This window comes from Piliocolobus tephrosceles, chromosome 6 (assembly GCF_002776525.5).
Source record: "Piliocolobus tephrosceles isolate RC106 chromosome 6, ASM277652v3, whole genome shotgun sequence".
Classification (NCBI taxonomy): domain Eukaryota; kingdom Metazoa; phylum Chordata; class Mammalia; order Primates; family Cercopithecidae; genus Piliocolobus; species Piliocolobus tephrosceles.
Window position 1 is genome coordinate 98835177 of NC_045439.1, and position 65588 is coordinate 98900764.

General features: G+C 44.8%; 2 protein-coding genes across 3 annotated transcripts; one reads left to right on the top strand and one right to left on the bottom strand.

Moving 5' to 3' along the window:
- Positions 1-34665: 34665 nt before the first annotated feature.
- Positions 34666-42478, bottom strand: MRPL46 (mitochondrial ribosomal protein L46). Of its 2 annotated transcripts, none has more exons than XM_023187119.2 (4): positions 42115-42478; positions 40583-40769; positions 39698-39868; positions 34666-35053 (listed from the first exon to the last, which is right to left on the bottom strand). In XM_023187119.2, the coding sequence occupies exons 1-4, from the start codon at positions 42448-42450 to the stop codon at positions 34803-34805; spliced, it is 945 nt and encodes a 314-aa protein (XP_023042887.1). In that variant the 5' UTR covers positions 42451-42478; the 3' UTR covers positions 34666-34802. The 2 variants fall into 2 exon arrangements, with proteins under 2 accessions (XP_023042887.1, XP_023042886.1); XM_023187118.2 differs by having other exon boundaries at positions 34668-35053; positions 39698-39871.
- On the top strand, positions 42372-53549 carry MRPS11 (mitochondrial ribosomal protein S11). Its single transcript, XM_023187120.2, has 6 exons — positions 42372-42743; positions 42872-42988; positions 47938-48036; positions 50413-50542; positions 52281-52346; positions 53157-53549. Exons 1-6 carry the CDS (start codon positions 42679-42681, stop codon positions 53262-53264), a joined length of 585 nt encoding a protein of 194 aa, XP_023042888.1. The 5' UTR covers positions 42372-42678; the 3' UTR covers positions 53265-53549.
- Positions 53550-65588: the final 12039 nt, after the last annotated feature.

The following is a 65588-nucleotide window of genomic DNA, read 5'->3' on the forward strand; positions in this document are numbered from 1 at the left end:
GGCACTTCAGCCTGAGCAACAGAGCAAGACTCCATCCCCCCCCCCAAAAAAAAAAATTTTAAAAAAAGGAGTATCTTCTCTCATAATGATACCTAATGAACAACTTGCTAAATTTTTGCTTTTTGTGACTTTTGGGCTCTGCTGGTTCAAAGCCTTTGAACCCATGGGAGGGACACTTTTACCAGAGGACACAATAATGGGGCCACTGAATTGGAACCTGAGACTCCCACCTGGACATTTGATATTTATCATCCCCTGTTGACAAAATGTTCCAGATTATCCAAGTAGACTGCTGTCACACATGGGGGCAGAAAGGATCATTTCTGTAAACCAAGAGATTCTCTGGGGCACCTCTAAAACTGCCATGTCTGGTGATAAAAGTTAATAGAAGGGGCCAGGTAGGGTGGCTCACACCTGTAATCCCAGCACTTTGGGAGACTGAGGCAGGCAGATCACTTGAGGTGAGGAGTTTGAGACCAGCCTGGTCAACATAGTGAAACCCTGTCTCTACTAAAAATCCAAAAATTAGCTAGGCGTGGTGGTGGATGCCTGTAATCCCAGCTACTCAGGAGGTTGAGGCACAAGAATAACTTGAACCCAGGAGGCGGAGGTTGCAGTGAACTGGAGGTTTCAGTGAGCCAAGATCACACTCTTGCACTCCAGCCTGGGTGACAGAGCAAGACTCAGTCTCCAAAAAAATTTAAAAAAAAAAAAAAAAAAGAGTTAACAGAAGGTAACTTTCGATCCCATAACAGCAGAGCAATTAAGTATTCAGATCCCCCAGGAATAAAGTTTGGGTCATCCCTCTAGATAAAGAATCATGCCCAGCTGGCTCACTTGCTGAAGACAAAGGGAAAACGAATGGGTAGGAGAAGGACATTATAAATAACAACTGCAGCCTCATGGTGAGTTGCAGAAAAATAAATTCTGCAGCATAGACATTTGCTATCCACATTTTCTTCTTCGTTTGCTGTGTCATGTGTGTATTTATGTCTATTTAATACATTTTACTATTATATTTCTCTTTGCTTTTCTGCACTATTTTATGTAGTCTGTGTGGGTGGTACTTAATCTTACAACCTAGTCCACAGACTACAGAATACCAATGATATTATGACTGAGCTAGAGGAGAAATGAATATCACCCAGAAAACCTGAACTTGGATCTGGATGCCACAGAAAAACAATGAAACTTGGAGTCCTTCCTTTAGGGAGTGCATTTTCTTTTATATGAGTGATCATTGTATTCTCTCAGGCAAGCACAGGTTACTGTTACTATTATGGCTGGTAATACAAGCATTAAAATGGGGCACACATATGTTGACATGCAGCAAAGGGGTGGACTGTAGTGACATCTCAAATTTTTTTAATACTTCCACAGTGTAAATCCTACCTTTCCAAGATACCATCTTAAAAAAAACTACATTTCTCAGCCTCCCTTTTCAGTAAGGTACAGACATAACACTAGCTTCTTTCAATCAGAGACATCAGCATGAAACTTAGAAAGCAGAAGGGAGAATAGTGAGGTGAATAGTGAGACTAGTGGAATCACGCAAGTATGTGGTCTTAGGCAGTTCTGCAGGTTCTACAACAAAAGTTCGGTGCAGTGGAGGTCCAGTTTGTGTTTTCATAGGAGTTGAGCAGTATGTCACAGCATCTGCAGAATTTCCAGATGACAGAATAGTGTCATCAGAATTTTGCTATATCCATTTCCGTTTCTAGACCTAGCTTTTCTCTGCACTGGATTCCTTCTCAAGTAGGTTCTTTCCCTTGTAGTGGCCCCTGGGAGCTCCAAATCCAGTGGAAAGAGAGTTTCTCTTTCCAATCATCAAGAAAAAAAAAGTCCCTGGACTGAATCTCATTCACGCAGTTTGGGTCACATATCCATCACTGAATCGAGTGCTGTGGCCAATGAGATTGAATATGCCAGGCCCAGGTAATACGCACCCCCTGAACAGTCAGACCAGAATGAAGTCTGAAAGGGAGACTAGATCCGTTTCAAGTAGTTTATCACCCAAAAGCAACTGGCCTTACAGAATGGAGAAACGACCTGGTGAGGCTGAGGTTCTGCCCTACAAAATGTAGCATATGCTTCAAGCTAGTGACCCCTTACTTAAGGGTAGTCCTCAAGCTAAAATCAGGATGTTACCAAAGAAAAGGAGGAATGATGGGCGAGTAGAAACAACAGCGGTCCACTACACAGCAAGTTCTGGCTCCTCCCCTGGGCTCTGGTAGAATGGTGACTAAGAAAGCCTGCAGCTGAGTCCCTGACTCTTCTTGCCTTGTGACCCCAGTGGCACTTTCACTTTGCTGAACTAAAATTCGGAAGGTCTGGTTTCCAGGTCCGATGTCTGTGAACTGGAGAATCTCCCTTAACTTTTTTGAACCTCCTTTAGGCCGTTCTTTGCCAAACGAAGAATCAATAAAGCCTGCCTTGTGAAAATTCAACAAGATAAAACTCATAAAACCACTTTGAAATCTGTAAAGTACTCCACAAATGTAATGGATCATCTTTATTGCTCCAAGGAAATCAGAGATGAACTGAGCCTAGCTCATCCTGGTTAGGAGGGGGAAATTATCCCATGGATGAAGGGCAAATATGGGAAACTGAGGTTGATGGATGGCCATAAGACAAGTGGAGTGAGAGTGGAGCCACTGTCAAATGCCCTTCACCACACAGATAAGACCAATCTACCTCTTTCTGGGCTATTGAGCTCGTCCCCTCTTCCCTAGGTAAGAGTAAAAATAGCTGGTGAGCTGTGACCAAAGGCTTAAACTGTAAATATGTTTGACATAGGATTCCTCACTGAGAAAATTTCTTCTAGGAAAATAAATGGTTAGGAAAGCAAAGATTCCTGTGAAAGAAAATTTATTGCAGCAATTATTGGGATAACAAAAGTTTGAAAGTAGCTGCCCTGCAATAAGAAATTGATTATATAATTACACAAATTATGGTATTATCTCTTCAGTGGCATGCTAAGAGTAAAATGAGTAAAATGATGATACAGATATTATACAGAGGAAGAGCCAGGATATAATAAATGAAAAGAGCATGTACATTATGATCCTGTTTTTGTCAATCAAACCTGTAGATGCATTTGTGTGCATAAGGAAAGGTTGAAAAGATACGTAATAGTTACATCATGCATTCCTTTAACTTCTCTGAGTTAAACTGTGCACTCCCGAAAATGTGTGGGGTGGCGGGGGGCGGCGGCAGGAAGACAGAGAAAGAGAGAGAATAATCTGAATCATGCAGGAGATCTGACCTGACACTCACTGAACACATGAGTGAGATGAGGACACAAGAATGCTGAAATTTCAGTCCCTCGCAGTTCTGATTTGCCTTTCAGAATGTGAGCATCCTCCCATGCTGAGTACGATGCTAATGTTTCAAGATGTGTATTTTTTAATACAACCTGTCCCCTAAATGTAAGCCAGCTACGTTTTCTAGGGCTCAACCGATGAAGCGGTGATCAAGTTCAAGCCCAGAGGAAAATAGCTGAGTTGTATGGATGGAAAGATGCCGCGTCCTCTCCTAATGCGGCCCCTTCCTGAGAAATTGTCCACTGTGGTTTTCCTCCTGTCTTTAGATCCTGACCCCCACCTGTGGTTCCCAAGAAGCTCCTTCCCAGCAAAATGTGTACAGTGGTGACCTCTGGATGAAGCTGTTTCTTTTCTCTTTATGACAAGCTATATCTTCTAATTACCTAAAATGAACATGTATTAGGTAATGTATTTTTAAGGATAGCTAAGACCTCCTGCTCTAGTGGGGACTTAATGGAGTACCCTCTAGAATGTTCCATTTAGTTATCCCAGCTTTGCCAGCCCATAAGAGCACCTTCCTGTGAAGACTGTGCAGAGCCCACTGTCCTTCCTCCATGGCTGGCAAGGCTGCCCTCTCCTCTTCTCTCAACCCTTATCACAGAGAATCTCCATGGCTGATAGCATTAGGCCGGGCTGGCTGGGCAGCCCTGGATGGCTGCAGGCCCCAGGGTGCCAGGCAGCTCGGGGCCATCTCCGCCCATCGCTCCCAGGCTCCATCAACCCTTGTTAGTCCTCATTACCAGCCCGAGCCCAGACAGGCTGCCTCCACGCTGGGTCCTTGATTTTTCTATTTCGAGAGGGTTATTCGGGCCAAATCTCCAAATCAAGTTATGCCCCTGATGTCTTAGATTTGCAGTGCCCTGACAGCACCTCCTCCCCTGTGGCCCACCCTCAGTCCCCACAAGCTACAGATGGTCTCCGGCAGCTGATCCCCCTGCAGAGTGTAAACTCTCTCTCTTTCTCCCTCTTTCTCTCTCTCACACACAAACACAGACACACACACACACATAAACACACACAAATCCTTATATACACACAAACACCTCCCCACAGCCCCACAAATGCACTCTATCACCCATACTCACTCAAATAAGCATCCATGAACACCCACACCCTGGGGTCCTCAAAAGTCATGAGAGACCCAGATCACTTACCGTTTTGAGGTTTCCAGCATGTTCAAGCATGACAGATTGCTACAACCGTGTTTCAAAATTTGTAGCTCTTTTAAATGTTTACATTTAACAAATTACCATCATATGTTTTAAATGCAAGATAATTGTGTTATCCACAAAATAATTATAGGATTTATGAACAATTAATTCTTAGGACACGGCAGGCAGCAGCGGACTTTGGGAATGCATTGTGCTTAGGGCTGGATGATGAATGTCCTCCCCTCACCATCTTGTCAGCTTATCTCTTGGACTGCATATGTAACCTCATTTGGGGACAATATCGAGAGCCCACATCTAATCTTTCTGTGAGTGTGAGGCCCAGCCTGTGGCTCCTGTCAATCCCTGAATGCACACTCACCATGCACGCTCACCAACAAGGCCCTGAGCCCCCACACACTAACACCACATACCCACCCTACCTGCCAGAGTCCTGGGACTCACTGGTAACCTCGGTCACCCCTTGACAGTCATTGGAATGTATGAAAGCTGGGAGGGACCCTCTGTGCCATCTGATCCAGCCCCTCTCAAGGCAGAGGCTTCTCCTACAATGCCCCTGCAATGGTTGACCACCTGGTCCAGGCTCAAGCCCTTTCAGATCCTTCCTGACTCAGCAGCATGAATAGGAAGGAATGTGAAGTCAGCCATCCTAGAACTTCCACTTATTAGCATCCTCCTCCTCTTCTATAGAGTAACCCTAGGATTCAGGAAAAGTGCCATTCAGCCTGCTCTTCTCTGGAACAAAGGGCTTCTGTTCTGTCCACCTGTATCTGGAAAAGTATTGCCTATGTGTGCGCGCACACACACACACATGCACATGATTACTTGCTCACATACACATATACACTCACATGCTCATACCCACACATGTATGCACACACTTTAAAAGACTGTGCCTTTTAAGGTAAGACCCTGACCTTTAGAGGCAAACCACAGTCTGAAGCCCTCTTTCATTCCTTATTAGTGATGGCTTGAAAAAGTCATCTATCTTCTGAAAGCCTCAGTTTTCCCTGTATTTAAAGTGAATCCAAAAGACATCTGCCTCATAAATCATTGGTAGGATCTACCTGAGATCTTTGTAAGACCACCCAGCAAAGTACGCAGCACACAGTTTCTTTCCTATCTTCCTGTGTTTTGGGGAAATCCTTGGACTGACCATGCCCAGTCCACTCCCACGATGATGACCACCAACTCCAACATCCAAGCAGAAGATGAGGGCTCTATCATCCTCAGTTGGACTAGATGCTAGAAAACACATTGCCACAGTGGGCAAAGTGGGGTCCTGGATCCTGCCCACCTCACCTGCTTTCCGTTTACCTCCACTTCTTCCTTATGGCCTACTTTCATGTCTCACTGAAACCCCTGCAGCTCTCAGCCCCCTGCTGCCTTCCCTAGGCTTCAGTTTTGCTCTCTCTCATTGGAATGTCTTCCCTATCATCTCCCAATTCCTCCCACCACCAGATCAGTGAAGGCTTCCTGGAGGAGGTGAGTCCAGGACTCAGTCTGGAAGAATGAGCTGCATCACTAAATATCTGCCTAACTCCTATTCATCCCTCCAAACTAGTGCCTGACTCCTCCCCAGGAAAACATTCCCTGATCACCTCATCTCCAGCTAGTTTAGACGGTGCATCAGTTAGCACTCTTGTTTTCTGACTGTAACGAGTGTTTTTGTTTGGGGGGTTGAGATACGTATCAGAAAATGAGTGAAAACACTCAAACTAGATAGTTGAGAAAAATTTAACAAAGTGACTATTTTCAAAGGCAGGGTTTAGGGAAACGAAAAACAGACAGCATTATACATAGGACTAGAAACAGAGGGCAACCTTAACCACCCATAGGCCTAACTGGGACAATGGGAGAAGCCGCTAACAGAACCAGAAGATAATGAGATGAAATGGCAGGGCTGGTGGTGGTGAATGACAGTCAATGTCAGAATGATGTTAGGATCATAATGTTTCTTCAACGTTAACATTTTAATTAAAACTTTTAGTTGATTTTTCCACATTTGTACATATTTTGTATTTGAACGGTATTAAGGTTTTAGTATCACCGATTATTTTTAAATGAATTTTAAATACTTCTTTTTTAAAAACCAGTATTGCCAGGTGTGGTGGCTCATGCTTGTGATCCCAGCACTTTGGGAGGCCAAGGCAGGTGGATCATGAGGTCATGAGTTTGAGACCAGCCTGACTAACATGGTGAAATCCCATCTCTACTAAAATACAAAAATTAGCCAGGCATGGTAGCGCGCGCCTGTAATCCCACCTACTCAGGAGGCTGAGGCAAGAGAATCGTTTGAACCCAGGAGGCAGAGCTTGCAGTGAGCCAAGATCATGCCACTGCACTCCAGCCTGGGCAGCAGAGTGAGACTCCATCTCAAAAAACAAACAAACAAACAAAAAACCAGGATTAATGCTCGCATTTCAGCACACACGAATAAATATTCAAACATAGTATTATCATTCTGTTCTGACGTTGAAAATCAGTACTCTTTTGGTTGTAAGGGATAGGAAACCCAGCCCCAAACTGGCTTGAGCAAAAAGGGAATCCGTTACTTCCCATGTATGAAGATTCCAGCGCATTGGCTAGCCTCAGGCCTAGCTTGGTGCAAGGGCATGAACAATATCACCAGGACCTGGGTGGCTCAGTCTTTCAGCCAGACTCAGTTCTCCTCCACAGGTCCCCTTTATTCTTGGGTAGTCCATCCCTCAGGGTCACCCAGGGACTGCAGCAGCTCCAGACCTCATGCCCATTCAACCTCATATCGAGCTGGAAGGAGTTGCTTTCCCAGAAATCCGCAGAAGTTCTGCTGCCTCCCATCAGCTCCAGTGGGCTGCTGTGGCTATCGCTACAGCAACCCCTGAGTCCTGCATCATGAGCCGCATCACCGGAGAGCCTGGGGTAAGCTCAGCTTTCTCTGAAACATAGATTGAGGTGGGAAAGAGGTAATTTCCCCAAAGCATAAGAAACTACCCCAAGAAGAGAGAGCTGATGCTGTGTGACGAAAAAACACGTACTGACCTCAGATGCGCCCCTCTGTGCTTCCATGGAATTCCAGACTTCTCTCTTAAATGACTCCCTTCACGCTATTTAAAAAAAAAAAAAAAAAAAAAAAAAAATCTGGTCAGGGGCGGTGGCTCACCCCTGTAATCCCAGCACATTGGGAGGCCAAGGCGAGTGGATCACTTAGGGTGAGGAGTTCAAGAACAGGCTGGCCAACATGGTGAAACCCCATCTCTACTAAAAATACAAAAATTATCTGGGTGTAGTGGTGCATGCCTGTAATCCCAGCTACTCAGGAGCTGACGCAGTAGAATCACTTGAGCGCGGGAAGCGGAGGTTGCAGTGAGCTGAGATCGTGCCACTGCACTCTAGCCTGGGCAACAGAATGAGAGTCTGTCTCAAAAAAAAAAAAAAGAAAAAAAATTCTTAGGCTAAACTCCTAGAGGACAGGGACTATCAGGTATTCCCAGTCCCAGGAAATGCCTGGCGTTCCATAGTTGCTCCATAACTGTTTGTAGAGTGAACATCTGATTGGCAGTTCCAGGTGACAGTGGCTTGCCTCGGACCCTCTATCTGACAGTCTGATGGGACAAAGTATTGTAGATGCCCTCTGGGTTCTGAATGCAGACCTTAGTGTGCCTAGGATTGCCTGTAGAGCTTAAAACATAGATTTTTAAAACATAGATTTCCTGGCCCCACCCCCAGAGATTCTGATTCAAGAGGTCTGGGATGGGGCCTGAGACTCTGCATTTCCAGCGAGCTCCTAACCGCTGCTGATGTTACAGGCCCTTGACCACGCTTTGTGTAGCAGTGCTTGAGAGAACCCACAAAGGAAGCCCAGAGCATCGGGGAAGAGCCTTTTGCTGGCCAAGACTTGGGCTACCCTGCATGATCAAACAACCCTATTCAAAACCATGCTCCAGTGACTGCTCTATTAACTGAGCATGTTCAAACGGCCTTGCTGGACGGGGCTCGTAATGAAAGAAGTAGACTTTTCAGAACTATCCAGTAAAAGATTTATTCAATTAAAGTGATTCTGTTTTAAAAGATATTTGGCCTTTTGTGAAGGCAAAGCCATGCTTTTCTAATTAAAGGCTAATTGTGGGCTAATACGCAGATCTCACTGCTTTCAGCACAGCGAGGCAGAGGCAGAGGCAGAGGCAGAGGGAGAGTCTGACAGCTGTGCTGGAAACTTAAAGAGTAAAGAAAACATGCACACTTCTTCCACATCCTTCAGAGGCCCTGCAGGATGAAGCTTACAGCTAGTATCTTCATACATTCAACAAGCATCTTAAGCATTTTAAAAGAGGTGTATAAAAACACATATATAAACCTGATCATGTCCCCTGCCTAAGACCCTTCAAAGTCTCCTGATTGCGTAGGATGAAGAACACAATCTTTAATTAACATGGCCATAAGTCTTGATCAGGCCCCTTCCTCACCTCTTCAGCCTCATCTCCTACGACCTGCTCCCTGACTTGGAGGCCAGCCACAGCGGACTTGTCTCTGTCAGTTCCTCTGATGCACCTAGTCTGACACAGACTGATCTATGCCCACCCCCTGCCAAATTCCTAACTGTCAATGTGACAGTATCTGGAGAAACAGTCTTTAGGAAGTGATTAAGGTTAAATGAAGGGCCTTAAGCCAATAGGACTGGTGCCCTTAGAAGAAAAGAAAAAGGCACCAGGGTACCCACTTAAGAGAAAAGGCCACGTGAGGACATAGTGAGAAGGTGGCCATCTGCAAGCCCAGGAGAGAAGGCTTCACAAGAAAGCAATGCTAGCATTTCAGCACTGCATGAATAAATGCTCACAGTGTTACCATTTTGTTCTGATACTGAAAATTAGTACTCTTTTGCTTGTAAGCGATAGGAAACCCAGCCCAAAACTGGCTTAGGATGCCATCCTATGGCACCTCGATCTTGGAGTCCCAGCCTCAAGAACTGTGAAAAATCAATGTCTGTTGCTTAAGCCACCTCGGCTGTGGTATTTGGTTATGTCAGCCCTTAAAGCAAAGCCCTCACACATGCTGTTCCCTTCTCCTGAAAGACCTTGCCACCCTGCCACGCTCAGCCAGATTAATTCCTCTGCTCATCCTTCAGACCTCAGCTGAAAGATCACCTCCTCACAGAGACCTTCCCTGATCACTCCCCACTCAGTCTGTTTATCTCCTTTAAAGAACCCACCAATGAAACAGATTTTAGATTCCAGAAACATACTCAAATACAAGTGAAAAATAAAGCTCATGATCAACACAACCTTTCAAATCAGTAGAACAAAGGATACAGGATTCACTAAATGATATTAGGATAAACTGAGTCTCTAGTTAGAAAAAAACAAAAAGCTTCATCACAACTTTATTCTTTACCCCAAAATAAATTCCTGATGGAAGCAAGGTTAATGAACCTTGGAAGTTCATGAACTGAAAGAAGGTTTTACATTCTTGGAGTTGAAATAGGAAACCACACACCCACCCCCCACCGCCTTTTTTTTTTTTTTTTTGAGACAAGGTCTCACTCTATCACTCAGGCTGGAGTACAGTGGTACGATCTTGGCTCACTGCAGCCTCAACTGTCTATGCTCAAGTGATTCTCCCACGTTAGCCTCCTGAGTAGCTGGGACCACAGGCATGTGCCACCATGCCCGGCTTACTTACTTACTTATTTATTTATTTATTTATTTATTTATTTATTTATTTATTTATTTATTTTGTAGAGACAAGGTCTCGCTCACTATGTTGCCCAGGCTGGTCTTGAACTCTTGGACTCAAGCCATCCTCCCATGTAAGCCTCCCAAAGTGCTGGAATTACAGGCATGAGCCACTGAGCCCAGCCAGAAAGGCCTTTTAAAACATACAATACAAACCCAGAAACTCTAATAGAAAACATTGATTACACTGCTAATTTCACAAAAAGTTTTCTTTATGAAAAAAAGTGATAGTTATAAGAACAGTAACAAATGGAGGGAAATATTTGCAACACATATTAAAGACAAAAGGCTAACTTCTATTATATATAAAGAGTGTCTACAAATCCATAAGATCAAGAGTCCAATAGGAAAATGTGGAAAAGATAAAATAGTTAACAGTAACTAAGATAAAAATGAATTTTTAAACACATAAAAGATTCACAAATTAAAATGAGATACCACTTTTACCTATTATGTTAGCCAAGTTGACAAAGCTTAATAACAGATTGTTAGCAAGAATGTGAAGAAACTGACACTCTCACTCATATGCACTCTCAATGCATGTGACCTTTATGGAGGCAATAAACCATAATATTTAAAACGTGCAGAGTCTTTAATCTAGCAATTGCAATTCCAGAAAATTATCCTATGGATAGGCTTGCACATACATGAAATGACATATGTATAAGAATATTCATTGTGGCATCGTTAAGAATCTAAAAGACTGGAAACAAACTATCCTTCAATATCAGGCTGGTTAAATAGATTGTGATACAGTCCATACAACTGAATATTATACAGCCTTTAAAATGAATGAGGCAGTTCTCCTGAACCGATAAGAGTGTACTCTAAGATATATCGTTATGTGGAAAGGCAAGTTATTGAAGAGGGTGTATATCACGCTAGAATGTGTTTAAAAATTTAAAAATATGCATGCATATACTTATATGTGCATTGATTAACTTTGGAAAGGAACGTAAGGGACTGGTAACCAAGGCCGCCTTCCAGGAAGGGAGCTGCAAGGGGAGGCACACTTCTTTTTCACTGCATAATCCTCTGTAACTTGAATTTTGTATGTACTATGTATCAAAATGAATTTCTGATTAAGAACAAATGAATTAAAAGCCATTTCACAGGAGGAAAATACCAAAAGGGGAAAAAAGCAAAAGCAAAATGTTACCAATGACTGCGTGGTGGTTCTAGGAATGCCTTTACTTTTTCTTTGTATTTTTCTATATTTAACTCTATTTCTTTAGTGAACATGTACTGATTTCAAACGGGGAAAAGAATCATTTTTTAAAAGCACTGTGAGAGTCACTAATCAGCATCTTTCCTGTTGAGCCGCATGTGTTCCCAGCTGGAGATGGCATGAAATCCCCCGACCACATCTGTTAATCCTGAGCCATCCCTGTAAAGACCCTCTGAGCCCCTGCATGTGACTTTAGGGAATCAAGTCATTGCAGCTGCTTCATTGGTCCTACTCCAAGCGGGCTGGAGGCGGGACCTGTGCTTAAATGACAGCAGAGCTCCAACTCCAAGAGGAAGGGAAGAAGCACAGTGACCCCTGCAAACTTGGAAAAATCACACACACACACACACCAGCTAACATTTGAGCAGCACTCTAGAGTTTGCCAGGAGCATCTTATACATTTTATTTGATTCTCACAACTGCCATGAGATGTAGCTCTGAGGATTCTCCCCCTTTTGAAAGCTAATGGAACTGATTTGCTTAGAGGAAAAGTGACTCATCCAAGCCTCCACAGCTACATGTTCTGGGGTCATGAGTTCCATACAGATATTCTAGCTCCAGATGTTCAGCTCTCTCTTCTTCATTAAGTTGTTGTGGTGGACACTAAATAAGCTCAACAGAACTGAGTGTCTCCTTTTTCCTGGGCACACAACTAGATTATATTTCCCTCCCCCTCTTGCAATTCAGTGTGGTTATTGAATTAGTCATGGTTTTTTAGTATGATGTTTTGACATCCAAGACCTGGGGAAACTGCACCTCCCAGAGTTGGCACATTTCTAGAGATAGTGACCCTCCCAAGAGCACAACTTCCAAACACAAATTACCCAATCCAAAGCCCACACCCTCAATGCCTGCCCTCATACTGTGGTACACTATTTCCCTGCCCTACTTACCCCAGGGCCAGCCATCAGACAACCAGGGGCAGCCCCTACCCCCTACTCTGCTACCTCAAGTCTCAAACTAGCCAATTCTCAACCTACTTACCCTGTCTTGGCCATTCCTTCCCCAGACGACCTCAGTGAAGGTTTTCCCACAGTTCCCCTCACTCCCTCTGCCTCCTTCCACATGTGGCCCTGCATGGCATGGCATGCCCCCTTCTTATTGGGAACTGTCAGTTAACAAATTCTCTTTTCAGTGGTAATTGCCTCCTGATCTGTTGGCCTCACTGTACATGAACAATCATAAAGCTTACATTTTAAAATAGTTATGAGGCTAAATTTCTAGCTAATGGAAGGTGAGCAGAATTTCAAGATGTCACCTTCAGGGCTGGCCCTTGAAAGCCTCCTATGCAGGTTTCTCTCTCTCTCTCTCTCTCTCTCTCTCCTTCTCTGTCTCTCATACACACACACACACACACACACACACACACACACAACTGGCTGGATGTACAGCATCCAGAAAAATATTTGCAGGTCCTAGGGATGATGGAACTACAAGGGAAAGGAACCTGAGTGCCCGAATTACCACATGGAAACCACCTGCCAAACACCCATATCACACTCATACCTGAACGAAAGGTAAATTTCTATTGTTTTAAGATATTGCAATCTTGAGTTTCTCTGCTACACCAATGGCACTACCCTGACTAATTCAGTTGCCAAAACATGTCTTTGGTGACTTCCCCCTCTTCCCATAGCCCTCTTTGTCTCTCAGACTTCTTTTCTTCCTTCTCCACTCCCCCAGGGCCTTGGGGCTCTACAGTTCTCCTCGATTGCCGAAGGCCCTCTAGAAGAGCATCCTATTCTATCAAGTAGGTTCCCCCAAATTCAATTCCACAAATGTCTCCGAAGGGCCTACCTTGTTGCAGGGCACTAAACAGGATATGAGATAAAAGTCCCAGGCCTGTGGGTGAGCTGGGTACCAGCTACAGGAGGTGAGAAGCTAGGCTGGTTCCAGGGACACAGGGATGAATCAGAGTATTTGCCACTTGTATTATAGACTCTCCCATTGCTAGGTATGCAGGTTTCAACATCAAAGAAAAGAAGGGGAAGGAGGAGAGACAGAATCAGATTGCAGTTAACTGAGACTCAAAGAACCAGGACAAGACAGATTAGGGGCCCCAAGGGGAACCAGGGAGTATCCTGAGAACCTGGGGTCAGGCAAAGAGGAGGCATAGGGACTCAAAAAGGCTAGGTAAGAATGCTGGAGACAGACAGCAGTCATGTTCCACAGGGTTTTGAAGAAGACTCTAGAGCCACTGGCCTTCTGTTTCTGAAACTAAGCCTCCATTGTAAACACCCCAGAAACACCCACCAGTGGCTCACCCCTTCCCAGTGTTCCTCATCAGGTGAGACAGCATTTGTGTCTACAGCTCTGGGCCTGGGCCCTGGGCTCACTGGACTGCTGAATGTACCTCCATCACAGTCACACAGCCCCAAGGGGCACAGGTACACATTCAACAAACATGCAGGGCTTGCTGCAAGGACCTGGGGAGGCAGCACGTGTGAGACACTGTCTTAGTCAAGCATCACTCGGCTGCAAGAAACAGGGACACTGCTCCCCCTCACCCCTTCAAACTAGCTCAACTAATAAAGAGTTTTATTAAAGGGTTACCAGATAAACTCGAGGAGACACTGAGCACGAAGTGAAAGTAATTCTCACAGGAGCCGGAAAGGCATCTGTGCTTCCCTCTCCCTCTCTCCCGCCTCTTTCTGGGTAACACCATCATGTTTCCAGTTCTCTCTGTAGAAGGGCGTCATCTAGGTGCTGTGGTTCTGTTCATCCGTAACTTAGGCTTTCCGTGGCTTCCATGAGCCAGGCTCACGTGGCCTCAACTCCACAGGGCCCCCCAGCACAGCCTTCCAGCTCACCAACTCATTCTCTCTCAGAGTCTTAATTTTGAATTCTTAAAAGAATTGATCTGATTAAGGAACTGATCAAACTAGATCATATGTCCACTCCCAGTCTCATCAGCGTGGAAGAGAGAGCTGCCCTTCCAGCTGCTGGGAGCCTTGTCAGATGAATAAGCAGAGTGTGTAGGCAGAGATACAAACTCACAGAGCCACTGCAGACCAGCTCTGGCTCTCTAAAACCTCATGGTCCAAACTCTGCGAGAGTGTGTCTTCCAGCAAACTCTAACGGGGAATGAAAATGAGACATCAATCCTATTTCCCAGGGAGGAACCATGAATCCAAGGGAGAATGACCTATGGTAGGTCAGGATTTAAACTGGGTCGCAATGGGAGCAATTGTCCTGATTTCACACAGATCCATCCTGTGCCTCCCACTGACCCAGACCAAATACCAGCATTCTTGCTCCCTAGGCACTTATACACCAACATAGACCATGTGGGTCTAACAGGATCTGACGTATTGCAATGCAAAAATACAGAATGTAAACAAAACGTGTCCCATGGGTGCAAAAGAAACGCAGAGACCTGGTTGCTTATCCTGACCCTGAAACTAGCTTGCCAAGTGAAGGTGGACAAGCCACTTCCTCCTCCTGCACTAGATGACCTCAATTGTCTGCCCTTCAGCTCTGACCTTCCTTGCCTGAGGGACATCTCAGGCAGGGCCAGTGGGGTAGTATGTGAAAAGGAAGATGGTTCGTGCTTTTTTCCACTTAGTTAGAAAAGATTCTCTGGATAAGGCCAGAATTGCATAAAAGAGGGAAGGGAGAGGGCAGTAGACTACAATGGAAAGAGTTTTCAGGCCTGGTGCCACTTGGGAGAAAGGGCTGGGTCATTGTCATAAGACAGATACACCTGGCTGGGCAGAAGATTGGTGTCCTGTTAAAAGATGTTGGTCCTGATGTTGCTTCACGGTCTTCAGCAGGTATGAGTATGCATATGGAGGAGCTGGAGCAGTGTAGGGGCAGCCAGAAGGTAAAATACTTGCTTTCTGTGGTCTTCTCTACAGGGTCTCCAAGGAGCCTCTTGGGGGATTCTTCAGGGCATGCTGGTGTGAGTTATAAGCACTTCTGTCATAAGGGACAGAAACCCCAGCAAATCATCACAAGTCAAATGATAATTCAGTGCCACAGGCAGCTGAAAAGTTCAGAGGTAGGTCTGGCTTCAGGAATGGCTGGATACAGGTGCTCAAAGAGCATCACCAAAACCTGGTTCTTTATCTCTAAGGTCCACTTTCTCTGGACAGCATTCATTCTCAGGAAGACTCTCCTGGTATAATCACAAGATGACTGCTGCAGCTCCACCACATACCTCCGGGTTTAACTCCTATGAGGAAGTGTGAGTCCGCTTTCCTAGCACTTAAACAAACAAAAAACCTAGAATTGAATTTCATTGGCTCTGACTGGTCTCCCTTGAATTATGTCCTACTTCCTGAACCAATCACTGTCAGCAGGAGAATAGAATGCTCTGGTTTTGTAAGTCTGAACCTTACTGTATAACCCATGGGCCAGGGGTGGATCCTATTCAACCACCTGGGCTGAGAAAGAGAGAGAGAGAGAGAGAGAGAGAGAGAGAGAGAGGTGGATTCTCAGATGCTATTACCAGGAAAATCAGGAATGGATGTTTGGAAAGCAAATCACCCACAATCACTATAGTAGGTTATCCTAAACTGGGACTATCGCTAAGAGGACATTCTCACTGCAGATGTCAATTCAGGTGGAAAAGACCTCCATTTCACTATATGCTGACATATCTTATCCTCCTAGGAAGGGAGAATTTGTTTTTTAAGTTCCGGGGTACAGGTACAGAATGTGCATGTTTGTTACATAGGTAAGTGTGTGCTATAGTAGTTTGCTGCACCTATCAACCCATCACCTAGGTATTAAGCCCAGCACGCATTAGCTATTTTTCCTGATCCCCTCTCTCCCCTACCACCCCTCGACAGGCCCCAGTGCGTGTTGTTCCCCTCCCCATGTCCATGTGCTCTCATTGTTCATCATTCTACCCCATGAAATGCCTAATACAGGGCCTCCCTGGTACACAGTAAGTGCTTAGTACCTGCTTCTTGAATTGAGTATCTGCAATGGAAAAAATCACAATGAGCACTGCATGCAGCATTTTATATAACTTACCAAGCACTTTTGTATCCATTTTCTAAATTCATCCTCCCAAAGCCCTATCAGAAAGGCATCATTAGCCTTATTTTACAGGTATGAAGATGGAAGATCAGTGAAACTAAGTAGCTTGTCAACTGGTAAGTGACTTGTCCAGCTGGTGAGTGTTGGAGCAGGGTCTCAAACCCAGGACTTCTCAACCTAAACTATGGGCTCTTTCCTCTCCACTGTGCCGCCAAGCAGTCAAGAAAGGAGAGGACACCAGCACCAGGGTTTGGGACCCTGCTACCCTAGCCCAGAGAGATTCAGCCACAATAAACTATTTCCCATCCACTAAGATGGCCAACAGGGTCTCTTTTCCTATGGATCTGGAGATAGTCCTGTTCCCACATCATGTGTCCTGGGGACACAGAGCCTTAGGGGCAGGAATAAACGCTGAGATGAGCACTGTGGTGCCAAGCAACCTGACTGATCCTCTGCCAGAGCCCCCAGCCCCTGACACAGTCTGGTCCTCTACTAAGGCCGGGGCCAGGGCTGAGCTGAGTTCTGAACATCATTTATTGACACATAAAATCCAAAGGTTTGTGTCTCCAAGGTTCCGCTGAGCCTGCATTTTTAAAATGACTACTCCAACCACTGAAAACATGCCTGTCCTTTCAGTTACTGCCTTTGAAAGAATTGACATCTTTTGGAGCATTTGTTTACTTAATATTTTTAAATTGAATTTAGAATTTTTACAGCATTGCTATTAAATGTGTCAACCTATTTTGAACTGTATATAAAAGTGTTTATAAGAGCTGTGTGCATTTCCCAATATTTATTTAATCCTCTAAATTAACCTTTGAATGTCTGCAAAGTGCCTCATTAAGCATGTCACTTTTTTCTCTTAACACAGTGCATAAAAATATTCATAAGAATTGCATTGTTTTTGAGCATTAATTCACTTAATCAGAAATAGGTATGTGGTTGTGTTCATTTAATTAATTAATTGAGGATTTTAAATTTTCAAGAAGGGTAAAAATGGCCAATCAAATGTAAGGTATCTGAGAAGCCACAAAGGAACTGCTTACCCAACCTTAGAGAAACAATCAAATAAACTCTAAAGCTGACATGAAACAGACACACTAAACATGGGCAGAGGCTCGAGGGTGGAGAAAAAAGACTAGGAGTTGGAGGAAAGAAAATGCTGCAACTAACTGGACAAAGAGAAGTTCCAGATATGCAGCACCAACGAGCTATAATGAGCATGATCTGGCCCAACGTAGGAAGTCTGTGACCAAGACAAGCGTCCCAGTGAACTGGAATATTCTTTACCTCTCACTCCCCACGTTGCCCTCTATACTCAGAGGAACAAGTTATTGTTTTTTCAGTGATCAGCTACAAGCCCCAGGGGAAATCTTTTGACAGAACTTCAAATCCTAGAGAATGATACACTCTCTCAAGAGTTTGATTATTGGGCTCATTATAGGTTTTATTTGAGAAGAATAAGATTAACTGTTCACAACAAAATGGATGAGAAAATACAATTTTATTAATAGTAGGTAAGATCGGTTGAAATCAAGTGTGTTGCACTATGTATACCTCATTTCCCATCAGGTCCTGCTGATTTGCTGCCTTTTAGGTACTTTTTCGAGCTGTTTACTACCTGTTGGGTTATCTGACATCATGATTGACACCTCAGACTCTCACTCGACTTGGAGAAAGGGCAGCTTGGCATAACATCCAGAGCACTGGGGTTATGTACTATGTTGACCTTGGTAATTTAGACTCCTAGAATGACTAGTTTCTTTAAGTTCATGTACACACACACACACACACACACACACACACACACACACAGCCCTGGCAGCCTCAGGGTTCGTTCTTTCTCTTTTCCCCACCAGGAGATCCCATTCTCTTTGCACTCAAGGTAAGACTTGCTACGATCCAAGAACTGGACTTAAGTAGTTAGAGGGCTGTCAACTATGAGCACCAACGGCCTTAGCAAGCTGCTTGTTTGTTTGATTATTTGGTTGTTTGTAGAGATGGAGTCCACTATGTTGCCCAGGCTGCCTTGAACTGGGCTCACGCAATCCGTCCGCCTCAGCCTTCCAAGTAGCTGGGACTCGCACCCGACTTATCCAGCAGATTCTTAACATTTTCCCCTATCACAACACTTGTGAAAGATGTGAAAAACTCAAGCATGGCATGCTCTCTTCATACAGGCAGATCTTAACAAAAACTTCTAATCATTTTTCAAGGAAGAAAAATATTATAATTATCATCAACAATCGTAAATTATTTTTTTACTAAGGGCCACAAACTTATGGCCAATGGGCTAAAAGCAGCCTATCCCACAGAAGCATTTCCTTTGGTCTGCATAATATTTCTTAAATATTTGACTCCTTTTGCTATCTTGAAAATGGGATTATTTTACACTAAAAGAACAGTGATCTGGGCTTCTAGTTAGTATACACAAGGTCATGAAAGACAGTTACTCCCACTATAACACTGAGAAAACATCAGATAAACTGTAAAATCATGTTTTGTAAACCCACCAGAGAGCTGAGGATTCAGAGAAATCTAAATAAACTAAATCTTAGAGAGAGAGAACCCTTTCATAATGGAATAGAGATCTATGGCTGCTTTTATTCTTGGGATATGGGCAGACAGAGACACACACCTGCAATAGACTGGAGTGCTCTGCTGAATTAAGGAGAGCTAAGAATGACAGACTGGAGTTTGATTGAGCCCTCAAAGTAGATGGTACTCACTAGCCACCAGTTCTCCCCCATGGGACTTCTATTGAGTATGCAGTAACTTATGGACCTGGGCTGGAAACCAGAGCAAGAGCTCTCCCACAGAATAGGAATCTGGGGGCAGGCAGGAAATCAAAGAGGGAGAGAGAGAGAGGTCATATAATCAGTTACTATTTAGATCCCAAGGGTAAGACCTGATCCCATCCACAAAACATTTTTGAAACCAATGAAACCATTATTTTTGCTGCTAAAAGAAGAAAAGACATGACTTTTCTGTAAGTAAATATTACCCACTTCAGTTTCTACCCTGCTTTTGTATATAATGTCTAGCTTGTGATCCAAAGTTCTAATAAATGCAAAGAATTACAACTGTAATCAAGAGAAAAAGTCAGTAGTAGCATACCTACAGATGACCCAGATAATGAAATTAACAGGCAAGAAATTTAAAACAACAATTACAAATATTTCAAGTTATTGGGAAGTATGAATATAATGAGTAAAAAGATAATTTCATCAGAGAAGCAGAAACTTCAAAGAAGAATCAAATGGAAATTTCAGACCTAAAAAAGTAAATATCTAAAATTAAGAAGTGACTTAATAATGAGCTGGACAAAGCAAGGATCAGTAAGCTCAAAACCAGACCAATAAAAAAAAAAATAGCAAAACTGAAGCACAAACAGAAAAAAATAATTCTTAAAAACCCAGAACATGCCATCAGAGTACTGTGGGGAAAAAAATCAAACGGTATAATATAAACACGACTGAAGTCCAAAAAGAAGAGAAAGATAATTAAAGCAAGATAAACATTTGAAAGGATAATGACCCAGAATTTTCTAAATTTTGTGAAACATATCAACCCACAGATTCAAGAAGCTCAGTGAATCTCAAGTCAGATAAATACATCTAAGCATATTTTAGCTAAATCACCAAAAACCAAAGATGATGAAAAAAATCTTCAAAGCAGAGAAAAAAGAGACATTAAATCTAGAGGAATAACCATGAGATTTACAGATTTATAGCAAACTTCTCAACAGAATCAATGGAATTCAGAAAATAATAGAGTTATATTGTTGAGATCCTAAAAGGGAAATAACTGTCACTCTATAATTCTATATAGTGTGAAAACATAATTCAAACATAAAGCAAAATAAAGACATTTTCAGAAAAACAAAAGAAGAGAATCATCACCACCAGCAGACTAAACTAAAAGAAACACTGAAGGAAGCTCCTCAAGCTGATGAACATTATGGAGGCCAAAACTTTCAGGAAGGAATAAAGAGCACAGGAAAGGGGTATTGCAAATACATATACATATACCTACTATTTAAAGCAAAAAAATAACATTGAAGTGTTAAGCTAATATCATGTCTAGAAGTAAAATGTATGAAAAATAGTACAAATGGTTGGAGAGGAAATAAAAGGAATCATATTTTGTCAGATTCACAAATTGTTGAATTGTATTACGGTAATTAATTCTAATTATATGATTTATTAAATGTGAAAAGTTAAGATGCATATTATAATTTCTATAATATACATTTAAAATAACATACAGAAGTGCAGCTTCAAAGCTGACAAAGGAATAAGTATCATAATAAAAGATGCCTGGTTAATTCAAAAGAAGGCCAGAAACAAGGAACAAATATATAAAAAGAGATGGGACACACAGTAAGAGCGCAAACTTAAACCCAATCATATCCTTAATTATACTAACTGTGAATACACCAGACACTTAAATTTTTTAAAAAAGAGGTTTTCTGTTTGGATAAAGAAATAAGCTCAAATTATGCTGTTTTCAAGAGACATACTTGAACTATAAGGACACAGTTTGAAAGTAAACAGATTGAGAAAAAATGTACCATATAAATGTTAATCAGAAGAAAGTTGATGTGGCTATATTCATTTATATAAGAGACAAATAGACTTCGAGATAAGGAGTGTTACCAGAAACAACGGACATGTTATAATGATAAAAGGATCAATTCATCAGGAAGACCTAACACTCATAAATGCGTATGCACATAACAACAGAGCTTCAAAGTACATGAAGCAAAAACTAACATAAGGGAGAACCTAACAAATCCACAGCCACGGCTGAGGATTTTAACACAGCCCCTCAGTAATGAATAGAACAAGTAATCAAAAAACAAGTATGCAGAAGATTTGAACACTATCAACTACCTTGACCTAATTGATATTCATAGAAAACAATATTCAACAACTTCAAAGCATACTTGTTGTTAAATTCACATGGAACAGTCACCAACATAGTCTATATGCTGGGACATAAAGCAAGTCTTCATAAATCTCAAGAGTGTGTTCTCTGGCTACAATGGATTAAAACAGAAATCATCAGCAAAACATAACCCAAATAAAACATATCTATAATACACAGATATAAAATATAACAGAATAAAAGACACTTCAATTAAAAAGGAAAAAGAAGGGCAAGGAATTTAAAAGGAACTTTATAAAAGAAGATACTGAATGGCCAATAAATATATGGAAAGATGCTCAATCTTAGTATTCATCAGTGAAATGCAAATTAAAACCACAGTGAGGTACCACTACATACCCACTAGAATGGCCAAAAGTGCTCATGAGGATGTAGAGGCACTAGAACTCTCATATATTGCTAGTGAGAATATAAACTGATACAACCTTTATGAAAAATTGTCAGTTTCTAATCAAGTTTCATATACGTATCCTATAGCCCAGCAATACTAGTCATATATATGTATCCAAGAGGAGTGAGTGCATGTATCCACAAAAAAGGCTCATACATGACGGTTTGTAACAGCTTTTTTTCCAGTAGCCCAAAAGTGAAAACAATCCAAATATTCTTCAATAAGAGCATAGGTAAACAAATTGTGATATTTGCTATTACTCAACAATAAAAATGAATAAACTGCGAATACATGCAACATGGAAAACTCTCAAAAGTATACTGAACAAGGGAAACCAGACACAAAAGAATATAGACTGTAAGATTTTATTAATAGGAAGTTGAAGATCAGAAAAAGCTAATTTATGGCTATAGAAATCTGTGGTTACATGTCCAGGCACAGTGGCTCATGCCTGTAATCCCAGCACTTTGGAGGGCCAAGATGGCTGGGTCACTTGAGGTCAGGAGTTCGAGACCAGCTTGGCAAACATGGTGAAACACTGTCTCTACTAAAAATACAAAAAATAGCCAGGCATCATGCTGCATGCTTGTAATCCCAGTGACTCGGGAGGCCGAGGCAGGAGAATCGCTTGAACCCAGCAGGCAGAAGCTGCAGTGAGCTGAGATCACGCCACTGCACTCCAGCCTGGGTGACAGAGCGAGACTCTATCTCAAAAAAAGAAAAAAGAAATCAGTGGTTACCTTTGTGGGAGGGGGCTAACTGTTGACTGGGAAAGAAACACAAAGGAACTTTGTGGGTGGTGGAATGTTCCATTTCTTTATTACGGATTGGTGGTTACACATATAAAATGTATACTTGTATAAAGATGCATTAAGATTTGTATGCTTTATTGTATGTAAATTATACCTCAAAAATAAAACCCTATACATATCTGGTTTCTTTGGAAAACATGAGAAAATCAGCCAACAGAGGGCTCACACTCCCACATGGCCACAGTTGGCTAGAGGAAGGTACATGTCACTTCAACACAGACCCCACCATTCTCTATTGCCTACTCCCAGCCCATCACACTCATTTCTACTCCCTGCCTGGCTCCATAATGCCCAGGTCCAACCACCCTGGCACATTGGTCAGGCTGGGAGTCCTGAATGAGAGTCCCACAGGAGCCACCCAACTCAGACTGCCAGCTAATGGACTAATCAGACTCTTGTTTTCTGGCTCACATTTGGAAACTGTTCTTCCTTTATACTAAGCCAACAATAATTCAGTGGGGCAGAAGCCTTAAAAGAGAGAGCTTGAACTTCTGAATCATAAAGACTACTCAAGCAATTAATTGGAAAAACTAAAAGAAACGTGATGGTATTTGCATTCCAAACTGGTGAAGTAGGTCATATTGATTACATTTTTTTAATCATTTGAGTAAATCATGTGCAAACTCTATTTTAACAGTGGTAGACACCTTTTTGTCTCAGTTTAGAGTCCAGTTACAGGGCTTTACCTTTGTCTCGTGGCTGGGCTGGGTGACAATACAGGGAGGGAATCTCACAGAGTAGCTGAGAGTGGTATGCCAGGCATCACACCCACAAGCCAGGGCCACTCAGCTTCCTGACCTGGAACCTTTGGGGTTGCAGACTTGTGATATTCATACAACTTATCTGCTGGTCTGGCACAGCCTTGACCTATCAGAACTGATACTGGCCAAATCACGGAGCAGATTCCTCATAACTCTCTCAGTTAATGGACCAGTGGGAAGTCTGGGAAGATCACTAGGGGAGAAGCCATGACTAGCAAAGTAGTAGGAGGACTCTTAAGGCATTGACCAGCCAGAATGAACATTTTCAACATTGATTATGCAACCTCATCACACCAGTGGGTGCTGGGCCAGAGCTCTGTTGGAATCAGCTCACCCCAACTCTTGAGAGCCAATTGTGCACACTTCTTCCGAATTCTGCATTTAGTGACACCATAATGGTGGCTGAAAACTCAGCCATGGTGGGAATATTTGCACCACGGAGATGGACAAGTAAGTGCTACAAAAACAACACCCCACCCCACCCCCACACTTCCAAGAGCCTGTTTACCTGTACACAGCTAGTAATGACTCAATTATCAGCTGCACCCACTCACACTCAGGACAGTCTCTACACTCAGGAACCCTGGTGACAGGCAATCCTCTAAGGGCTTTAAATATAAACACTCATTTAACCTTTACAGCAACCCCACAAGGTACATCCTATCAGTATTCTCATTTTACTGATGAGGAATTGAGGTACAGAAAGATCAACTGACTTGCCCAAAGTCACACAGCTACTAAGTGGCAGAGCTGAATCCAAACTTGACCCCAGAGCCCAAATCCACATGCTTCACCCCACACAGTGCTGCCTTTCTTCTCTTCTTCCCCTTTCAAAAGCTTCAGTGGGTCATGAATGCAGAGCCCAAATTTCTACAGAAAACCTGATTTCCCTTTTCTCAGAACCAGGGAAGGCCCAGGGCTTCAGAAACACACTCCATTGCTCAAGCCTCACTTCTTCAAGAGAATGGGTGATGTGTGCATTTAATCGTGAGAAAAATTCCCCTCCCAACACCCTCACCCCAGAAATATGCCTAATGATGTCTTTTAAAACGCAAGGTTATGTTTTCATTAACATGTGGACTGTCCACACGTAGAATTATTGGTAACTGATGGTTTCCTGCCTCCTGGCTCTAGCTGCCTGGCCCTGCCCTGCCGTCTGCTCCCTGATACTGGGGGTATAAACCCTCTCGGCCTTCCAGGCCCCTTGGAAAATGCTCGCCTGGCTCCAGGTATCAAAAGCACATCCGGCCCTTGCCCCAACCCTGTGCGGGCGCCTGAGCAGGCCTCTGGGAGATCCTGGCTAGAGGCATCAAGACCAGATGGCCAGGGAGATTACTACAATTTGATTTCCACATAATCCATGAACTTGGACGAGCAAATGTCTCTTCATATGCATTATCTTGTAATCCCAGGGAGGGCTGTGCAAAGCAAAGAGCCTGGTTCTTCCGCCTCCGCAGGCCCAGCATGCTGGGTAATCCCTGCTCTATTGGACAGGGCTTCTGAAAGCCAAGTAGCTCTGCCAGGAGGCTAAGGAGATGCTGACCCCAGGGTAGCGCTGGCTCCTCGGAAGCCTGGTATTTGAGCACAGGGAGGAGACCCTGGGCTCCCGGTGGTTCCCAGAAAGCATCGGGGATTTGAAACGCTGGGGCCAGGCAGACCCCACATGGCATGTGGGCAAAAGCCTAGGCTGGGAATCAGGACTCCCGGAGTCTCCTGCCTTTGCTTCCACTCTGTGTGAGGTCTAAGACAGGTGACTCCCTGTCTCTAGGCCTGGTTATCCCCAAATGTAAAGCAAGAAGGTAGAGGCAGGTGATTTAAAGAGTCCACCTTGCTTTGCATGTAGCCATGTGTGAGCACAAGCCCTGGATTGCCTCCCTGTCACACGTCAGGAGCTGCTGAACCAAGACCCTCCTGAGGCAGGTGCCCCACCCTACCGGCTATCTCCAGTACCCAGAAGTGCCCTTCATGAGCCTGGGTCCCTGGCTCATGAGGACTAGATTTAAGTCCCAGCTCTGCCACTCACGAGTGAGGAGAGGCCATGCACATCCCTTCCGCAGCTCCACACCACCCTTACTCCTAGCGAGGTTTATACAACCCTGCTTTCCTCCAGCGTCTTTTGAGGGTTACAAAAATTAGGATGCCAGACTACAGAGAGAATCTAGCCTCTCAGTCTACTCAAAGCAAAAGTACGTTAAACCGAATACATGGGAAAACGATAGGATGTTGCTATTACTACCTTTTTTCCTGGCTCTGTCTACCCTTTCACATTTCACCTCTCCTGAATTCCCACACCCTCTTCATGACTCTGCTTAATCCCATTAGCTCACTCTAATGTGTTAATGACTTGGTTGGTGACTTCTGCCTCCCAATATAGCAGCATGTTTGCAGTGGCCTTCAACGCCTTCACTCAATTTGTAATAGGCAGATGGCCACTCAGTGGTGCTCACATGCCAGGAGGTGTGAGGGAAGGGGGAACGTGGGCTTCAGGACCCGCAGCACAGCTTTCGACTTGGATGGTCTGGGACGTGTATACATTTGTGTGTGGTGCCTCCCTGTGGACACCACAGGTATTGCCTGGGACCGACCCTGATTGCCAACATCTATCAGCCCCTGGCAGTCCCCACCAGGATTGTGGATGCAGCTTTCTTATGCTGTCAGTGAAAAACCTGAGGCCCACATGGGGGTGGATAACTTGTTCAAGATCCAACAGTTCCTCAGGCATTCTGCAAACAGGGATAAGTGATCTGTAATAGCACCTCATAATTCTATAAGCATAAACGCTGAGGCAGAGAGCAGCTTGTCCAAGTCAGTTTCAAAGATAGAAATTTAGATTTGAGGACCAATCCTCAGACCATACATGCACCTAATCTTTTGGGGAGAGAGACGACCTCATTCTTTCCTGTTTATCCCAGGCAGTGATAGTCCCCTTGCTTCTGAGACCACATGTGGTCTACTATTGGAAAATCTGCTTATGCCTGATGCCCCTTGAAGTCTCCACAAGGGCCTGACTCAGCTGAGGGTTCACCGTCCACTCTCCAAATGGGCTCTGCCCAAGACGGCCAGAGTCGTCACTGTTGTCATTTGTAATCCATCTGGAGAGGGATGAAGATGTCCCGGAGCCACTCAGTTCATGGACTCAGGGATGCAACAAGCTCTATCTAGAAAAATCCTGGAAGTGGGGACTGGTGGTGGGTGGGCGGGGGTTGCCACTGTACTCATTCATTCAACAAATACTGAAAACTCTGTACCAGGATTTGGTCCAATAACAATCTGATCACAGTTGGAGGAAAGGCTGTAGGTCAGAGTTGAGAAAATTGTAAGGTGAGCTGTGGGCGTTGGCTGAGCATCAGTCAGGGTCCAATTAGGAAAAACTCGGCCATGCCAGGTAGTTCAGAAGAGGGAGTTTAATATAAGAACTAGTTATAAAGGTGTTGGAAAGACTGAAAAATAAAAACGGAGGATGGTGGGACACCCCAGAGATTAGGAAGTTAGAAGTCACTGCTATTCCCAGGGCTGGGGGAAGACATGGTGCTCCCAGGAGCCTCGACTACCTGCAGAAATTTGAATCATGAAGGCAGCTGCCAGCAGAGCTGGGCCCAGAGTAGATGAGGAGAAATACCTGGCTGCTCCTCCTTTCAGTCTCTTGTTGGTACCTCTTATGGCCAAATCCAGCTGGAATTCAATTGGCAAAAAAGTTTAAGAAATGTAATTTGCAGTGGTTAGCACCCTCCCCAACATGCACACACACACATACGCACTGCAAAACACCACAGGGAAAGGCTAGGGAATGGATCTGAGAGCAACAGGCAAATGCCCCAGTGTGTGAGGTGCATGTTCAAGCCTACATGTGATGTGAATGCTCAAGAATAAGCATGTGTATTAGCCTCAAAGGTATGTCTGCAGAGTGTGCTTGTGTGTGTTTTAGTGTGACCGTTCAAGGGTATGTATGTATCAGATGGATAACAAGCTTTATACCTGTGTGTGACAGGAACGAACACCCAAGTGTTTGTGTGTGATACGAACATTCAAGGCTACGTGTGCATGTGATGAGAATATTTAAAGCTCTTGGGGGACGTGTGTGTGTGTGCTGTGAATGTTCAGGAGGTGTGTGTGTAATGTGAATGTTCAGAGCCGTGTGATGTGATATTCATCCAAGGGGCATGTGTGTGTGACAGACTGTGTGTGTGTATGAGAGAGAGACAGAGAGAGAGAGAGAGACAGAGTCTGGTGAGAAGACATAGGGATGGAAGAAGAGTGCAGAGAAATGTTCCCTATATCCATGGAAGGAAATGTGGCCATTTGTCTTTGTTGGGGACAGAAATGTATACTAAACTTATCCCTAATAAACAGACTTTTTCATCCAAATGAGTTTCAAAGTAGCCACCTTAAAAAGTTAAATTCTTACTGTATTGATGCAGCCATGGCCCAGCAAAATTTTGGGGTCTGGTTTCATAGTCCATCTATGTGCCCAACAAAAAGTCTACAATCATTACTCATAATCATATATTCTTATTCGCTGAGGCTAGAATGACCCAACTTAATCACTTAATCATTCATCACTCCCATTATTGGCTTAACAACTTCTCCAAAACCCAAATCTCTCTCCTTTAAAAAAAAAAGGGGGGGGGGGGAATTTGTCCACCCTTGAGGCTAAGCTTCCCTTGCATGCATGCGTTAAAATACAAGCTTCATTGCTGGATAATTAGCTGTTGTGGATGGCAGTGTGCAGGGTGCTACAGAAACTACTAGGAACCAAAGGAATACTATGGAGTCTACAGAATTCCATCATATACACATTTTATTTTTATAAATTCAAACTATTACAGCAGGAATTTTAAAGGTGAGACAAACAATACTGTAAACAGTGCAGGCATTTTTATCCACTATTTTCTTTCATGGGCTCCTGCTCTGGAGTTAGCCTGGGATGGATAAGGCGACTCCATCTAGGACTTTGAATGTCTGTCTTTGTGCGAACATCTCGCATTTGGTGAAATTCAGAATCCTTTTCATATTCTCCCAAACCGCTCCATTCAAGCCTCTGAGGGATGGGGCACAGACCTGCAGTCAACTGCCCTACAGGGACAGGGATAGGAATCTTAGTATTTTCTACACCATGGCCCCTAAACACAAGCCAACTGGTTAATCTTGTGCTCATCCAAATAAATCATGATTGGTTCCACCTCTAGAAGAAACACTGGCCATGTTGGATTCCCGGAGAGTCCTGGCCAGTCACCAGTGTGTTACATTTCTAAAGGATATTTCCGTGGTAACTTTAGTCATAGATGATTTGTGACCTACACAGTGACTTTAGAATCCACCCCTCAGGTAAGATGTGATTCTGCACAAGACATCATGGAACTCATTCTCTTGCCTTCAGACAAAACTACTCTTGAGCTGTCTTGGACAGTTAAGAACTTACAACACTGTATAAAGTAATTCCCATGTGCACTGCACTCCAGCCCCACAGAGCTTCTTCTAGGCTTCTCTGGGCTTTGTGCATGTGATTCCTACTCTCCTGTATTCCCTGACTCCCTCCCCTCTCTTCTGAGGCCTGCTCTGAGGCCCTCACAGGGCTGGAGCACAGCGCAGCTCCCTTTGGCTTGTTGACAGGCGTGGTTCCACCCCCACCCTCAGCACTAAACTGAAGATGTTGGCCAAGAGTATTTTGATCTCCATTTTATTCTGAGTGCTTGGCTATAAAGCAACCTCCTCCACAAATATTTGTTGAAGGGTTAACGGGGATATTTCAAGAATTCTCTGTGAGATTTTTCCTTGTCATCAAGATTTACTATCTTGTAGAAAATGTGGTAAGGTGATTGACAAATGGAAAACGACTAATCTATTGGACTATTTAGAACTGACCTTATTTTTAATGACATTTGTTCTTTATTTTTAATACTCACGGAGATTCTCACCGACTGTTACCAATTAGCTTTCCCAAATTGAGCTTTAACTGTTGATTTTTGTACTAAGAAGTAGCATCTTCAAAAAAAATTCAGTTTAATATTTAATAATCCTAAATGTCAAGGAACTCTTCCCATGTGTAACTTCTCAAAATTCCTACTGTTGCAATTTAAAGCTTGCTTACTTTCTCTAATTCAGACCAAGATGACTAATCGACGTCCTCTGTGTAAGTCATATACACACTCAAAAACCATGACTCTCATCATTCTCTTCTCCAAGTTCAAATAATTTCAATCCCTTCAGCCTCACTGTTCTCCATGTCAATCCTCTTCATGTTCTCACAAATCACCCCAGTTCAGGCTTTCCAAGGGGTCCATGAGCCTGCAGATTGCTCCTCCATGACCAGTTCAGGAATTCCATGATCCAAAGGCAGGGTCCAGGCAACATGGGACAATGGGTGGCTTTAGAATCACATAGCTCTGGGTTCAAATCCTGGCTCTGCCAAGCATTGACTGAGATCTTCACAGGATCTCCTCCCCTCCCCAAGTTTGTCTGCGGATCTAAAAATGCCACACAGGACCAACATAATTCTTAGGTGAGTCAGATTATGTTGTGGACATGCAGGCCTAGCACAAGGCTACATGAAGTGGTCATAACACATGGCAGTCTGGGTCCCCTCCCCTTCCAAGGGCACAGCGTCTATCTGTGGCACTCCCTGGAGCTGATGCACGGAGGTGGATGGCCATGAGTGCCCCACATCTATCCCGGTTGGCTGCAAGCCAGCTCCGGGGACTCTGCTCAGCCTGAGATAAGAAGCTTCTCCAAGGGCAGCAGCCTAAGGCAAGGCGCCGTGAAGGTTTCCAGAGACAGCCTACTTCCGGAAGAGCAGATGCCAGGCAAACCCTGCCACCTTGTGGTGCTCATGTGTATGAGCCTACTCCAGCTGTCCAGCTGCCTTCCACTCTGGGCCCCCATCTGGTTTCTCGGTCTGGGGATATCCTCTCTCTCCGTTTCTCAGCCTGATCTACCCCAAGGCTTTCTGACCTGGAGGTGTGTCCCAAACCCCTTAGACCCAGGGCGTTCTCAACTTTGTCTATTAGCCCTGTCATCCCCAAAGGCCCTAGCCTCAGTGCCCTCATCTGACTGTATTAGGAAAGTTTTACCCTACTGGGCCAAAGGAGAACCTGGGAGTCTCTCTCCCCTACCCACCTTAGCCACTTAGCAGCTACCTGGGGCCTGGTATCTGACACTTGGGCAATTACTGCTCTGTTTGTACTGCCAAAGCCTCTGAATAAAACCTGGGGCCAGCTTCTCAGGCCCACTTCAGAGTGGCTTAGGTTAGGGTGGCTGGGATGTATGTGTGCACATGTGCACCGCCTCCCTGGCGGTGACTACCTCCTGACTTGCAGGGGACCTCCCAGCCCCAGCCCCTCAGCTACAGCAGTGATTCAGCTATCTGGACCTATCCCTGAGCCTTTAACAGCACCTATTCTGGCCACAGAGACAACACTTTCCTCCTTCACTCCCTGTTTTAAGCACTGAATTGCCAAGGCAGGTGAAAGGTAACTGATAGCCTAAAGTGACTGGCCATAATCCAGGCTCTATGGGCTTCTAGAAAATAAAGCGGAGAAGGGCAGAGGCTGAGGCTACCCTGAGATTTCAGGCAAACAGGCTTTATCTTGCTATGTGTGTTTGAAGCTTAGTGATCTGTGAGCTTTCAATAATTGGGTTGCTGACCTTTCAGCTGCACTCCTTTTCCCCTGTTGGGGTAATAGAATGGGTCAGCAAATCCATTGTTTTTAGTGCCCATAAGCCTGTGCCTAACAGTGACTCTGGATTTCCTGGCCCAGGGTGGGACAGAGCTAACATGCCCAACCAGCTGGTTGCGGCTGGCTATGGGACTGACCTGCCACACACCCATTTTGAGATCAGCTGATGGAATCCATTAATGTCCAAATTACTCACATCCCTTTCCAAATAGGTCAGAAATGCTTGGTTGCCACAATGTATAACCTAGAAAAGGTGAGAATGGGAGCTGTAAAAGCTAAAGATGTTACAGCTAAATGAAGGAGAATTTAGGAGCCTAAGTATGTTGGAATGAGGGAAACATTTACTGAGTGTTTATAACAAGCAACACATGGTGCTAAGTACTCTCACATAACTTATCACATTACCTGAGTAGTATCATCTTCATTTTATAGATGAGAAAGGTAAGGTTAAGAACTACCTTTGGGCCGGGCGCGGTGGCTCAAGCCTGTAATCCCAGCACTTTGGAAGGCCGAGACAGGCGGATCACGAGGTCAGGAGATCAAGACCATCCTGGCTAACACGGTGAAATCCCGTCTCTACTAAAAAATACAAAAAACTAGCCGGGCGAGGTGGCGGGCGCCTGTAGTCCCAGCTACTCAGGAGGCTGAGGCAGGAGAATGGCGTAAACCCGGGAGGCGGAGCCTGCAGTGAGCTGAGATCCGGCCACTGCACTCGAGCCTGGGCGACAGAGCGAGACTCCGTCTGGGGAGGGGGGGGGAAGAACCACCTTTGTATACAGGTGTAGGTTTGCATTCTGGCCATACTTCTTACTAGGAAGTAACTCTAAGTAAGCTAACTAACTTGAGTTTATTTCTCATGTAGAAAATAGGGATAAAGATGCCTGCCCTGCTGGTTTAAATAACAACATAGGTTGTAAGGGTGCTCACACGGCTCTTGGCACTCAGGAGTCACTACACTGTCATCAACAGTAGCAGTAACTTAACTGAGGTCATAAACATTCAAATCCAGGTTTTCTGACCCCCAAGTCTAGTGCTCATGGGGAAAGGAGCTAATTAGTACACAGTTTCTGAAGTCCAATAGGTACAGATGAACATTCCTAACCCCAAAATCCAAAATGCTCCAAACTCCAAAACTTTTTGAGGGCCTCAAAGACACCACAGGTGGAAAACTCCACACATCAAGTACTTAACACAAATCTGGTTTCATGCACAAAATTATTTAAAATATTGTATAAAATTACCTTCAGCCTGTGTGTATAAGATGCATATAAAACATACATGAATTTCATGTTTAGATTTGGGTCCCATTCCCAAGATATCTCATTATGTACAATGCAAATATCCCAAAATCCAAAAAAACTTGAAACCTGAAACACTTCTGCTCCCAAGCATTTCAGATAAGGGATATTCAACCTTTATAGGCGCCAGATTAACAACTAATTATCCTACAAAGTGTTAAGTGTAGAAGGACATACAAGGCATGGAACTGGCCCAGCAGGAAGTAATCCTTAAAAATAAGTTACCATGAAAACAAGTTTGTAAGCAGGGCAGTATTTTCTCTGTAGAACCAGCAAAGGTGAAAACCAGGAGACTGGAAATTATTTGGGAAAACAAGGACCAAAAGGTGGAGGCTAAACCTTAACAACGGAAGGATCCTTACAGTGAACTGGTTGGTCTGTTGTACATGTTACACACACACACACACACACAGAGTGGCATTTCTCCTCTTAGGTTGTACAAACACACTTCAAACTGGAACTCCTAATCCCCACAGCACCACACACATTACGCTCTCCTCCCACACTGAGAACATCGCCTCTTATTTTGTTCTCTGGCAATCTTCCCCCAAAGGATACACTAGAAACAATTTTTTGGTCATGTTTGGCAGCCGGTAGAAGATTCAAGCTGGCACTCGGCAAATATAGTTATTTATACTATAATGCTAAAAATCTTGCATTCTGCAATATCACACTCCAAAAATAACAGCAAAGGGGGTTGGGGCAGACCACTCAAAACCTATGGAATTCTGTAACCAGAGCAATAACAAAAGAGAATGAAACCTAATGATGATGCTAATGCAGTACCCCCACCACCTGTACACCAGTCCCCAGCAGCCTTAAATCCTGGGGCTTATACTGCATCCTGAGATGTAGGTCCTCTGAGATGTAATCTTAGCAGAGATGCATCCATCAAAATTAAAACTGTGATCCAGGACAGGGCCTTCTTCATCAATTTTTTAAAACAAGGTGGGTGAGGTGTCTTCACAGATTCTTCTATTCCACTCACAGTTTCCCCTGGGAGCCGAACGTCATGGAAAGGCTAGCAGTGCTTCTAGAAGCTACTAAACCAGTCCCTACTTGCAATAAAGGAAGGTGCTTCTAGAAAATTTTCAGCTTTTTTCTCAAGCTATTCAATTTTGTCCCTGATCATTTAAAAATATTAATGTTCGGCAGAAAATCTAACATAATTGTGGGTCATTCTGACACCATTTCCCAATTGCATATATGCTACTTCCCACCGAAAAAAACAATGTTGTTACAGACATGCGTGGTCATGAAAATAGTCACCACTTCACTCTGGTGATTCCTTCCCTTCTAGGTCAGAGGTGCCCGTGGCCCTAAGAATATGCAATACATTTCACACACACGTCACTCCAAAACCCAGAAAGTGCATCCCGGCCCTATGGCTGCACCCAGGCTTCACTCCAAAGGTGCCACTGCAGCTCACCACCAGTGCCTATGCCAGGGCACATCTCCCCTCAGTCGTGGGGGACAGAACACATGCAGGAGGAAAAAGATTAGCAGAGGAATATCAGAACTAGGCTCCTCAATTTTGATCACAGAAAGCAACTTCCCTGATCCTGGGCAAGAACATAAGGCTGCAGCTGATGCAGAGAAATCCCATTTCACATGCTCACAGCCTGTTTAACCCAGGCCATCTGAAAGGAAACCAGGAAGCATCTCATGGGAATCCAGGACTGCAGACTAAAACCACTATTCTGGGCAGACAAAGGTATGCCTGAGGTCCCCATGCTCCTCCACTCACTTAACAAATGTTTACTGAGTGCCTTGTATGTGCCAGGCACTGGGGACCAGTGAGGACCCAAGCAACACACTGAAGAGCCAAGAGCCCCAAAGAGGCGAGGGGCATGGGGTCAGCGTTCTCCTCTAGCACCAACAGGCACATGCAGTATGACTCTGGGCTAAGTCACAGCCTGGCCGTGATTCCTCTGTCTGTAGAACGGAGATAAACCAACCTTGCACATTTTACATGACTGTTTCCAAAAAGGTAAGACATGACTACATTCTTTTTAAAATAAATTGTTTTTAGGAAAGGAGGGAAAGAAGGAAGGATTATTTCCCAGGCTAGATTAAAACACCTTCATATCAAGCACAGAGGGAAGGAAAAACAAACTGGAAATGGCTAAGAAACTACATAGAACTAGTGTTTTCACAAGGGCTTAGAGAAGCTTTCACAGAACTCAAGGCTTTGGGGAAGTCAATTCATTTCCTTCTGTTCTTTCTTCCTGGGCCCAGTAAGTCAGTGAGGCACTGTAATATAATCCAGTATTCAATCATCACCTTGGGGAAAAAAATGGAAAGACACCCTAAGACATAGCTCTCTTCACTGGACCATCAAAGGGCAAATCAGCTGAGACAAACACAGTAATAGACTCATTTATTTCTCAGAATTTAGTTTGCTGCTTGATATTACCTGCAAATGTGAGGCAATCACACAACGTTCTTGAGGCTCTAATCTCAGACTTGTCTGAGCACCGTCCACAGGCAGCTCAGCCCATCAGAGGTCCGAAAGAAACCTCCTAACTTGGGCCAGGTATTTTGGTTTCAAATAGTCACCCAGCTCGTCCTTAGTGACCCACACATGATGGCCCTTATTCCCGGCCTGGGAAAAGTCTCCAGTTAATAGCAGTGCTTTGAAGAAGAACACCTTGGCCCCGAGGTTACTCTCTGTCTGCACTGCCTGGGGGAACTTGAATTTGTAGTGCCCACAGGGTGCATTTCCTAGGAACTTGGCTTCCATGTTGTTTTCTGAGGAGGGAGGAAAAGAAAAATCACAATTGGAAGGTAAGGATACAGACATCTGTTTACTCTGGCTCCCAAAATTATAGGGGGTCTCTGCAAGATCTGGCCCTGAGGTAAAATCAATCCCTAGGAATAGGGCTAGAGCCATTCCTGAAAAGAGCCTCCTCCCCTCTCAATCCAAATGCTTCCTGGCCCATGGAGCCCAGATTCACTGGGTTCATTCCCATGTGCCAAGCTACTGTGTTTAGACTGAAAGTCAGCAGTGCAGTTACAATCACACCTGGGAGTCAGAGCACCTAGTTTCTACGTTCAGCCCAGCCACTATCTGTTGGTGAAGGACCAGGACATTTGGTCTGTAAAACAAAGTTCATCCACCTTTAAAAAGGGTGTCACATGGAAAGCATTAAAAAGGACCCCAGTTTTAACTCCTACCAGGTGAAAAAAGTCATAAACAAAGTTAAAGACAAAAACAGATGAGTAGAAAATATCTGTAATCTCTAACTAAGGGTTAATAACCCCAGCATTTCAAAGGATGGGAAAATGATGGACTAATTACTAAATGGCATCTGAAGAACTGACTAGCCAGACAGGAAAAACCAAGCTGGATCCCATGCTCAGTCCTCACATTAAAATTGATACCATATAGATCAAAGATTTAACAATAGACATTTTCACTTTTCATAAAAAATTTGTTCATTCTGGATGTTTGTTTCATGGACATTTAATATTTTCCAATCTTTTCTGTATTTTTTTTTTTTCCAAGACAGAGTCTCGCTTTGTCACCCAGGCTGGAGTGCAGTGGTGCAATCTTGGCTCATTACAACCTCTGCTTCCTGGGTTCAAAGGATTCTCATGCCTTAGCCTCCTGAGTAGCTGGGATTACAGGCATGTGCCACCACGCTCAGCTAATTTTTTTGTGTATATTTTTAGTACGGACGGGGTTTTGCCATGTTGGTCAGGCTGGTCTTGAACTTGTGGCCTCAAGTGATCCGCCTGCCTCGGCCTCCCAAAGTGCTGGGCGTATTTTCTAACTACAATAAAAACATATGAGCATTAAAAGAAAACGTAGGATGCTTTCTTAAACCTTAACATATTACTTGAGAGGGCAAGGCCTTTCTAAGAAAGAAACAAAATTTTTAAGCCCAAAAAACAAAAGATTTATATTTGTCTACATAAAAATTAAATCTTTCTGCAAGGAAAAACGAAGCACAAAAAAAGTCAAAGACAAAATGACAAACTAGGAAAAATATTTTCAACACATTCAACAAAGGAATATCTTAAGGTATAAGAAGCACTTAAAAATCAATGCAGATACTCAAAAAGCTGAGGTAGGAGCTTAAGGCCAGCCTGGGCAACACAGCAAGATTCCATCTCTAAAAGAAAAAAAAAACCAATGAGGAAAAAAAAACAACAAATTAAAAAGAAAAATGAACCAAGCACATGAATAGTAAGCTTACATGAAAATAAATATCACTGGCCCATAAATACATTAAAAGGTGTTGAATCTTATTAATAATTTAAAGAAATAAACAACAGCATATATCATTATTAGTAGAAAGTTCAAAAACTGAGCTGTACACTGCTTGTGAAGGATAAGGAAAAAACCTGTACTTTCACACATATTTTGGAGGGGTTATAAATTAGTATAACTGCTATTAATTGGCAAGAGGTGTCAATTTAATTGCACATGTCCTTTGACCTAGCAACTCCACTTCTAGACTTTTATCCTACCAGATATACTAATTTGCCCATATGAGCAAAGATGAGTGTACAAGGATATTCACTGCAGCTTTGTTTGTAAAAATAGACTGGCTAAACAAACTGCAGTACATACATATTATAAAACAGTATGCTGGTGTTAAAAAAGCTTCAGATAGGTCTTAATAGGCTGATCTGAAAAGATGTTTAAAAGCGTATATAAGAAAAAAGGAAGGCACATAACAGTGTACATACATGCTCCCGTTATATGGAAAGAAAGAAAACAAAACATTTATGCATTTGTATATGCACAGAGAATTTCTGAAGAGATACAGAAAAACACTATTAGTAGAGGTTGCCTCTGAAAAACGAAAATTACATCTTACACTACATTTACTAGACACTGGTAATTTTTTTACCACATACGTGAATTGCTTTTCTCATATTAAAAAGTAAAAAAAAACACTAATAGCATTAGACGAAAAATGTATAGATAGTGTGAGCTCACATAAAATAAAAAATGTTAGCAGTGGGTATCTGTGAGTGGTGGAATTGTACTGGCATATTTCTTTACACTTCCCTGAATTTTCTAAACTTAATTCCATAAATGTATGTTACTTTTCTATAATCTGGAAGAGATGGATTAAAAATATAAACAAACTAAAAAGAAAAAATCAGCTTATCACAAAGATGAGCAAATGATATAAATAGGCAGTTCAACAACCAATAAACATATGAAAAGATAGTGAATCTCACTAGCAAACGGGAAAATGCTAATCTTAAAGAGAACATTTTGACTCACTAGATGAGCAAAATTTTAAAAGCAACTATTTCATACGTTGGTGAGGTTTACACAAAGAGGCACTCTCAGACACCACTCCTGGAAAACATCAATTGTTATATACATTCTGGAGGGCAACTGGGCTGCACTTACCAAAAACTGAAGTGTGCACACCTTTGAACCATTAATTCTACCTCTAGAAATTCCATCTCCCAGAAATACTGGAGCCAGTGGGGAGGAAAGGAGTGCACTTTCACTTTTTCAATATACAGTATATGCTCTTAAAGTGCTTGAGCTTTTCTTTGCCATTTTATATTGTCAGATTAGTAAACGTGTAATAAGTCAATACACTATTTTATATGCATCTATTAAACATAAATACGTCTTTTAATATATTTGATATATTTCTTTTACTTTTTTTTATTACAATGGCAATGTTTAAAGGAAAGCATAGTGCTCAGGTGGAACCCCTTTCCACATTGCAAACAGAAGGGGGCGCTGAGCAAGGATCAGTTGTGAATGTTCCACCGTAAGAGAGGCTGAGCACCTGAACACAATGATCCTTGCAAGAAACTCAGCTGCTGACTCCTATGTGATGGCTGAGGAGACTGAGAAAGCAGCAACCTCTCCTCCTACCATATTCCATTCTGTCTTGATGTCTCTCCTGCAGGCCACACAGGCCCCTTGGGAGTCAAGGGAACACACACTGGCTGCTGACATTTCGTTAGCAGGTACTTATGCTGATGGGAGGGCAGGTAAAGTGGCTCTGCACCACAAAAGCCATTTAGTCAACATTCAACAAATGCCTATGTGCCAGGTACTTTGCTGAAAGCTACAATCAGAGCAAGGAACAGATACTGCCCATATGTTCAAGGAAGTCAAAATTCTGACTAGGGAGAAAAATGTGTTTGTAAACAATTACAGTGCAATGGCATAAGTGAAAGAATGTATTCTCCACTAGAACACAAGCTCTAGGGAGCAGGGTAGTGTCCTGTTCATCACTGAGACCCTATATGTCTGTTGCATAAATGGAATAAGGACACACACCAGTGCTATGGGAGCTTAGAGAGGAGTAGCTCTGTCTTCCTCAAGGCTCAGGAAAGGTTTCACCACGTAACATATAATTTATAAGCTGTTTTAAAAACTGAGCAGTCAGGCCAGGAAGGAGTAAAGTATTTCATAAGGGACCAGCAGGCCCCAAAGCAGAGACACATGAAAAACCATATTATTCAAGGAATGCAAAAGGTTTGTTAAGTTTGAACTTGAATTTTACATTAATGAACAGCAAGACAGAAGACTGATGAGACTGGGATCAAGGCAAATAAGATTTGCAGGCCATGCTTGACACTTAGAATTTTTATGGGAAACCTTTTAAGAATTCTATGCAGAGAAGTGACAAGGGATTTGTGTTTCAGAAAGCTCATTTTGGCAGAATTGAAGGGCACTCCACAAAACCAAGGTTAAACTTACTTGGCATCTAATTCAATCGCTCAGTATAGTGCTTCTCAACCACTGTAATTTACTCCCGGGTAATATCTGGCCATGTCTAGAGATATTTTTGGTTGTTGCACTGGGGGTGGGGTCGGGGGATGAGGTAGTGCTACTGGCATCTAGTATGTAGAGGCCAGAGATACTGCTAAACATCCTGTAACGCAAAGAATAGCTCCCCAAACTTATCCGACCCCAAACACCAATAATGCCAAAGATGGGAAACCCTAGTCTAGTGAGAAGTGAGGAAGGTCACAGCTAAAGCTGTTAGAACAAAGAGAGGACTATTTAGAACAGATCACGAGGGACTCAAGGACTTATGGATGTAGGAATGAGGTCAAGGATAATTCTGAGGTTTCAAATTGAGTGAATAGACAAGCAGTGATGCCAATAAGCAGCGCTGCAAAGATAAGACAAGCAGGCTGAGAAAATGGTAGAAATATCAATTTTGAATGTACTAAATTTTAAAATCTCAGTGGAACAAAGGATTCTCACCTGGTCTTCAAAAAAAAAAAAAAAAAAAATCCTTACCTGGGTTTTTCTGCCTGAAATTTTTATAAACTTCAAAATTTCCATTAACCTTCCCACCCCCACCCTGAATCCAATTCCCCAGTCAGCCTGTAAATCCTCCGGCTGAGTCTGAAGTGAATTTTGCGGAATTTAGAGGAAGGCAGAAAACCCACCTGAGAGTGTTGCCAGGGTTCGTTCAGCTGTTCCTCGAAGGGTCTCCCCAGGCTGCCACTCTGCCTGGGGCAGTATCCAAACATCCTGGTCTCCAAGCTTCTCTCTGACTAACAGGACAAGGTTCCTGTCTAGCTTCCGGTTCAGGGATGTTCGGTCATTCTTTTCATCAGCTTCTACAGCAAAGGGGGTCAGAGGAGGTAAGAAGACTGTGATCTGCCAGAACCAAGAAGCCTGGAGTTTTACAATCTTCCTTTAAGATCCACAATCCTTGCCCTCAAAGAGCTTAGAACCAAATTACACCTCTGACCCATCTCTCTAGCTCTGACCTCTTCCAGGGAAGAGTCTCACAATCCTGAGGAAACTAAAAGGTAAGAAATCAATAGGTAAACTTCTTTGAATAGCAAACCATATTTTGAGTCTTCAAAAAAGAAACAGTGATCATACTAATTCAAACACAACTACTTCATTGGTTTTTATACTATTACTGACTTAACTAGCCCCTACTCTCTCTGTTCTTCAGTCTTCACCTGTGAAACAAGGAAAACGGAACTCAGTCTCCCGCTTTAAGAGGGATTTCACATAAAACACAGGAATTAGTGGAAAAAGGCTTCAATTGCCCCATTCTCAGTCTCAAACTTGGAATTAAACACAGATAACATTCACAAAGTTTAACTGAGAGAAAAGTCTATTCCAATACCCTTACCTCTCACTCGAAAACAAGACAGACTTTTAAAGTCATATTATGGTAGATATGAGCAACAGAGAAAAGAATATGAAATTATTTGTTACTTAAAACACAAAGCAGGGGCCAAGCAACTGTCTTTTATTTGGGAACCCAAATACCCCTTTTCCCTTCCTTCTTGCTGGCTTAAAAGGATCACAACCTGTTATGCGAGCTCCAAGTTTGAACTGTAGAAATGTCTGCTCCCACATGTCTTCCAAATCTTGCACCAGCAATATATCCTGTTCATCTTGTTCATCATAAAGGTCGGCTTTCTTCTTTGCCAATCGCTGGTTTTCATCAAGAGCACGAAGCTCATGGTCTGAATACACGCTTCTCTCTATCTCAATCTGGGAAAATTAAAAGGGCAAAAAACTATCTTAATCTGGCAAAACTAAAAGGAAAAAAACAGGAAGAATAAAATAGAGATATGCCACACTTGGCAGGCTGAGAAGTTTATCACCCAACATAACCAGATATACAATCAAAACACCAAGCAGAAAGGAAACAGAGGGAAAAAAGGTCCTCTGAACTTTGGGCTTGAGTTACATTTGCCAAAAATGTTAGAATATCACTGGGGGTCAAGACTGCTACAAAAACAGACAGCTAGGTTGGGCAATGCCTGCTCACTTACCACAATCCAGTCATGTCAGTCTTTGATCAGAATCTCACTCACCAAGGACTTTCCTGTTCAGGGACCTTCAAGAGGCTGTTCCTTCTTCCTAGAATGTTTTTCCTCACATTCTTTCTTCTGGGAGAGTCCTACTCATCCTTCTGACTTCAATTTAAATAGGACTGTCTCAGAGAGATATTTCTCATATAGAGAAAAACCTGTATTCAGAAAGCCTGAAACATTCCTTGACACTCACCATAAAATCAAAATGTGATGTATTTGTTAAACACTCTTGTAGTGCCCTGTATTTTCCTTAACAACACTTATCAGGGTCTGCATTTCGTTGTATGATTATTTGCTTACTGACTGATCCTCTCACCCAACTAGACAGAAGTACTCTGAGAACCAGAGCTACTTCTGCCTTACTCATTACAGCATCTCTATCACTTAGCATACTCTATGATGCATAGTATGGGCACACTGAATATCTGTAGGGTGAGTAATATTTGTCAAGCGAGCAAATAAATGAATAAATCAAGCAAAAAGCACAGAAGAGAAGTTTATCGTTCTCAATAGACCAAGACAAAAACATCTCACCCTTCAATCACTTTCTGTAGCGACTTCACACCCTCACAGCCACTATACTGTTTTTGCCCATGCTTCCTCACTTGCCCCTCACACAGATAACCCCATGAGGTAAAACAGAGCCGGCTTATCATAGGCATCTTACAGATGTGCCCACCGCCTCTTGTATTTCTTTCTTAACATTCATCACATCATAAACACTTTCTCCCTCCAGACTTGTAAACTCCTAGTGACAGGGACCGATTCTTTTTCACCACAGGATCCCTACTGTGTTGCATGAACAAGAAGTAACTCTCCAAAGAGTTGCCTAAGGTGACAATAAAGACGACCAATGAAAAGAAACCACTTTTTGTTGAACATCTATGTATCAAACCAAGTCAGTAAGGTAGGTACTATTCTGCGGATAAGTACCGTATACTTAAGTTCAGAGAGGTGAAATTACTCGCTCAAAGTCACGCAGAATAAACGTCACTCTGAACCCTGCATCTCAGTCCCACCTGCTGCAGTAGAGACGCCATCTCTTCCTGCAATGGGGTCAACGGCTTGGAGACTAGAGGTGGCCGCTGCAGGCACAACGCGCCCAACAGGCGCCATGGGGATCCGTTGCTTGAGGATGCGGCTGCAAGAGCCAGCCTGCGAAAGTTTAGACTACCGGCCCAGAGCCTCTCGAACCGCCGCCAGCTCCCCGCCACCCCTAACAGCGTCCGCCTTACGGGCGCCGCCATCTTTCGATTTCCCACAATGCACCGCAGCTCCCAGGGAGCCCTCAGCCGCGGGAGCGGCAAACTAGGGGAGAGTTCAGTCCCGGAACTGCTAGAACGAACCATTCGCATATGGAGGGGTGAGCCCACATCTCAGAACATTAAAAAAGGGAAAGAATCCCCTAGTGAACCACAATGAAAGTCTTATTGAGCATTTAAATGGAAATAAAAACATTCAGTGGACCTGATGAAGAGTATGATGACTTTCCCTTCTGTCTCCTCCCCGACACTCATGGTACCGGCGCCGGCACAGCTATGACGGACGCTGCCAACGGAAGCTGACTGGGGTCAATTCAAGTCATGCAGGCTGTAAGAAACGTGGGGTCGTGGTTCTTGCGGTCCTGGACTTGGCCCCAGACAACCGGGTAACAAATGACTGCCCTCTCGAGCCCACCGCCACCTCCAGGGCTATGCTCCTACTCGTGTCCCTTGAGCCACCCGGGCCCCAGTGACCGTTAGGTCGTGGTCCTCACAGAGCTTTTCTTCCCGGCAGGGTCGTGGCCAGGACGCCAGCCCGGACAATCCACACAGACGCCCGGCAGCTCCAAGACGCTGTGGCCAAGCAGAAAGTTGAAGAGAAGGCGGCGGCTCCCAGCCACACCAGGTTCAGGTGAGCCCCACTTGGACCAGCCCTCTGGAGACCCGCAACCACTGCCTCTTGCCCGACACCCTCCAGAGTCAGAACCAGTGAATTTTCAGCTCTGTCACTTGCTATCCGTGGGACCTTCTGCAAATAAATCTGAGCCTCAGCCTTCTCATCTAAAAATGCGGATAATGCTGAGAGAGGTGGTGAGAATCAGATGAGCCGTGGTACAGAGTAAACGTTCAGTGAACATTCGTTAAATCAATGAGTGAATGTGAGATGTCCATAACATTTATCAGCGTTCTTTCCTTCTGAGATGGAGATCTTTTCAGACTAACAACCTTCCCTGCCTCCAACACAAAATGGGGAGGTGGAGGGCGCTGGCGATGGAACAGATGCTCCTGCACATCTCACAGATGGTCCAGGGTGTGCTTTGTGCTCAGCCCTAGGAACTGGCATCTTGCTTCCCACCAGTGCCACCACCTCTGTGTGCTCTGTACACATCCACTTAACTTCACATCCATTTAACAAACATTTACCAAGAATCTACTGTGAGTGAGACACCATGCTAGGTGCCGTGAATACAGATAAAAAAGGTCATTCCTCCCCACAGGTAGTTCATAGTCTTTGAGGGAAGACATACATGCAAACATTTTCACCATAATTTGCTCAATAGTGTAACAGAGGTAAGCATTCTTTGGAAGTATGAAAACGTAAGTGCCTAACTCCTGGCCGAGTGCAGTAGCTCATGCCTTTAATCCCAGCACTTAAGGAGACCGAGGTGGGCGAATCACTTGAGGTCGGGAGATCGAGATTAGCCTGGCCAACATGGCAAAACCCCATCTCCACTAAAAATACAAAAACTAGCCAGGCGTGATGGCTGGTACCTGTAATCCCAGCCACTCAGGAGGCTGAGGCAGGAGAATCGCATGAACCCAGGGAGCGGAGGTTGCAGTGAGTCAAGTACACGCCACTGTACTCCAGCCTGGGTGACAGATTGAGACTCTGTCTCAAAGGAAAAAACCAAAAAAAAACAGAATAAGTGTCTTATTCCTGAGGAAATCAGGCAAGACCATGGAGAAAAGAACATGGGAGCTCAGAAGCGAATGGGAGTTCATCTGGACAAGTTGAAGTGGGTCACTGGAGACAAAGGTAACCATCTGTGTAAAGGCATGTGGTATGAAAATCATGGTGTGTTCAGGTGTGTATGTGATGGCAGATGAGGCCAACAAGACAAGAAGGAATCAGAACGTCAAGGGTCTTGTCTGTCACACTGGAGCTTTTACATTGTCTCCACTGAAGGCAGTGAGGAGCTGCTGAAAGGATCTAAACCAAGAAACTGTTGTTGTCATTTCTTTTTTTTTTTTTTTTTTTTTTTTTGAGACAGAGTCTTGCTCTGTGGCTAGGGCTGGAGTGCAGTGGCCGGATCTCAGCTCACTGCAAGCTCCGCCTCCCGGGTTCACGCCATTCTCCTGCCTCAGCCTCCCCATTAGCTGGGACTACAGGCGCCGCCACCTCGCCTGGCTAGTTTTTTGTATTTTTTTAGTAGAGACGGGGTTTCACCGTGTTAGCCAGGATGGTCTCGATCTCCTGACCTCGTGATCCGCCCGTCTCGGCCTCCCAAAGTGCTGGGATTACAGGCTTGAGCCACCGCGCCCGGCCTGTTGTAGTCATTTCTTAAACAATGCCAGGCACTGTTCAGAGTATTGAGGATATATCCCTCACCAAACAGACAAAAAGCCCTGCCCTCATAAAACTTAAATTCCAGTGGGTAGAAGACAGTAAATAGAAAACAAGTAAAATGTAGGAGTATAATGGTTGGAAAGGGGAGATGGGGGTCCAGCAGGCCTGCATAGCCACATTCTGTAGGACCTTGTCGGCCACTGTGAGGACTTCAGCTTTTACTCTGAATGAGATGGGAGGCCGATGGAAATTGCTGAATAAAGGGTTGACATGATCTTGCTGACAAGATCTTGTAAGCCCTTTGGCTGCTGTGTTGATATTAAACCATAGGAGAGCAAGAATGGAAGCTGGGAAAAGTCCTCTAAGCAGTTAGAAGACTACTGAAATAATCCAGACAAGAAATGATGGTGGCTTGAACCATGGTTATTGCCATGGAGGTATTATAAATGGTCTGACATATCTTGAAGGTAGAACAAGCAGGATTTGTTAATATACAGTGTGAGAAAAAGAGAGGAGCGAAGGAAGACCCCAAAATTTTTTTGGCTAAACAACTGGAAAGATGGAGTTGTCATTAAGATGGGGAAGACTGCAGGAGTTTGGATGGGGGTTGTTGAGATGCTTAATAAACATTCAAGTGGAGATACAATGTAGACCATTAGAAATGGAGCTCAAGGGCCGGGTGTGGTGGCTCACACCTGTAATCCCAGCACTTTGGGAGACTGAAGCAAGCAGAGCACCAGGTCAGGAGTTTGAGACCAGCCTGACCAACATGGTGAAACCCCGTCTCTCCTAAAAATACAAAAATTAGCCAGGTGTGGTGGCACGAGTCTGTAATCCCAACTACCCAGGACACTGAGGCAGGAGAATCGCTTGAACCTGGGAGGCGGAGGTTGCAATGAGCCAAGATCGTGCCACTGCACTCCAACCTCGGCGAGACTCCATCTCAAAAAAAGAAAAGAAATGGAGTTCAAGGGACAGATTTTAGCTAGAGATATACAGTTGGGAGACATCATAGAGATATTTAAACCATGAGATGACAAAATAACATTAATAGCGTAAATGTAGATGAAGAGAAGAGGTTCAAGGATTGAACCCTGGAGCACTCTCACATTTAGAGATTTGGGAGACTAGGAAGAACCATCAGAAGAGACAAGGAACTTCCAGAGAGATAATAGGAAAACCAGGAGAGATCATTTGTTTTTTAATTTGGCTCAAAGTGGGGAGATCACTGTGTCAAATGCTGCTGATGTGATAGGTTGCTAGATCAATAACAGAATTGTGTATTGTATTTAGCAATGTGGAGTTAGTCGGATTAAAGCATTTTTGGTGGAATGGTAGGGGCTCATATCTGATTGAAATGGGTTCAGGGAGAATAGAGGCAGAGGACAGGAAGAAACCGCAAGTATAGTCAGTATCTTAAAGTTCCTTAAGAGGGCTCTGCTCTAAGGGAATAGAGAAATGGACAGTAGCTCCCAGGAGGTGGGTTCAAGAGGTTTTGGAGGGTTGTTTTGTTATTTTTTCAGTTTGGAACATAACAATATGTTTTGCCATTGGGAGTAGTGCAGTATACAGGGGAAAAAACAAGTGATACTGGAGTGGGGACATTGTGGGAACAGTGTCCTTCAGGGGCTAATACACAAGTGGAGCACTGTAACAGGAGAGAGCACAAAGGCTGTGGGCACAGATGTTCGGTAGCGGGAGCTGGAAGAAAGTCTGATTGCTTCTATTCACCCATGGAGGTCATCCACTCAGCAATGAGGAAGCAGGGAGTTGGAGGTTAGAGGAGACAAAAGAAGGTATAAAAGAGTCATCTAGGAGAATGGAAGGATAATTGAACTGGGGATGTGCTGTACGATTGCCAGGCAGTTCTAATCACTTATAAGGTCAAACCCACAGGAAAGAATATACTTGTAACCTTTGAATACCAGTGTGTTTTTGTTTTGCCTTTTAAAATACCTCTAGAAAAGCAGGTAGGGCTGGGGTGAGAGTAACCCTCAGATTATAATATAATTTCTAAAATGGAATCTATTGTATTTCAAGTGGCTGTGGTGGGTACAAACATGAATCTGATTTATGTGTGTAGGCCTAGTGGAACAGCAAGTTTATTTCCAGTTCCATTGCTGAAGGATGGTTGTGTGTGTTCAAATTTTAAAAATCACAGCTTCGGGAGGCTGAGGCAGGAGAATGGCGTAAACCCGGGAGGCGGAGCTTGCAGTGAGCTGAGATCCAGCCACTGCACTCCAGCCTGGGCGACAAAGCGAGACTCCGTCTCAAAAAAAAAAAAAAAAGTCACAGCTTGGTGAGGAAAGCTCTAGACTGAGACAGATCTCCTAGGTCCAAGACTTGGCTTCTCTTACTAACCCTATTTCCCTATTGGTACCTAATTTTTGCCATCTGAAAATAAAGAGTACTTTAGCTAGAAATAGCCAGAAAGCAGCTTGGACTAAGACAGTGGAAGATCTTGAACGCAAGACAATGTGTTCACATCTGATTCTATTGGGACATTTGAAACGTTGATTTCCAGGCCCCAATCAGAAGTCCAGGGTGAAGCTTAAACATCTGTATGCTTCACAGCTGACTGATGTTCAGCCTGCATTGAAAACCACTGGTCTAGGGTAGAGGTTGGCAAACTGGTTCACTGGGCAAATCTGGCCAGTTGCCTGTTTTTCTAAGTAAAGTTTTATTGGAACACAGCCTATTAATTTACTGTTGTCTATACCTGTTTTTGGGATATAGTGGAAGAGTTCAGTAATTGGGAAAGAGACCTGTTGGCCCGCAAAGCCTAATATATGTACTATCTGGCCCTTTACAGAAAAAGTTTGCTGTCCTTTATCCCAGGGGATTCTGGATTTTTTTTAATGGTAATGATATGAGTATTATTTTTGTCTCATTTTTTATAAAGTAGAGTCCAGATATTGTCTATGGTTGATGAAACAAGAAACAGGTTTGACTGTATTTTTTAAATTGTGAGAAGAGGAACCTACAAAAGATCTGAAAATAACGATATGGGTATACTAGCAGGGACAAGGAAGATGGGGAGTATGAATTAAAATCTCTTCTCATAGCAGAAAGTCCCTAGATGTGTCTGAAGTCAACAGGTCAAGAAACAGCCTCATAAGCACAGCAGTCACAGATGCAGTGGTGGCACCAGAAGGACTGAAAAGGAATGGTGGGGGCAGCCACTTCAGAAGCAGCAGGGGGCAGAGAGCTGTTGTTTTTTAACCATGTGTTGTATTTCTTTGACTTTTAAAAAGTTGAGACAATTTTAAATAAAGTCTTTCTTCTAATTGCAGCATTTACCCTCCCATTCCAGGAGAGGAGAGCTCTCTGAGGTGGGCGGGAAAGAAATTTGAGGAGATCCCAATCGCACACATTAAAGCATCCTACAACAAGTAAGTGGGAAGGGAAACACTGGGCAGGTCTAGCATGAGATTCTTTCTGCTTCAAAGGGAAAGTCAAGCTTGGCCCTGAATACCCTGGGGTAGAAGTGAGGGTGCTCAGTGCTGCATGATGGCACCAGTATAGAGCAGCATCTTCCTCCTCATTTGAGGAACCACCTGCTGTCTTTACAAAGCTTATTCAAGTTTCGTCAAAATGTGAAATAGGGTGGGCATTTCCTAGTTACAAGATTTCTTTGCTTTCCTTGAGAATAGTTTTGCTCAATAGTTGGAAGAAGTGTATTAGGGGCATATGGTCCCACCATGAAGGTGTTTATTAAGTGTTGCTGATAGGGAATGGATGATATATAAATTAAAAGAAATATGATTCAAGATATTAATATGATTTATTAATACACTAACCAGAATCTAAACGTGTAAATAGATATTGTCCTTACTGTGGGCCACTGTGCACTGGCCTCCGCCTTGTAGAGCTAAATGTGGATGGTGAGTTTAAAGTGACAAGACTAGTGTTCTTGTGTGGCTTACAGACGGGGGCAGTGCCAAGGGAATTCCTAAACATATGCTGGCAACAGAAGCATTTCTGGTATTAGTGACAACTTTGCAGGTTGGCCCCCACTTGGAAATGAGATCAGTATTTGGTCACAGCCAACCCACCCAGCAATTTAAGAGACCAGCACAAGAGACTAGAGTCATGGGCTAAAGTGTGTGGCACAGATGAAATGCTCTAGGATTCATTTCAGCATTTGTCAGATAAACGTAAAGTGACAGCAATTGGATTTCCTTTTTTTCCCCCTTTCAGGCTAATAAGGGACATAGGCTAACTCTGCATTTAAGTGTCTATGGTCTACTCTGTACAGCACTGTTTAGGCTGCCACAGAGACAAGCAATTATGCATCTATTCAGTATGGAAAACTCTAGAAACTCTGGTAGGGGGAATGGCAGAGCCATAGCCAGGATAACAAGCGGATGACCCAAGCTCAGGGCTGACTCCAGCGGGCCTCCCCTTTAGTCACTTCTCCTGCCTCCTTCTGTGAGCTCTCAGAGCTCTCCAGACCAGAAATAGGATGATGATGACTAAAGGGGAAATCGAAAGCATATCTGAGGATTTCTTAAGGCATAGTCTTAATTGTATTAATAAGTTACCTTATTAGAGACGATTAGGAAAAAGGTATGGGTGGATGCAGTGGCTCACACCTATAATCCCAGCACTTTGGGAGGATCACTTGAGGCCAGGAATTTAAGACCAGCCTGGGGAACATAGTGAGACCCAGTCTCTACAAAAATACAAAAATTAGCTGGGCGTGCTGACGTGCACCTGTAGTCCCAGCTACTCAGGAGGCTGAGGTGGGAGGATGGCTTGAGCCCAGGAATTGGAGGCTGCAGTGACCTGTGATCATGCCACTGCACTTCCAGCCTGGGCGACAGAGTGAGACCCTGTCTCACAAAAAAAATAGAAAAAGAAAAGTTTTACTTGTTTAAAATAATTTTTGATCATGAAATACAGTGTCATAAGCATCAAAAGTATCCAATATGAGGCTGGGCACAGTGGCTCACGCCTGTCATCCCAGCACTTTGGGAGGCCAAGGCGGGGAGATCACCTAAGGTCGGGAGTTCAAGACCAGTCTGACCAACATGGAGAAACCCTGTCTCTACTAAAAATACAAAATTAGCCGGGTGTGGTGGCACATGCCTGTAATCCCAGCTACTCTGGAGGCTGAGGCAGAAGAATCGCTTGAACCCGGGAGGCAGAGGTTGCTGTGAGCCAAGATCATGCCATTGCACTCCAGCCTGAGCAACAAGAGCAAAACTCCGTCTCAAAAAAAAAAAAAAAAAAAAAAAAGCATCCAATATGGTAATGTTGCTAATATTTTTTTAAGAGTCCTTTTAGAGCTATACACTGAAATATTTACAGACAAAATGATAGGTCTGGGATTTGCTTCAAAATAATCCATTGGTGAGGGGAGTGGGGTGGGAACAAGGTTTATAAATGAAACTGAATTGGATATGAGTTGACAATTGTTGAAGCTGGTTGATGGGTCCATCACATTTCATATGTTATTCTCTTTTGTGTATATTTAAAACTTTCCCCAATAAAGTCATTTTCGGGTGATACTTATAACTACTCTCAGATTATGGAGCACCCTTTAGATTATGTGACTTACCAGTTTTCAGTCAGGTTTAGGGGAGAATTCTGACCTTTCCTGATACTTCTTGTAGGAGTTCAAAACATGTTCATCTGATAAGCTCAAAGTAGAAGCAACTGAATTCCTTTTTCTTTCTCACCCAGGCTTCTAGGGGCATAGATTAGCTCTCTCTTATTTCCCTAAAGAAGAGTTGTATCCTGTGTGTTTCTTCTGCTTTTCTCAGCACACAGATCCAGGTAGTCTCTGCCAGTAATGAGCCCCTTGCCCGTGCTTCCTGTGGCACAGAGGGATTTAAGAATGCCAAGAAGGGCACAGGCATCGCAGCACAGACAGCAGGCATAGCCGCAGCGGCGGTAAGTATGTGTTCCTTCGGCTTCCCTCTGTAGTGTGTGTTTGCTTTCTGCATAGCTCATCACTGAGTGGAGAATCCTCATTATACTACCCATTCAGAAGCAAGGGTTTGTCATGGCAGCTTAGATGCCCTGACATTGGGGCACTGGTTTGAAAAGGTTTATGTGAAAGACTCCTCTTTTTTCTTTCTCTCAGCTTCATTAGAGGTGAAGCCCCTGTTTGTTCATTCTAGGATGTAAGAGCCAAGATACCAAAGGCTTGAGAACCAAAGACCCCTCAATTTAAAAACCATTAGCCAGGTGGGGTGGCACCTGCCTGTAGTTCCAGCTACTTGGGAGGCTGAGGCTGGATGGCTTGAGTCCAAGAGCTTGAGGCTGCAGTGAGCTATGATCTCACCACTGCACTAAAGCCTGGGCAACAGAGAGACCCTATCTCCAAAAAAAATTAAAAATAGGCCGGGCGCGGTGGCTCACAGTTGTAATCCCAGCACTTTGGGAGGCCAAGGCAGGCGAAGAGATCGAGACCATCCTGGCCAACATGGTGAAACCCCGTCTCTACTAAAAATAGAAAAATTAGCTGGATATGGTGGTGCGCGCCTATAGTCGCAGGTACTCAGGAGGCTGAGAATGACTTGAACCCGGGAAGCGGAGGTTGCAGTGAGTCGAGATCACGCCACTGTACTCCAGCCTGGTGACAGAGCGAGACTCCATCTCAAGAAAAAAAATAAAAATAAAGACCCATGGTTTGGGGTTGGGGGAGATACGATAGTCTATTTGGAGAGGATATAGTATCGTGAGGACTCATACAATACCAGTTCCAGTATGAACTGTTGTTGTAGACCTTTTTTAGAAGCAAATTGGCAAGGTGCTGCTATTGGTATAGTTATTGAGCATCTACATGTGCCAGACACTTTACATTTATTATCTTGAATCTTCAAAGACCCTCAGAATTATCCACATTTTCATAAGCCATTTGAGATTCAGAGTGTGTGACTTGCCCAGAGCCATGCACCAATTCAGTTCACTCATCGGAACCCAAATTGGTCTGGGACCAAAGCCTGCACAATTTCTACCATAGCACAGGCCTTACAAATGTTCAGACTGCCAAACCAGATGTATTTCCTGAAGGAAAACCTCGACCTTCAAACAAGGCAAGGCACCCCAAAATATTGATTGCATGTACTATCATCAGAAATCAAAATGCTGTAAATGCCCAACCATGGACGGATCATATACTATGAAAAGAAGTACGTCAGTGTTCACAGTGGCTTCTGCATGGTGGGTCATGAGTGAGTTCTGTGTATTTTCCCATTTTTGTAATGAACTGCCCTTATTATCAAGAAAGAAAATTTCAACTCTAACTACTTAGAGATTTTAAACAATACTTTTGAAGTGGGTATTTAGGTTCAGCCTTGAAGCCTAGGGTGGTGCCTCATGGTCTGAAATTCTGCATGTGCCCACCTGAGAAAAACCTGAGCAATATTTAGAAATCTCCATTAGGTGGCAGTGCTGTCCTAGGCTAAACAGATCACAGTCACGTGAATTCTGCAACCTGCCAAATTCTGTGTTCTCTGCTGGCGCTTGTCCTCCACTATAGCCATCTGCCCTTTGCCTCCCTGTTTACTTTTCTGGGTGCCCTTTCCCTGAGCTCATACCCGCCTTGCTCTAGGAGGCAGTAACAAGAGATTTGGATGCAGTAGTTCTCTCTCCGGGGCACTAACCACTCATTGCTTCTCTCCAGAAAGCTACACAAAAGGGTGTGACCCATATCCGAGTTGTGGTGAAAGGCCTGGGGCCAGGACGCTTGGTAAGCTACAGTGATTTCCGTAGTGTGTGTGCCTCCTAGTAAGTGAGAATCTGGGGCTTGAGAGCAGAGTACAGAGAGATTAGAAAACACCCTTTAGTGGATTTCCATGTTTGCTTGAAGTTCCCGTCTGTTGTTTCTATAATCAACTAAGCCCCTCAGAGCAAGCCTAGATCACTTAGTATAATTCATCAGACACTCACTGAGTGCCTGCTATGTGCCACGCACTGGGAATTTGAAGGTGGTTCCTGGGGGAACTGTCACAAATCTCTCAGGACAGACTGGTGAGTGCAGTGGTGAAGCATGTGCCAGAGTGCTGGGAGCCCATCAGGGGATCCCATACCTAGCAAGGATAATCTTTCCTGATGATCATTAGCACAGATAATCTTTAGCTTCCTCAAAGAGGTGACATCTCTCTGACTTTGCAGGAATAATGAGGTATTAGGGAGGTGGAGGCACAGCGGGTTGTGGGGGACATTGCAGGCAGAGAAAACTGCCTAAGTAAGCTACAGAAGTATGATACCCAAGGTGTGCCAAGATCTACAGGAAGTCTTTGTTCAGACTGTAAAGCACAACGTGGAAAGTGGTGAGTATGATTTGAGAGGGGGACAGTGAAAACCTGGCTAAAGGGTTTGGGTGGAGACGTTTGTGAGAGTAAAATAGGATTAGGATTATAGGTATCAAAGCCAGTAGGCATCTCACCCCTCCCTTCCCTTCTCTACCCGACCCTGTCCCTCTCCGAACCCTGCCTAGAAACACTGGATCATCATTTCTGGGACCATGCCATTCTACTTTTCTTTCTGCTCCTTCCAGTCTGCCATCCACGGACTGACCATGGGGGGCCTGGAAGTGATCTCAATCACAGACAACACCCCAATCCCGCACAACGGCTGCCGCCCCAGGAAGGCTCGGAGGCTGTGATGGGAAGCAAGCCTGCACTTGGACCTGACCTCAAGCCTCAGCTCCAGTGGGACCTTGTAAAATGCTCCCTGTCAGAGCTCTCTCCAGAATATGCTTGTTAGAGATCCTTCAAACAGTAAGGGAGAGCTTTGCCTCCTTACACAGTGTCCTTTGCTTGCATCTCCAGCTGGAGATGGGTGTGCCCAGAAGTAAGCTTTGCATCTCTTACAAGAAGGGAGCTACAGGGGCAGCCGTGGCCTAGGCCCAACCTCTGCTCAGAGAAAATAAATATCTGTACCATCTGTCGTAATTTTGAGATTTTTGTTTGAGTTACTTCCTCCTGAAAAAGTGTGATTTGAGGTGAGACCTTGGATGAAAGGGTTAAAATGTAAATGTGAGTTGCTATTTACCAGACACCTTTGGTTTCAGGTATTTCTTTTCTAGCCCCTTACCCAAGATTTCCAGAGCTAATCCTAGTAACTTTTCTTATTAATGACTTGTAATTTAGCCCAGATTGAGAGCTTTTTGCCACCTACCTCTGGATTCTGACAGATTTCACCATTATGGGCATGTTTAAAGTTAGCCCTAAACACAGGATTTTCTACAAGTGGACAGTCAGACTCCCCACACTAAAGTGGCAGTCATCGTTTACACTCCATGGGCTTCAGCAGTCCCAGCACTAACGAGAGAGTGCCCTAAAAGCGGGGAGGGTAGAGTTGTGTAAAACATGATTCTTGGCCAGGAGCGGTGGCTTACACCTGTAACCCCAGCACTTTGGGAGGCCAAGGCGGGTGAATCACTTGAGTCCAGTTTGAGACCAGCCTGGGCAACATAGTGAAACCCCATCTCTACCAAAAATACAAAAATTAACCAGGCATGGTGGCGTGTGCCTGTAATCCCAGCTACTCTGGAGGCTGAGGCATGAAAATCGCTTGAACCCAGTAGGGGGAGGCTGCAGTGAGCTGACATCGTGCCACTGCACTCAAGCCCAGGTGACAGCGAGACTCTGTCTCAAAAAAAAAAAAAAAACCTAATGATTCTCTAGAAAATAGGGTGGATGGCAGGATGGGCTTGAGTAGAGCCCAAATCTAGAAGTGCAGAAAGCAAGTTGATAAGGAACCTGAGTAGTGCTGGCAGTGGGGTGCAACTCAAGACCCCCAGGCAGGACTGACTGCTCCTCTGCTGGGGCTCTAGGGTTCCTGGATACGGCACAGAAGCCAAAGGTGGGGGCTCTAGAGACATGACCAGAGAGGCCCCTCTTCCACAGGCAGAAAAGACCAAAGGTAAGAGTATCACCAGAAGCTGAGAAGGAGTGGTCAAGTACGCAAAAGCACTGTTCCTCCCAGATGAGTGCAGGAAGGGCCTGCTGACCAAAAGGGGAAGGCACTGTGGGGTTTTACTTCTGTGTCCAGCCAGCTAAGCACTGTGATCTGCCTGAACTCAGTATAGGAAAAGACACAGATGCCCCTTAAATAGGCAAGAGGCTGTGTTAGGGCAAAGAAAGGAAGATCATGAACCAAGACCTGAATTTAGAAGGAAAAATGCCTCCCTACTGCCTTCTCTTTAATCTTTAGCAGGACCTATGAAGGTCATCTTGTGACGAGTGACCAAAGAAGCCCAACTGGAGGCTTCTTGGATCAAAGCCACTGTCAGAAGGAATTAGACCATTTGACCACAAAACTACGTATAAACACAATGCATAAAAACATGGTGCGTTTGAAAATTGCACTTTGTGCCGGGCGCGGTGGCTCACGCCTGTAATCCCAGCACTTTGGGAGGCCGAGGCGGGTGGATCACGAGGTCAAGAGTTCAAGACCAGCCTGGCCAACATGGTGAAATCCCATCTCTACTAAAACTACAAAAATTAGCTGGGCATGGTGCCTGTAATCTCAGTTACTTGGGAGGCTGAGGCAGGAGAATCGCTTAAACTCAGAAAGCGGAGGTTGCAGTGAGCCAAGACTGCGCCACTGCACTCCAGCCTGGTGACAGAGCAAGACTCCATCTCAAATTAAAAAATAAAAATTACACTTTGTGATTTGATATGGTTTGGTGGACAGAGGGCCCATAGCAATCAGACCGTTCATCAGTCAGGGCCTGAGCAGGAAACAGCTCACAAGATTTAAGAGAAAAGCTCAATGAAAGCTCTTTGCAGAGGCGTGGGCAAGGTTAAGGAAATAAGGTGGAGTACAAAGCAGCTGCCACCCTAGGCTAGAAGAGGCAGGGGAAGAACGGTTCCTAGAACCTGGCAGGAGCTGCCACAGCAGCAGAGTACAGCTCTGCCAAAACCGTGGCCTGAGGGAGAGAGAAGAAATGCCTAACTGTTCCCACCCTATAGTCCCTTGCTGGGGTCCCCCTTGGCTGATCCCAAAAGGAAGGGAACTCAGTGTTGTGGTACTTGGAGGCTCATCCTCCCAGGCTGCAGAGTGATCTGGAGGGGCACCTGGAGGATAGCAAGCACAGGAGGCTTCTGTGGCTCCTAAAAGTCCTTCATACACCATAGGTTTTTATTTTGGTATTGGTTTTTGAGTCTCGCTCTGTCACCCAGGCTGGATTGCAGTGGTACAACCATGGCTCACTGCAGTCTCAAACTTCTGGGCTCAAGCGATCCTCCAGCTTCAGCCTCCTGAGTATCTGGGACTACAGGCACATGCTACCACACCCGGATGATTTTTGTATTTTTTGTAGAGACAAGTGTCTTGCCATGTCGCCCAGGCTGGTCTTGAACTCCTGGTCTCAAGCAGTCCTCCCACCTCGGTCTCCCAAAGTGCTGGGATAACAGGCGTGAGCCACCGCACCTGATCCACACACCATTGTTTCAAAAATGTTATTTTACTCACAAGAGGGCTTTGGAAAGGAAGATCCTGCCCAGCAGAGCCTACATGCACAGACAGGACAGAGGACCCTGAAGGATCAATGGTCTTGGGCCCGGAAATGGATGTCTGGTGCAACCCCGGGAGCAACAAGGGAGGCCACCTTGTTGACTGTGCACTGGAAAATGCACGTTCCTTTATTGTGAGCTCTCGGTGCACAGTGTCGTTTCCAGGCTCTGAGTGGCCAATAAAGCTGATGCTGTCTTAAACTGTACTGTCTCTTAATCATTTGTCTTGGCCTCTAAAAGACTGACCCTCCCACCCCTGTGAGAGACAAAGGCACCTTCACCGAACGCTGACCAATCTAGGCGGTGATTATTTACCTAAAATGCCGGACTGCCCTGTCCCTGCTGCCGCGGCCCCTCTCAGCAGCAGGTCTCACCTTCCTGAGGAAACAGGTGGAAAGTGTGCTTGCACTTCCCACAGGTGGAAAGATGCAAAGCCCAGCATGTGGGTCCCAAGTATTTGTACAAGCAGGGTGTTGGCATCAGCTTGTGTGACACACTTTGTTGTCTTCTGGCAGCACAGCCTCAGATTATTGCTATGGGTGCATCTGCAGTTTTGATTCTAAAGCTGGCTGCACAGGACTGGCTACATAAGGAAAGCCTATCCTCCTACACCAGCAAAAAAAAAAATGCAATTTCTTTCCTTTCAGCATAGACGTGATGTTTTCACATCTTTCTGCCAAGGCTATCACCTGACAACGAGATGTACGGTCACTGCCAAAATAAGCCTGTTTACCACTAGAGTCCCTGAATGCTAGCAGAATTTCACTGGCACCTTGGGAGAAAGCATTTCCCAACTGTATTTGCCTGCAACCTGGCTCTGACATGTCTCTTTAAAAAAAAAAAAAAATGCATATATACCTTACTGCTGGGCTTTACTCTTTTTCTCTACTCATTTTCTCCCATTCTGGAAAGACACATTGCTTTTTAAATCTGAGTACTATCAGCCCAAGGTGATGAAGCTATCTCTTGCCAAAGCAGAAATTATCCAATCACCAAATTAAGCCAACATGCGCTAGCCACAAACATGGAGGCCGGGCACTGGGAGAACGGAGCTGGAGCTGTCCATAGTCTGGAGCTCACACTCTGAGGAGGCAGGACAGGTCTGTGGCTGAGTTAGAATGGAGTTCCATAAAAGAGGCACAAATGGTATTGGCGTTGGAGTGAAAGACCCATCCCCTCAGCTTCAGGGCCGGAAGGGAAGTCTTTGTGGAGGAGAAGGCGTGCAAGAGGAACCATAGGTGAATGAGCATCCTCAGGAGCTCAGAACACATGGCAAGGCTGAGGGGTGAGAGGTCATCAGGTTCCCGGTTCCCGCTGAGTTGGCATGGTGGGTCACGCAGTTTGAACTGGATAGGGAGACTGGATGGAGAGAATAGCTTACCAGAGGATTACAGGGAAAGGAAGGGGTCATTAAAACTTGCAGTCAGGCCAGGCACAGTGGCTCACGTCTGTGATCCCAACACTTTGGGAGGCCGAGGCAGGTGGATCACCTGAGGTCAAGAGTTCGAGACCAATCTGACCAACATGGAGAAAACCCATCTCTGCTAAAAATACAAAAAATTAGCCGGCCATGGTGGTGGGTGCCTGTAATCCCAGCTACTCGGGAGGCTGAGGCAGGAGAATCGCTTGAACCGAGAAGGCAGAAGTTGCAGTAAGTTGAGATCGTGCCATTGCACTCCAGCCTGGGCAACAAGAGTGAAACTGGGTCTCAAAAAAAAAAAAAAAACTTGCAGTCACACCAAGGATAAAGAGCAGGCTCCACAGATGGGATGGACAAAGGGAGGTGGGTGTATAGACAGCTGCGGTCAACAGGAACTTCAGAGTTAGAGATTCAAGAGAGAGCTCATTCACAGGAGAGGAAGTGAGGCACATGGGTGTCTAAAATAGTCAAACTATAAGTCACTGAGGTTTAAGTCAAGTAATTATGTGGACAAAGAAACTTACCTTGATGCTGAAGCCTGGAAGAGCATGTCAGGGAAAAGGATAGAGAAGTCTATGAGGTTCAAAGTCCCTAAACAAAGTGGAGTGGCCCATAGTGTAGGAAGCAGACCAGGAGTTCAGGAAGGCGGAAGTAATAGATCGTACGCACTTCAAAAGAGCAGGGCTGTCAAATGGGGGTGGTGGAACAATATCCCTGGAGGGGCTGAGGAGGTGGGAGCATGCTGACACCTATCCCTGTCCACTGGGTGGGAGGTAGGGAGGGAGTGCACAGTGCTGGGGAAATGAAGGTGATGAGACGCTGTGTTTCCTCAGTAGACTGAAGGTGTAGGGACCATGGTGGGAAGGGAGGGGCGATGAAAGTGCAGCAGCCGTGGACACAGATGCCCAGAGCGTGGAGAATGAGAAGAGCCTCTGGGGGCCAGAGCCCCACAGGAGCCAGAAACTGGATTCGAATCTGTCTAATACCCATTATCTACTCTGCTTCCACCCTGACTTTATAACAGAAGAATTTCAAAAGCTCAAAAACTGTGAAATGATATTTAATCTTACTAGTAATCAAGGACATAGAAGCTAAATGCCTTAGCATCATTCCCCAAATGTAGAGATGCCAATCAATGCCATAGCGGGATGAGACAACCCAGGAAAACTGTAGAGTAAGGAAAAGAAGATGGCCAAGATCATAAATGCAAGTAGGAGAGACTGTGAAGGAGGCAGGACAAAGGGCTTAGTCGGAGTGCAGGTTGCTGTCCAGAAGTCTGATAGGAACTCTACCAGATGAGGTGCCCCTTAGGTTTAGCCATGTGGAGGTCATGATTCACCAAAGGGAGGAGGGTCAGAGACAGTGGGAGGTGAAGAAACAGAGGTTGGGCCAAGGGTGCTTTTCTGGTAAAGGCTGTCTCGTGGTGATGGAGAATAAATGGGATCAGCAGTTTGCCCTGCACCATGATGAATCAAGAGTCGGAGTATGCAGAGGAGACGAGAAGAGGCTTAGAGCTATGGAGAAGCAGACCTCAGCCAGATGGCTATCTCCCCTCTGAGGGAGATAGCAGTGTGGGACCCAGGGACAGGCATGCCCATTGTAAATTGGGAACAGCAGTGTCTGATGTGAGCAACGTGAGCACCGACAATGGAAACAAAATGTCCTTGGAATCAGTACACAGGGAACGTTTCGTGTTCTTTCCAACATTCTACACCAATTGTTCGGAAACAAAAGAGCGTGTGCTCTCTCTCAGCTCTTACTGGGGGAAGGTAAATAAATACCTAGAGCCTCTTCAGAGGGAAATTTGGCAATATCTGTCAACACAAGATTCAAAGACCTGTGGCTTCATAATTCCCTTCTAGGAATGTACCACATAGAGACAGCATCACTGTCCACTAGAACTGCTTGCACAACAGAAATGCCCTATATCTTCCCTGCCAGAATGGTAGCCACTAGTCCCACATGGCTCTTAAAATGTGACCAGGAACTGCGTTTTAAATTCTATTTAATTTGAATTAATTTACTTTGAAATAGCCACATGTGGCCAGTGAGTATGGGACCACAAAGCTATGGATATTCTTTCCCATGTGTACCAAGTAGGCAAAGATATTTTTGAAGGTACTGTAAAAGATTGGAACCTAAATGTCCATCGATAGGGGGCTAAATTACAATACGGTACATCCGTATAATGGAATGTTAGCCCTGAAACACGCCAAGATGCTTGCTAAGTGAAAAACGAGTGGGGGCAGAACATTGTGCATAGTATAGTTGCTAATTTTTGTAGAAAAGGAGAAAAGATGTGTACATACATGTTTGTGTATGCATTGAGTATCTGGAAAGACATACCCCAAACTGGCAGTGTGCTCAGCTCCAAGGAGGGAAACTGGGTGACAGAGTAGCAGGTGGAAAGCAGACTCAACTCTTTACCTTCTTCATCTTTAGAAGTAGCTGCCATATTGATGTTATTCAGATTAATTAATGAACCAATTAAAATAAAAATAAAGAACTGTTTTTCAAAAAATGTACAGATGCTGCAGTCAGGCATTACATAAACTATCTGCTGAAATGTGCACATACTTTTTTTAGTATATATTTGGACACACATGGACCCTGTAACACTCCCCATCTCCATTGTTGGTCCAGTATTTGGGGGAAAGACATCTGATTTGGCTCTCAAATTTGTTCTCGTAATTAATCTGGCTTCTCCCCACTGCCCACCCAGGTTCAAATCGAACTATGCACATGCTCCCAAATTAGCATAACAAGTCTTGCCAGAAAAGTCAGCCTCAGTGTCATTATTGCTTGGCTGGGAGGAGGAGGCAGAGAGCGCAGGGCGATCTGTTTCCATAGTGCCCTGTGGCAGCTTAACCGCCTAGGATTTGCGTAATCCCCTTGAACTAAAAAGAAATGTCAACTGAGGGGCAGCGTGGTGTCACAGGGGGCCCTGGCTGGGAGGACACCTGTTGTCTAGACCCAGCTTGAGAACAGACTCAGCATGCAGGCTGTCAGGCCACACTCCCTCCCCAACACCAGACCTCAGTTTCTCCCTCAGGACCATGAGGGGGTTGAGTGGGACGCAGCTCCAGCATCTAAGGAGCCTACAGCTCCTTCATGGCTGGAAAGAAAGCCTGGATCCTGACTCACTAAGCTGCTCTGAGGGAGAGCCTCAGGGATGCTACACAAACCAGATTCTATGCCCCTGGAAATCCAATTAGTTATCCCCTGGACTCTAGGCCAGGCCTGCTCCCTGCCCATGGCCCCCACCTGCCGCCCTACTCAGTTGCTCATTCCTTGTAGCCTGCTGGGCTGAGAAGAGCTTAGGCTTTGGAGTCACAAAGACCAGGGTTTGAATCTCAGGTCTACTGTGTGACCTTGGAGAAATGGCTGCATCTCTCTGAGCCTCAGCTACTCCCACCTTCACAGGACTGGCAGGGGGATTTGTAAGGCAACTGTGTACTCTGCTCGGGCACAGCGAGTGTCATCCAGGCTGGCCCTGCCTTTCCTGCCCTGCCCTCCCGATCCTCACACTGCTAAGGTGGCAGCTTCCATCTTCACAGGGCCTTGGCTGATTCTTTGGGGCCCTGGTGGGGAGCACAGTGGTGAATGCAGATGTATGCCCATCTTGTTGCTGCTGTTATAATTATTAATTATTTTCAAATATTTTTCCTGTAATTTTAATCAGAAAAGCTGTGGGAGCCAATCACCCATCTTTCTACTTCCTTAAATTCATCCAACTGTAGATAAAGCCCAATTGTTTAAAAAAAAAATTGCAGCCAAAAATGAAATGAAATGAAAACGCCAAATGATTGGAAAGTCTATCCCTCGAGTCTTTCTTCCCTCCCTCCTTCCTCAAGCATCTATCAACACTCAGATTCAGGATGTCTAAGCCCTGGTAACTGGCCTGAGCAGCCTAGGAGGCTAGCTGGGGAGACAAATTCAGAAAAAGTCCATTGTGACACCACCTGGTGCTACCACAGAACAGGGACACCTGTGAGTGAGTGAGCGAGAGAGAGAGAGAGAGAGCGCGTGCCCTAGAGCGTGTGTGTGTGATTGTGGTGATGAGAAGATGAATCAAGGAACACTTCCTAGAGGAGGTGACACAAGCTCAAAATCAGAGTAAGAGTTAGGAGGCAACTATGGGTGATGAGGGGTGATGGGGGAGTTTGCAGCAAAGAAGATGGCATGAACAAAGGGTAGAGTGCAAGCGATCCTCCTTCCTCAACCTCCCAAAGTACTGGGATTACAGGTATGAGCCACCAGGCCCAGCCTTAAATTAAAGATCTTGAAAGCCAGGCACAGTGGTGCATGCCTGTAGTCCCAGCTGCTCAGGAGGCCAACACAGGAGAATCACTTGAGCCCAGAAGTTCGAGTACAGCCTGGGCAACATAGCATGACCCCCATCTCTTAAAAAAAAGAAAAAGAAATATGAGGGCTCTTGAGATGGGGAGATTATCCTGGATGATCTGGTGGGTCCTAAATGCAGTCACAGGTATCCTTGTAAAATGGAGCCAGAAGATTTGACTACACAGACAGAAGAAAGGCCATGTGACCACAGAGGCAGAGACTGGAGAGATTCAGCCATAGGCCAAGAAATGCCAGCATCCACCAGAAGCTGGAAGGGGCAAGAACAGATTCTTCCTGAAACTGTGATGGTTCGTTGCCCAATGTGCACAGCAAGTCAATATGCCAAGACACCAGGTTGCAGTAGAGAAAGGAGTTTAATCGTAGGGTCACTGAATGAGAAGATAAGAGGAAACCTTAAATCCATCTACCCAAGGAGTTTGGGGCGAGGGTTTTTAAGAGTCTTGGAGTGGGCCGAAGTGTGGAGATCATTGATGGGGTAGAAGAGTGTAGGGTGAAGTCATGGGACAAGGAGCTGAAACAGCTGAATTCTCATGCCGATCCCATTTCTGTGTGGGGGTCTTCAAACTGGTTCCTGGAATTCATGGCCTGGAAAATATCTTAAGCCATCCTTACACAAAAACTCTATGATTCTAATGTCAGAGATCCTGTCTATAGGAACAACGTGGATGCAATCAATTGTTAAATAGTCTCAGGATCCTAATGTCAGAAACGATGGGGATGCAAATAGTAGAAACAATGGGGATGCAAATGGTCAGTAACCAGTGCTACATGACTTTTAGCAACAAGGAAGAGGGCCAAAGTGCATCCTGATAAATGCTTAATTCTAACTATATTTCTGTCCAGAACTGGGCGGGCAATTCTTGTCAACCCTGTGCAGATGGTTCCATTCCCTAGAGCCTCTGAAGGAAGCACAGCCCTGCTGCCAACTTGATTTTGGCCCAATGATACTGATTTGGGACTTCTGGCCTCCAGAACTGTGACAGAACAAATGTCTGTGGTTTTAGGCACCCAGCCTGTGGTCATTTATCACAGCAGCCACAGGAACCTAATAGAGGAAGGACAGAATGCTGGAGAAGTCAGTGGGGATGGAGAGAAGTTGGGGGCGGTGGATATAGAAGAGGAAAATGGGCAAGGCTGGGGTGGACTGCAGGTGGGATGAGAGAGGGAGGGACAACCAGGCATCTGGTGGCCTCGTAACATCAGAAGGGCCCTACACTACTGGGGCACCAGGAGGGCCCTCTGCAGGCTGTAAGCAGTGGGAGCCCCTGAAAGGTTTTAACAGGGCTGTGCCATGGTCAGAGTGTGTTTTAGAAAGAGCAGGCTGGGTCTGGGTCACTGAATGGAGGAACTAAAGGCACCTGGAGTCAGGGAGACCCACAGGAGGTCATGGCTGGGATCCAGGTGAGAGATGAGTCTGGCAGAAAACAGCCGCAAGCAGGATTGCAGGCAGGGAAGACTCTAGGGAGGTTTAGGAGGCTGTCTTAGTCCCTTTTGTGCTGCTGTAATGGAATATCACAGACTGGGTAACTTATTTCTTACAGTTCTAAAGGCTGTGAATTCAAGTTTGAGGGACCAAATCTGATGAGGGCCTTTGTGCTGTGTCATCTCATGGAGGAAGGCAGAAGGGCAAGAAAGGGGATATGAGAGAGACAGAGAGAGAGAGAGAGAGAGAGCATGAGAGAGAAAGAGAAAGGGCATGTGAGAGAAAGAGAGCACAAGAGAAAGAGAGAGAAAGAATGCAAGGGCCAAGTTGGATTTTCTAACAATCTACTCCATGACCTAATCACCTGTTAATGGCCCCACCCCTTAATACTGTCACAATGGCAATTCAATCTCAACATTGAGTTTTGGAGGAACATCCAAACCATGGCAGAGGGAAAGGTGCCATTTCCGGGTGGAGGAGGGGTGAGAAGCACAGAAGTGGCTGCAGGGGCGCCACCAGCAGAGCCTGTGTGGGCCCTGTCTCAGGGAAGGGACTCGCCTGGGCCTGATCCTGGGCCCTCTGAAAGGGGGTGGGAGGAGGAGCCTCAGTGTATTGCAAGGACCCCTCTCCAGCCCCCTCAGCTGTGCCAGCCTGGCTGCCTCTGGGAAAGGACACACAGAGGATCCTGGTGGTCTTGTCCCTGAGAGCAGGCAAAAGCACATTTTTTGTCCTGTTGGGATTGGGATAATTGGGGCATTAACGGAAATGCATTTCTCACCTATTTTCTGTCTGATTGAAAAGAACTTTGCAGTCATTTAGAGCTCTTACACCCTCTCTAATCAGAGCTCACTTCACTTAGACAGAGGCAGAAAACTGGGTCACACGTGGACTCCAAAGCCTCCCAGGATGCGACAAGCCAAAAGTGCAGCATCCCCCACCTCCTCTGCTCCCTGCCACCCAAGGACATAACCACCCTATCCCAACCCCTCAGTGAGTACAGACTCAGTAGCGGGCTAAACGTGGAGTACCGACAAGATACCCTTTATTTTTCTCCCATCACTGCCTCCAATCAGCTTCCTCACATCACCCTTTCTAGACTCCTGAAGCTCCATCTCAGGGAGACTCCATGGCTTTCTGGTACTTTTTCTTCTTTCAGTAGGGACAGGGTTTTTCCATGTTGGCCAGGCTGGTCTCGAACTCCTGATCTCAAGTGATCCACCTGCCTTGGCCTCCCAAAGTGCTGGGATTACAGGGGTGAGCCACCACTGCACCTGACCTGGTTACTTTTAATTCCAAGAATAAATCCCATTTGATAGTTATGACTCTTCTTCAGGGACCTAAAATTCCAGTCAAGTCTATAATAAAACCTCAATCTCACCACCCACGTGCGGCTTCCCCTCCTCATCTTCAGGCTCTTCCAGGTCTGGGATCACAGAAGATGAAACTGGGGAGAACTCACGTTGCTTTGCTCAGCAGGTGCTATATGTGGTGCTCTCTTGGCCAACCCTGGCAGTCACACCTCCTTTACTCCAGGGGGATTCTTTCAAGGGCCCTAGAGTGAGCCCTTTGGAGACTTGCCCCACCCATCCATCCATGCAGAGACCTCTGCCCCAGGCCCTTCTGAGGGGGATATGGAGTTGTACTGCCTCAGACCTCCTCATGGAAGCACCTATCACCCAGCTACCAGGAGCACTGTCAGCACCAGGGACAGCCCAGGCCACACCCTTCCAATGGCATGTCCACCAACAGGGGACATCCCTGACAGACACTTTCGGCTCCAACTGAACCCCCCAGGGGCCTGCAGCACAACTCACCTTCTTCCTCCGCCTGATCCCGCTTCCTCCTTTTCTTCCCACAGGCATTGATCCTGGGGTACTCCCCTAATCTCCAACACAGAGCTGTCTCCAGGTCGGCTCCTTGGAGAACCCAAACACAACCCCTTCCCTGACAAACCTGAGCACTCTGCACTGCCTCTCCTCACCTAGCTCAGCTCTTGCCCTGTGGCCCACCCCATCCAGCCTCCTACTGGCGGGACCCCGAGCCCCATTAGGTGAGAGGGGTACCAGCAATGTTAGCTCAAGCCCAGCTCGCTTCACAGTACCCACTGAGCTGCAGGAGCCTCGGGGGCCACCAGTTGCTAGCAGCAGAACTTACCCGGCCATTGCCCCTCTCTCTTTGCCTACCATACAGGCTGCTCCTCCAGCCTTCCACTTCCAGGCTTCTCCTGGAAGAAGCATGCTCCATTATCTACCTGCACGG

Coding starts and splice junctions, on each gene's coding strand:
- MRPL46 (XM_023187118.2), bottom strand. CDS start 42,450: ATGCGAATGGTTCGTTCTAGCAGTTCCGGGACTGAACTCTCCCCTAGT. Junction 39,872..40,582: donor ACTTGGAGCTCGCATAACAG/GTTGTGATCCTT, acceptor CCTTTGCTGTAG/AAGCTGATGAAAAGAATGAC. Junction 35,054..39,697: donor AACCCTGGCAACACTCTCAG/GTGGGTTTTCTG, acceptor CTCCCTCCTCAG/AAAACAACATGGAAGCCAAG.
- MRPS11 (XM_023187120.2), top strand. CDS start 42,679: ATGCAGGCTGTAAGAAACGTGGGGTCGTGGTTCTTGCGGTCCTGGACT. Junction 42,744..42,871: donor ACTTGGCCCCAGACAACCGG/GTAACAAATGAC, acceptor TCTTCCCGGCAG/GGTCGTGGCCAGGACGCCAG. Junction 52,347..53,156: donor GCCTGGGGCCAGGACGCTTG/GTAAGCTACAGT, acceptor TGCTCCTTCCAG/TCTGCCATCCACGGACTGAC.